The sequence below is a fragment of the Dipodomys merriami genome, unplaced genomic scaffold (assembly GCF_024711535.1).
Source record: "Dipodomys merriami isolate MVZ:Mamm:240054 unplaced genomic scaffold, mDipMer1.0.p SCAF_986, whole genome shotgun sequence".
In the NCBI taxonomy this organism is placed as follows: domain Eukaryota; kingdom Metazoa; phylum Chordata; class Mammalia; order Rodentia; family Heteromyidae; genus Dipodomys; species Dipodomys merriami.
In genome coordinates, this window is record NW_027206608.1 from 163,111 (window position 1) to 235,199 (window position 72,089).

Sequence of the window (72,089 nt, forward strand, 5' to 3'; positions counted from 1 at the left end):
CTCTTCCTGGCTGCTGCGGTACTCCTACCCCTAGGGGGCGCCACCCCCCATATTTGTCTGCCTCATACTCCGCCACAGCCTCTTCTAACTCTTCACTATCAGCTGGATCGAGCTGTTCTCCCTCCTCCTCTAACATTTCTTCCTCTGAGTAACTCACAAGATCACTGCATTCTTGGTCCCGCCCTTCCACATGTAGGGCTGAGAACCGGTTTGCTTTTAAAGAAGGGCATGGGGGTCTCCTTGAGAATCCCTCCTTTTGTGAGGGCTGCAGTCCCTCCTGCTTTAATTCTTTAGGATCCTTTTGTCCTTTTTCCCTTTTTCTTTTAGGCCTATTTTCCTCCCCCTTACTGTATGCTGACTCTGATAGACTATCCTGATGCCGTGTTAGTACTTTGCATCCTTCCTGGATTAAATCAAACCCTCCCTCCTCGAGGCAAGTGCACACCATCAAAAAGACAAGCCACAAGGGAAGAAGCAATGCAAGCAACCAATAAATATCTAAATCTACAGTGAACAGCATACCGGGGGATACTTACCGACGTCCCCTCTCCGCGTGTTGAGTTCTGGCTCCGGTTCGGCCTCTGGTGCGGGTCCCGGGTTTCGGCACCACTTTGCGGCGCGCGCCTTCTCGACCAGCGAGGAAGAACGAACACCACACCAGGAGTCTTCTCAGATCATGCTTTATTGGAGAGCCTTTTAGTTGATGGGAGAGCTTGAGCGCGAGAGAGCGTGCACCCGAAACATGGCCGCTTATATAGGGAATAGGAACACGGGTCTTTCTATCATTGGTCATCTGCCTTTCACCATCACCAGGTGCCACGGGATTGGCTGGGGACTCTACGTGGCTCACGCATGCGCAAAGCCCAGGACCCACCGTCCCGCCAAGCACCACCTGAAAGGGAGTGGTTACCTCAAAGCTGCAAGGGAGTGGGCGCCATCTTGTAATGGCGTTTACCCTGGCTCCCTACACCTGGGCGCTGTCCCTCAGCTCTTCAGCTCAAGGCTAGCACTCTACCACTTGAGCCACAGCACCACTTCCGCCTTTTTTCTTTTTGCTTATGTGGTACTAAGGAATTGAACCCAGGACCTCATGCGTGCAAGGCACGTGCTCTACCACTGAGCCACCTTCCCAGCCCTCTTGTAGTTTATTATTACAATTACTAGCAAATGTGGAATCTATAATATATTAAAAACCATTAACTTTTGGGGTCCATGACTCATCTCTATAATCTTTGTGATTAAGAAGGATGACACTTGGATAATGGTTTTCAGGCTGGTAGGAAAGTTCATGAGGTTCTATCTTCAATTAACTAAAAAAATTTCTGGGCTGGAGTCATGGTTGAAATGGTAGAGTCACTACAGTTAGCAAGCAAATTGAGAGTATAAGTTATGCTCAAGCGTCATATTGGGAGAAAAAAAAGTCCTTAGAAGAATACTATGAAAAACAGGGTTATGAATAGGAAAGCAGAAACAAAGAAATAAACTTATTGATACTGACAAATCTTGCCAATGTGAAATATGACACAAATGGTAATATTTAGTGTTTTCCTTCCTATACAGTAGAAATAAATGGTAGTTAGACTTGATGAAACTAAAATAAATAATCACAATACTTTTATGTTTCCATAACTTAACTTGTTTTCCTTCAAATTTATAGAATAGTTTAACTATGGAAAAATCAATAAATATTGCATTTTCATATAGGCTTATGTATCCCTGCTAGTGTTGCCTAAATTTGATCTACACTAAAATGATTGCCATTTATATCCTTCTCAAGATTCCAAATGTTTACACTTTCAGCTGACCTTCCACAAAACTCAAACTCCAAACATAAATTTTTACATTGTTCATGCAATCATATGAACATAAACATATGACCCAAAATGTTAATCACTTTTATCTGCTATCATTAATGTAGTATACCCAATAGAATTAAGTTTATACACTTAGGGAAATAAGATTCTTCCTTCTAAATACAGACTTGCAGGCACACACATACACACACACACACACACACACACACACACATACACACACACACACACACAGAAATATTTACCATGCTAATTCAGATTACATACCTTTCATTGTGTATCAGACAATGATCTAATAATCAAACTTTCCTGCCCAGACATAAAATACATTCATAATTCCACACATACAACAACACCATATAATTCAAAATAATGAGAATATTTAACAGAACCATCCAGCTCCTGAGCCATCAACTCCCTGACGATGCATTTTTCATATCATACTTAAAAATCTTTTTGTGTCTTTCTGATTAGCAGGCAAAAATATGCCATCATAGAATAGAAAATGTAGGTAAAATTACTTGTCCCTAGGTAATCTTTAATATATCTTATCAAAGGCTTATGTTTCTTTCTTGCACAGTCTGTTTTTGGCATTTTGCCCTAATGTCTAATATTCAATTACAAAGGGCATGCCATATTCCTTAATTCATTTTTAACTAAAGGTTATCCTATGGAGTTGAATATGATTTGTTTGCTTATTCTAAATTAAAATTTCTCAATTTGAATTATTGTTTATTTTACACCTAAGCCTTTTGAAATATCAAAAAGAACTGGAAATGCACCTTGGCAAAGATTTGTGAATGGCAGTAATGGTTGTGGGGAGATGAAGGATCTGAATTATCTACAGTGCACTGTTATTTAAAGGGCTGATCATTTAGTAAGCTTTTAATATGTGGTCTTCTTATTTCATCTTGGAAGGTAGAAGTATGCTTTTCATCACATTCTTGCCTGCAAAGCACTAGATTTACTTACTTTGAACAGTTCATTCCCACCTGCTACTATAGTGAAACCCAAAAACTACTGCACAGCTGCGTTAGCTGCTCTAGTTTTTGAAATTATCTTCCAGTTGCCTAAGTGATTTGAGCCCAGATTCATGGGATAGTCACATAATCCACAATTACAAAGCATCACAATATACAATGACCACATTCAAAATGAGGTTTAATTTGTTTCTTTGTTGTTTCATTTTTTCTTATTGATTGTCTTTTAAGGAGCTAAGGGCTGTTTATTTCTAATTATTGTTAATGTGACTTAAATAAATTTGACAGATTTTTCAAATGAAATAAAGATATAAAACAGACATTTACTCACAAAATATATCTAAACATTTGAGTGATTTTTAAAAAGTCTAGTCCTGTTCTCAGTTATCCTCAAATAATGTTGAGATGAGCCAAGCATATGTGTAAATTGACATGTATCAAGCACACAGAGAACTCTGCTATTTTGGGGCTTTGAATTCTATATCAACTTCACCTATTAAAGAAAATTATCACTTGCTTCACGTCTTAAGTAGTCTACTTAATACAAGGTTTATTAATTTTATCAATAGATCTCTTAACCCATAGAATTGATGCATTGCTTAAATATTTGATTTCTTATTTCCCCTGTATTAATATTATATTTTTTTATTTCTTTGAACATGCTTGTTTTTCATTTTGGTTGCCAAACTGGAAAAATTGGACATTTTGAAAATTTAACTTTAAATTGGAACCTTCCAATTTCACTAGGACTTGAATAGTGTTACTTACAACTTTAATGTTAAAATCAAAAGTATTATTGAATAGTATTATTGAAAAGGATTATTGAAAATTAGTTTATCACACCTTGATCTCTGAATTGGCTTTATGTTAAACACAATTATATTTATATAACATTATTTACGTACTGAAACAAATTATGAGATACGGAAACACAAGAGTCCTTTTTTGTTTTGTGTTTGTTGTTGTTTATAATTTGTGATGATTCTCTCTTCTTTACCTTATGCGTGGGATGTACGTCTTCAGGAAGGTGGAGGCGAGCACAGAGCTTTAGGGAAAAGGGTGAAAAATTGCATCAGCGGAGTTCACTAAATATTGATGAAAGTGATTTATTTAACACATGGGTGAGGACAGGAGGGAGGGACTGGGAACAAGTGAGGGAACTGAAGACATTTCATAAAAAGAAATGCACTCATGTAATTGTTACCCTCTATAAATCACTTTATTAATAACAACAGAGTAAATTTATTTTAAAAAAGCAAACAAAACGTTGCTTCTTAGAATCCTAGAAGTTTGTTTTGTTCACTAGTTTGAGCTGGTTGTCTATCTCTGAAAATAGCTACACTGACATTCATTATGTGAATTCATGAACTACTAGTAGAAAAGTTAATTGTGATTATTTGTATGGTTTTTTGAAACACATGTTCTTTTATTTCTTTAATCTAATTTGTATTATTTCTACCTGCTTTTTCTATTTGGCTTGTTCCTGTTTTTCAAGGACCTAGTGGTTCACCATTAGTGGTGTTTCAAGATTGTTCTAATTTGTTGATGTACATACTCAAAGCTATAAATTTTCTTCTCAGTATTGCTTGTGCTGTTGTATCCCAGAGGAGGTAGTATTTTGTGTGTTCACTTCCACTGAATTTTATAAACGTTGGAACTTCCATCCATATCTCTTCAGTGACTCACTGATGATTTATCAATGTGTTATTCAGTCTCTGTGAGTTTCAGAATTTTCTGTGATGCCTTTTGATGTCGAAAACTAATCTGGTTCCATTGGGGTCTGACAGGATACAAGGAGTAATTTCATTTTTATTTTTGAATTCTCACAGATTTTCCTTGTAATCTAAGATATGATCTATTTTCGAGAAGGTTCCATGGGCTACTGGGAGGAATATATATTGTGACGCTGCCAGGTGAAACATTCTGTACATATCTGTTCGATATAGCTTGTCAATGCAGTTATTTAGCTCTGAAGTTTCTTTGCTAAGTTTTTACCTGAATAGTCTGTCCAGAGGTAAGAATCATGTGTTCAAGCAACCAACAATGTGTTTGGACTTATGTATGATTTTGGATTAAGTAGTATTTGTCTGCTGAATTTGGGACCTCTGATATTGATATTTAGAATTGTTATATTCCCCTGATGGAGAGTTTTTTCATCAATATTTAATGTCCCTTTTTTCTCGTTTTACTTTCATACCACTTTTAATTTAAAGCCTATTTTAAATAATATTAGTATATCTACTCTGGTCTGTTTTGAGGTCCATTTTCAATTTGTAAAGATGATGTTCAGAAGGGTTACACTTGCATAAGTCAGATAATGAGCACATTTCTTCTTGAACAGTGCCACCTCTTCCCTCATGTTCTCCCAGTTTTTCCCTTCTAACCTCCCTCCTCCACAAGTTGTATAGTTCATTTTCAATGTAATGTGTATTGAGTAGCACTGTTGCATTGGTTAACCCTTTGTCCCACCATTTCTGTGTTCCTCCTTTCCCTTTCACACTTACATATAAGACCAAAGATGCAGAAATTAAAAAAAAAAAAAAAACAGCAAAAGAATACAGAAGTAAAAAAGCAAAATAATAATAAAATACTCTCATTATCATTACTTGGAGATCATTTTGATGAATATTAGTTATATGATAATATTCATATACCTATTGAGCCTTTGTGATTGTCTCCAAAGGACATCCTCCTTGTCCATGTGTAAAAATTTCCCTTTTACCATCCAAATGTGTTTACTTGTAGAATTAGAGGCACATTCTAATGCAACAAATGCGGGAAATCATGCAACCTATCTTCTTTGAGTCTCTCTTTCTTCACTTATATAAGTTTGTTCCATTCCCATTTACTTATCAGTCATGTAATTTCTTTCTTTCTTTCTTCCATCATTCCTTCCTTCCTTCCTCCCTCCCTTCCTTCCTTTCCTTCTCTTTCTTTCTTCCTTCCTTCCTTCCTTTCTTTTCCGTCCTTCCTTCCATCCTTCCTTCCTTCCTCTTTCTTTCTTTCTTTCTCTCTCTCTCTCTTTCTTTCTTTCTTTCTTTCTTTCTTTCTTCCATCATTCCTTTCTTTTTCTTTCTCTTTCTTTCTTCCTTTTTCCTTCCTTCCTTTCTCTTTCTTTCTTTCTTTCTTCTTTCCTTCCTTCTCTCTTTCTTTCTTTCTTTCTTTCTTTCTTTCTTTCTTTCTTTCTTTCTTTCTTTCTTTCTTCCTTTCTTTCTTTCTGTCTTTCTTTCTTTCTTTCTTTCTTTCTTTCTTTCTTTTCTTTCTTCCTTCCTTCTTTCCTTTCTTTTCCTTCCTTCTTTTCTTCCTTCCATCATTCCTTCCTTTTTCTTTCTTTCTTCTTTCTTTCCTTCCTTCCTTTCTTTGTCTTTCTTTCTTTCTTCCTTCCTTCCTTCCTTTCTTTCTTCCTTCCTTCCTTCCTTCCTTCCTCCCTCCCTCCTTCCCTTCCTTCCTTCCTTCCTTCCTTCCTTCCTTCCTTCCTTCCTTCCTTCCTTCCTTCCTTTCTCTCTCTGTCTTTCTTTCCTTCTTTCTCCCTTTCTTTCTTTCTTTCTTTCACTCAGAATGCCTCTTAAGGCTATGGATAAAATACCAACTCTTTTACTCCAAGGTGTTATGAGTAATTGTAAATATTAACTTGATTATATTAATCTTAGTAACTATGAGACATCTTAAAACAAATTGGACTAAAGACCACTTCACAAAAGTTGCACGATATGTAACAAGTATTACTTTTCCTGATATTGTTTATTTCTTCAAACTAAAATAAGAATATAGATGTAATACTGTGCATATGTGTGTATGTGTTTGTTGTTCTTGTGATTTGAACTGAAGGCCTATCACTTAGTTTTTTCATTAAAGGATAGTGCCCTAACATTTGATCCACAACACTCTCTCTTTCTCTCTCTCTCTCTGTCTCTCTGTCTCTCTCTCTCTCTGTCTCTGTCTCTGTCTCTCTCTCTCTCTCTCTCTCTCTCTCTCTCTCTCTCTCTCTCTCTCTCTCTCTCTCTCTCTCTCTCTCTCTGTGTGTGTGTGTGTGTGTGTGTGTGTGTGTGTGTGTGTGTGTGTGTGATTAATTGAGATGTGTCTCCCAAACATTCTTTCCCAGGCTGGCTTTGAACCCCAGCTTCCTGAGTAATGAGGATTACAAGCTTGATTCACTCATATTCAGCACAGAAAAAATATCTCTAAGAATAAAATAAATTTCTTATCATCTGAATTCTAGAGGCCAATTTAACAAATTAACATTTAAATATTTATTTAGTTATTTTCAATGAATTGCAATGTGGAAAATACTTTTTATTTTTATGAAAATATATATGTTTGAAGGTTTAAATGACATATTATTTGGACAAGTCAAAATAATTTATTATTCAAAAGCAACAAAGGGATCATTAATCAAATTTTTCATGTAATCTAAAATCAATAGGCTCTGTCAGGCTGAATGAAGCAATTTTAATTTATATATTAAATGATTTTCCATTCTCTTTACACTAAAATTTTTGACATAACATTTTTCTACATAAAAATGTAGATTCATACATTTTTTGACTATACAGAAATCTTAGTTACTGGTCATGTATTTCTGAGGTTTGAGTATCAAGTCATTTCAGAGAAATACTGAATTTCATGTATTTTATGTCAACAGTGATTTTTAGGAATTAAATCAATCTCAGTATGTGATAACTAAAGCAAGATATTCCATCTCTTACAGAATTATATCTATAGACTTAAATATAACTTATTTTTGAATGGTAGGAAATTCATATTATACCTACTCTCTATAGAATAATTAAGAAATAAATGATCATGATAGTATTCACTTTTCTTTCAACTAGAAAGAAAGAAACTCACTATAGATGACAAAAGCTTGAATGGAAATGCCTTAAAATTATGAAAAATTCAAGTCATGATGAGTTAGATGAAATAGTCATTTTTGAAGGTCACTAAATGAAAACTCTTGAAACTTCATGATCTGTTAAATAAAATGTATTTGGATTCTAAATATTTCATTCATCTCTCCAGCAATTGTATAACCAAACCAACTCCATGCCAAATAGATTTTCTGATTATTTCAAGTAAATATTTAGGAACAGAAGTTATCACAATAGTATAGAAATTAAATATGAAATCATAAAGGATTGGGATTAATAATTAGTTTTTAACTATGCTGCCCTAAAGAGGTGGTGAACCTTTCAAGTGGGAACAGTTGAAGAAATCTGTTCACTGAGAACTTGTGATCAAAAAGGACATTAACCCCAAAGTCCTTCCCTCCTCTTACTTCTTTTCCTTCTCTGTCTCCTTCTCCTTCTCCCTACCCCACTCCCCTTCCTCCTCGTTCTCGCTCTCCCACTCCTAGTCCTCCTCTTCTATTCTTCTTGGCTTCCCTGTATGCACATACTCCATTACATGGTCCTGACATGGGGTACTGAGCAATGAGGATAAGAAACATAAACTGAAATGTATAAAATCAGAATCCAAGATTAATCATTCGTCCTTTTAAGTTGATTTTATAAAGTATTTTGTCATATTAATAGTAGACTGACCCAGCATGCTCTCATTTCTTATAAGGGATAGGATTTACTGGATAAAACTCTGACAAACATCAGCCTAATGAAATTATTGATTAAGTTAATATTATAGTAGGACAAATCTACTTTAAAATATCAGATATATTTCAATAACAGACAAAAAATCACTTCTATAGTTTGCTATGCAAAGACAGCAGAATTCAATTTGTTCCTCAAGGAAATTGAGCTATAATGGACAGTATTGTCAATTTCTTTAATGATTTAAGATTAGTGAAGAACAAATTTCAACTCAAACTGCGTGATATAAAATTTACTTTGTCCCTTGTAAAAAACAATTTATTCAATCTTTGTTTGGTCCACAAAAGGCTTGCAATTTATTCTAATCATATTTTTAATTAACTTTAAGTGGTTGTACGGGAGTTGCTGTTTAACCCTGCAGATTATGAATAGTGTTTAGTGAGTTTGTTTTCTCTCTCTTGAGGTTTGAACTCTGGGCCTGGGTTCTGTCCCTGAGCTCCTTTGGATGCTTGAGGCACAAACAGCACTTTCAGATTTTTCTGAGGTTTAACTGAAGATAAGAATCTCACAGGCTTTCCTGCCTGGGCTGGCTTCAAACCTGAATCCTCAGTCTTCTGAGTACATAGGATTGCAGGTATGAGCCGCTAGTATCTGGCTTAATACAATGGATCGTTTTTTTTTTTTTTTTTTTTTTTTTTTGACCAGTCCTAGGGCTTGAACTCAAGACCTTGGCAATGCCCTTGAGCTTCTTTTCTTCACGCTACCACTCTACAACTTGTGTTACAGTGCCAATTTCGGCTCTTTTTGTTTATGTAGTAATGAGGAATCAAATCCAGGGCTTCACACTACCACTAAGTCTACCACTAAGCCACATTCCCAGCCCAATACAATGTATCTTGATGATAATTATCCCTCATCCCTCTCAATCCTATCTCATTCCTTAATTTACAAAATTTTGTAGAATATGTGCTTACTCACTATGTCATATATAATCACTCAGAGAATATAACACAGATCATATTTTACTGATAGTCTTATTCATCACCATACTAAAGTTATGCATTAAGGAATTCGGTGATTTTAAATTCTAAATTATCACTCAGATTCACCCACTACTATTCTATAATTTTTCCTAAGATTAATGCAATGAAATCTATAGTTCTTCTATAAAGTACATGAGTCATAGAATGTTAACGAGTTGGACTATGAACATCACCTTCAGTTCTAGAACATATTATCATCACTACCCTCTCAAAATACTCCAATATTTATTAATTCATTTCATGTCATCATTTCAACCTACAATCCACTTGACCAACCATTATTTCATAGTCTACCTCTATAGATGTGCCAGTTTTAAAAAGCTCATATAATTAGAAAATGTACTCTAATTTATCCATATCTTCCATGTAATATTAGTGTTTCCAAAATAAATGCATGTAAATTTTTCTCATGGATAGAGCATGTTTTTTTTTGTATGCATGTATATAATTGTATAACATCCTCAATTGGCATTTCATTATTTTATTATATGTATTGTAAAATATTTAGCTATGTATATTCTTGTACATGTGTCTCATTGGAAATATGCTTAAATATATTTTCTATAAAAACTTATGGTACAAAATAGGGCAACATAGAGAAAACTATATTACTTTATGTGCCAAGCACCATTGTATAAGGATTCCAGCCAGGCACTGGTGGCTCATGCCTGTAATCCTAGCTAATCAGGAGGCTGAGATCTGAGGATCGAGATTCAAAGCCAACCAGGGCTGGAACGTCCGTGAAACTCTTATCTCCAATAAACACTCAGAAAACTGGAAGTGGCGCAGGAGCTAAAGTGGTAGAGTGTTCACCTTGAGCTGAAGAGCTGAGGGACAGGGCTCAGGCCCAGAGGTAAAGCCCCATGACCGACAAAAAAAAAAAAAAAAAGGATTCCAATTCCTACATAGTGGTTGTGAAGTGCTATCTTATTGTTGTTTGTGATTCCACTAATCTCTATATGTATGCAATGTCTAGGTATCTTATGATCTTTCCATATGTTCCTTGGTTGTTGGTATATTATAATAGAGATAAGTATTTGGACTTTTTCACTTATTCAGGATGGATAAAGTTTTTCATTGACATTAATATGTTCTTAATATAATTCTGAATCAAGTCTCTTTAAATAAATATATATGTATACACACTATTTGTTCTTATGCATATATTCATTATTAATATGTGTATATATACAAATACCTATATGTATATATACATATACATGAATATACAGATGTGTACATACATGTATATAAACTTATATGTACACGATTATTTTCATTTGTCTGTAAGTTATCATTTTACTTTATTTACCAAACACGTCCTTTATTGATTTTACTTTATTTTATGGTTTAGATATTGTACAGGGGTTACAGTTACATGAGTAAGGCAATGAGTACATTACATGTTGTTCATTGTTAACCCTTCCCTTCCTTGTTGTTGTCCCACTATTCATTCCTTCCCTTAGCTCCCACATTCCTATCTCCCCACCCCTTGAGCATGAAGTGGTAAAGTTCGTTTCCAATATACTGTCTTATGGGTATCTTTGTTGCAATTGGTCATCCTGTATCCTTGTTTCGGGGTTTTGTAATTCCCCTTCCCCTCCCCAGTTTAGGCATATATATGCAAGATGCAGGCTATCAAAATCGAGTACAATGACAACAGGGGATATGCCATAAGAGAAAGAACATACAAAGGAAACAACAACGAAAATGAATAAAATGACCTTGTACATTACAGCAGTAACAATAAAGACAGAACGCTCAAACATGTTCTTTAATACCAAGGTAATTATTACAGTTCATGTTCTTATCATTTTTGCAACTTCGTAAAAATGTTTTGTAGCATTCCATGAGACATATATGTTCAATTTTTGCTAAATCTATCTACTCATAAATTACCTGACAGCTCTGTTCTGAAGCCAAAAGGGGAATCTCCTATAGCTTGGTTCTAAACCATTTGTATTTTTAACTTGTACTAAGGATACTGTCTAATGCCTGGTGTCAGTGGCTCACACCTTTAATCCTAGCTATTCAGGAGGCTGAGATCTGAGGATCAGAGTTCAAAGTCAGCCTGGGCAGGAAAAATCATGAGACTCTTACCTCCAATAAACCATCAGAAAACTGGAAGTGGTGTTATGGTTCAAGTGGTAGAGATCTAGCATTGAACTGAATAACTGAGCGACAGTGCCCAGGACCAGAGTTCAAGGCCCCGGACCACCACCACCACCACAACTACCACCACCAACAACAAAAAGAATACTGACTCAAAGAAGCAATAGCATTCAGCAGTCTTAAACATGGGCTCAAGTCTAACATTTTTGTATTATCTTAGATACCAAGAGACTTTTAGTCTGATGAGCCATGAGCCTTCTGAATGTTTACCAAATATCTTAGTTTGTTTACACAATTACTATTAAGTATGTATTTTACACAATTACTATAAGTATGTATTTTATCATCTATCTTTCATTTCACCACAGAATCTGTGCTTATCCTTTATGTCATATTTGAATACCAATACCTTTGGAAGATATTTATTAATTGGTGTATATTAATTGTACAAAAAAACTTATTGAATTATTTTACACACTTACGTATTGATCAAGGGCGTGATTAACCTGTTTCTGTCTTTCTCCATTCTCATTGTCCTTTATTTTTCAACTGTTTATTGTGAATTTCTTTGTGCTATCTCCACACATTTTCAAAATGTATTAAAGTGATATTTAACGATGTCATTGAAAATTATACAATGCTGAGTATAAAAGCAAAAATTTAATACATGGAGACATATCATTTTTTGTGAAGTGGAGGATACAATTTAGCAAAGACATAAATTGCCTCTCTCCTTTTTTTGGTCATTCATGGGCCTGGGTGCTTTCCCTCAGCTCTTCAGCTCAAAGTGAGTGCTCTACCCATTGAGCAACTGTGCCACTTCTGGCTTTCTGTTGGTTAATTAGACATTCAATTCTTATGGATATTCCTGTTCCGCAATCTTCGGAACTCAGCCTCCTAAGCAGCTAGGATACAAGCATGAGCCAACAGAGCCCAACTTCACAGTTTTATTTATAGGTTTATGAGAATTTCTAAAACCACCTGACCAACACTCTTTGACTCATTGACAAAGGAAAATAAAGTGGAATCTATTTCTCTGTCCAACATTAAAGCTGTTACTGTAAAAATGTTATGTTTGTAGAGGAAAGATTACAAAGCTCAATGGGTCTGTAAAGCTCCAGATTAGATCCATATAATTTTAATTATGGAATATTTAATAAGGGATAAAACCAAATATTGTGGAATGACATTCTCTTTAATAAGTGGTAATAGGTTATACAGTATTGGGGAGAATTAAAAAGTGAACATTGACTTAAATATAACAATATATTCAAATATTACCTTCAAGCAGGATTAAAACATGGCATAAAGGGGCTGGGAAGGTGGCTCAGTGGTAGAGCGCTTGCCTTGCCTTCATGAGGCCCTGGGTTCGATTCCTCAGCACCACATAAGCAGAAAAAAAGGAAGTGGTGCTGTGGCTCAATGGTAGAGTGCTATCCGTAAGCTGAAGATTTGAGGGACAACGCCCAGGCCCAGAATTCAGGGCCCATGACCGACCAAAAAAAAAAAAAAAAAAACAAAAAAAAAAACAAAAAAAAACAAAAAAACTAACAAAAAGAGTGCTATAAATGTAAAACAAAGGAAGATGTCTTGGCAATTTTGGAGATAAAGCATTCTTAACTTAGGCATTAAAATTATAGGAAAGGAAAGCTACCAGCACAACTGTGTTTATTGCAGCACTATTTACTATAGCTAAGATATGGAACCAACCCAGATGCCCCTCAGTGGATGAATGGATCCAGAAAATGTGGTATATATACACAATGGAATTCTATGCCTCCATCAGAATTAATGGCATTACCCCATTTGTTAGGAAATGGAAAGGCTTGAAAAAATTATATTAAGTGAAGTAAGCCAGGCCCAAAATACATAGGTCCCATGGTTGCCCTTATTTGCAATATCTAGTATATGTCTGAGTCAAGCAGAAAACGTCAGATAAGGTGACGTTAGGGAAATGAACCCTAAGATATGTACTCAAAAGTATTTGTTTTCTTTCATGTGATTGTTTCTAACACATTTATAAGATTATTTCTTTATTGCTTTGTATGTCCCTCTCCCACAGTATAACCCAAGTTTTAACTGCACTTGATGTTGGTATAATGTGTGGAGGATAAGGGGAAAAACAAATCATTTAAATAGGGATACAGGTGGACCCATTGCAACAATGAGATTTACAAGTCATTATGTCAAAAATGAACCTTACAACTTTGGTGTGGAGGGGGGGAGGGAGCATGGAGGATTGGGTGCAGAGCCAGAGGGAGAATGGAAAGTGATGGGAAGGGGAAACAAAGGAGGAGGCTACAATGCTTGATAAGAAATGTACTCATTATCTTGCCCATGTAATTATAACTCCTTTGTACAGTATTTTCATAATAAAAAATAATATTATAGGAAAGGAAAACTTGATATAGTGGAGCTCAATAAAAGTGTAAAATAATTTGGTCTGTGAAAGCTCATATACAATAGTGAATAGAATTTGGGAGCAGGTTGCTCATATATCTCGTCCTAGCTACTTGGGAGTCTGTGATTTGAATATTGCTGTTTGAATCCAGCCCACAAAATAAAGTCCCTAGGAATCTTATTTCTGATTAGTCAGCAAAAATGCAGAAGTGAGGCATGATTCAAACGGTTAATTGTTAACAAAATGCAACAATCTCAGGGACCCTGAGTTCAAGCCCCAGGACCATACATACATGTACAAAAGTAATAGTAGTAATTCCAATAGTGATGATGATGATGATACTGATATTGATGATGGTGATGATGATGATGATGATGATGATGATGATGATGATAATGAGGTAGAAGGGAATCTATTGTCAAGGATAAAATATTTGCAAATCCTATACCTGAAGAAGGCCTAATCTAGACTCTACATAGAACTCTCAAAAGCTAGTGTTAAAAAGAACATCATTTTGAAACCAGCAAAATACATCTTGTGAAAAATAAGCACAAGAAAATCATCATCAGTCCTCAAATAAATGCACATTAAAATTAAAATGACATGTATGAGAATTACTTCACATAATAATGACCTTAATAACGCTATCAAGAAATGGAGAAACTGAATCCTGGCAGGAATGTCAATTGGGAAAGCCACTTCTGAAAACATTATGACAGCTTCCTAGAATATGAAATATGCAACCACCCACAGCATAGAACAGGAATTGAGTTCTTCAGGTTTTGTCTCATAGAAACAAAATGTAACATTCACCCAAATGCCAAAACACAGAGGATTATAACAGCATTATTTCCTCTAGTCAAAGAAATGAAAATCAGTTCAGGCTTTCTTCAGATGAAGGGGAAACGAATTGTGATATATTCTCTAATAACAGAACCAAAAAGCAATTCGAGTGAATACACTACAATATGAAGGCATACAATAACTGGGAATAATCTACCATAGATTTGAAGGTAATCTTAAAAGCTTATTTATTGCATGCTGTACAAGTCGGTTGCCAGGATGAAACAGGTTTGGGATGGGAAAAAGAGAAGTAGTGGGTTCATTTATTAAAGGGAAGCATGAAATAAACTTATTTTTGGTAAAGAAATGTATCTGTAGATATGGGATATTCATATAATTGATAAAATATATTGGACATAATATGTGCACAAAATAATTAAAACAATTGTAATCTGCATGATGTACTTATGAAATATTAATATCCTACTTGTGATGTCATACTATAAATATTTTTAAAAATTGGAAAAATTATTCAAGGGATTTATCTGTGTTCATATTACATCATAAAGATCCATATTAACCTCAATAGACTTCAATGATATCTAAAAAACAGATTGAATGTTTACATTGAAAAATAGTCTAGATGGGCTGGGAATGTGGCTCAGTGGTAGAGCGCTTGCCTTGCATGCTCGAGGCCTTGGGTTCGATTCCTCAGCACCACATAAGCAAAAAAAGAAAAAAGCTGGAAGTAGCACTCTGGCTCAAGTGGTAGAGCGCTAGCCTTGAACTGAAGAGCTGAGGGACAGAGCCCAGGCCCAGAGTTCAGGCCCCACGATCGGGCCCCCCCAAAAAAAAATAGAAAGAAAAATAATCTTGATCCAAGCTTGAGATGAAACATACCTTGCTAATTAGAAGGCAGTGATTTACAAACTGATATCAGGGCCAGTTTTGACAAAAAAAGTGAGAATTTACAAAAATATAAGCTAGATATAGTGTAATTTCCCTGTTATCTCACATTTGTGGAAGCCATAGGTAACAGATCATAGATCAAGGGAGGTTTGGCCTGAAAAATAATCTGAAGTAGTTAGAGCCAAAGAAACTTCAAGCACCAGTAGTGCCAAAGGAAAAAAGAAATAGAAGAAAACAGAAATGAAAGGAAAGGATAGAAAAGGAAAACTATTTCCTCTTCATTCTTCTAGTTTCATTTCATTGAATCCAAGAATTGAGAGTATTTTGTTTACTGTTTGAAGTTTTAGGCCTCTCATATTATGAAAGCACTTATTTCAAGTAATTATTGTATTACAACTATTTATTAACTTATTATAAGGCCTTTTTGGAGATTGAACCCATGGCTTTGTATATATTAGTCTAGTTCTAAAACTGAGCTGTACTCCAGCTCTCTTATAGTTTTGGAATTGTTTATGAATTCTTTAATAATTAGCTATTCTATTTTCATCTTATCTTTTCCCTTCCACCTTTTCCCCTATGTATTTGAGTTTATTTGTTGAAAAATTTTCTCAATTTTATCTTCTAAACATAAAATTTTGCTGTTGAGTTTACGGAGTAGTCGGTTGTTTTATGACATCTTATAAAACTATATACAGATATATGTATTTCACATGTAGGATTGATTCTTAGCGTTCATTGCAATAAGCAACATTTTATATGGTCATATGCACCTTGATATTGAGCCATGTGATCCTCTCTTAAGAATAGCTTCCCTTGTTTTTGCAATGTGAATGCTTAGAGTTATGTTAGTTAATCATGTCCAAGTGTAATTATTTGTATTTTACTATCCATTGGATTAACTTGCAGATTTATGGACATAGTCCAGTTATTACAAATGAGGAAAAGCATGCAGCATATATTTAATTGGATCTAGCTTATTTCACTTAATATCATTTTTTCCAGTCTTTCCATTTCCTCAGGAATGATGTAATACCATTCTTTCCAACGGAAGCATAGAATTCCATCAATACAACAGATTTGAAGACCCGGAAATGAATCCACTCCTATAGGCACATAATCTTTAATAAGGGAGCCAGAAACACAGGATGGATGAAAAACAGTCTCTTCAAAAAAATTGTGCTGGTAGAATTGGCTGTACTCAGAAACCTGACGTTAGATCCTTATATATCCTCCTGCACCAGAATCGATTACAAATGGATCAAAGCCCTTAATGTAAGTCCAGATACCTTGAGAATGTTACAGGAAGATTTAGGGGAAATAAGAGGGCTCCTTGGCACAGGTCAAAACTTCCAAAGTAAGTATAGATAAATGGGATTACATCAAACCAAATCAATCATTTGACAGACACAAAAGCCTTGAAGAAAAAAGAGATAGTGTAGCACAGATTTATTAGGGAGCAAACCTACAGATGAGAGCCTAAGCCAAAGCTAAACCCTTACCCCCTTTCCTAACTAGGTTATTTATAGTGGGTTTACATGAATACAAATGATTTCTGGTGGAGATTAGTAAGAAAACAACTAATGCTAAACATAGATAGCATGTGAAATGAGTTTTAGCTGGAAAAAGGGTGGGATTAAAGCAGGTGTTCTGGTTCAAAGCCTTGGCTTGGTGCTAGATAAGTAAGGTATAGCTGCATAAAGGAAGAGGGGTAAAACAGGAGTGGTTATAAACAAAAGAACTGGTATATAGCCTCAACTAAGGACCCTAGTTTGTGTGGACCTAACAAGAGGTTCTTTTTAATATAACAAGCACGATATTAGATTTTTGCAGAACGGGATGGTCATAGTCACAGGCAATATCTGCTATTTCAGGTAATCCAATCCACACTTTCACATGTTAAGCAATAGCCAGATTTCATCACAAATGACTACAATGAGATTGTACAAATGAGACTGAGACTTTTCCCTCTAGTGAGTCAAAATTCTCTAAAATGTTTCCTGTCGTCCAGATGTGTACACAACATTTCTTATGATCTTTTCTTCTATTTTGTCTTAATTATTGATGTTCATACTATTTTTTGTTGTTGTCTTGTGTGTATATGCCATTTTTAGGGCTTGAAGTCAATGTGTTAATGGTCTCCCTTGTATTTTTTTGCTCATGGCTGATGACACTCTATTCCTTGAGCCACATCCTCACCTTTTGCTTCTTGGTGGATAATTGGAGATAAGTTTTCACATTTTTGTCTGTTTAGACTGACATTGAACCAAAATCTTCATATCTCATCCTCCTTAGTTTCTTGGCTTCTACACATGAACCGCTATCACAAGCTTTACTTTACTATTACTTTAATTATGTGTTAGGAGAAAGTGGAAGTATATTTTTGTTAAGTGTGCAATTTTCAAATACAAGTTTGAATCAACTTGGTATAATGTAACTGTTAGCAATTTTAACAGTTAAATCAATGAATATTTCACATTCTCAAAGAAATATAATTGAAAAAAGAAATAATTGTCTTCTTAAAACAAATAATGGAACCATAAATTTCTTTCCTTTACAAATCAAGTTTTATATAACCTCAATTAGCAGACTTCTATGGCTAAAAGTAAATCAATTAATTGTATACCATAAGATGCAAAGTGATTATAGTTACAAATAGATATTTCCTCACAGCCAGAAGATGTTTTTGAGCATTCTCACATAAAAGTAATGTTACATGCATAAATTAATGGATATGATGTAGCTTTATCATTACACAACATATAAATGAATGGGATTACAACCCAATACTTCATAAATATGTAAAAACTAATTATGTAGCTACATGCCAGTGGCTCATGCTTGTAACCTTAGCTATTAAGGAGGCTGAGAGCTGAGAATCATGGTTCAAAGCCAGACTAGGCAGGAAAGTCCATGAGACCCTTATCTCCAATGAGCCACCAGAAAACTGGCTGTGGCTCAAGCAGTTGAGCACTAGTCTTGAGCTGAAGAGCTGAGGAACAGTGTCTAGGCTCCAGTTTCAAGCCCCATGACCGACAAAAACTAAAAATAAGCAGTTAAAAATAAACAAATATTTTGATAAAAATATTAAAGTACATTCTAAAAATTTTAAATCCTCACTAGATATAATAGTTTATATAAATGTAGGGAAGTGTTTTCTGGTTTTAGCTGTCATTGAATCAATTGTGTAATTCCAACTTTTTTACTCAATTCATATTTGCATGTTTATATACTTATATGCCATAATATAATTAACTGATATGTGATAGGTAGTGCTGTTTTAGGAATCTCCCTTAGCTTTCTAATATTAACCTTTCTACCCTAAGATTGATATGCCCTCCAACCTTGCTGAAGTTTTCATCTCATTGGAGCAGAAAAGTATAAGCCAAAATCATTGTTTGGAACAACTGTAATATTTTACATGCATTTCACTTAGTTTAAGAACCAAAACACTCAAGTCATCTTAACCATACCAGTAATAGCAAAATATATTCTGAGCTTTTCAATCTCTTAGATGAAAATCTTTAATTATACATCTACTTTTTTTTCTGTCTAACATCTTATATTTAAGGAAGATCTTTTTGTGTAACCCTGTGTTCCTGATTAGAAGACCGGAACAAAAGCAATAATGAAAATCGCCAAGGAAAATACTTGTAAACAATTAAAAAACAATCGCAGGCACTCCTGTTTTCACCGGTTTCAATGAGAATATACGTTAAAGTACCATGTTTTTATTATCATTTAAAGAGCAATAATTAAACTTCAATTAGCAGTAAAGTAGAGAAAATTTTGTTTGAAAACAGCTTGACTGAACAATCGAACATAAGTATAATGGATTTATCTTGTTTTTCTTTGTAGTTGCCAAAATAATAGAGAGCCACACCCAAAGGCAGGAAAACACCTAAGCCAAAGAAATAAAATTTTGTCTATAAAATAATTGTGAGTGTCTGACTCTTTCAAAGTCAGGCTTGCAAAGAGGAAAAGTGTATTTGCTTTAGTGTTAACAATAAAAAATATAAAAATCCTTTATTAATGTTTTATGTATCTTCAGTAGAACTTCTCATGTTGGAGTAAAAGAAAGATATGAAAAAAGATCAAGATTGACTATTCCCCAAGATCATTCTTATTTATCAGCTAGAGCAACACAACTAGCCTTGGTTACTCTTAGAATGATGCTTGTTTACATTTAGAAGCATTATTTGTTGCTGGGTTATAAGCTTCAAACCCTTGCATATTAATAAAGAGTCATTTCCTAAAGAGAGGAAAGTTGCTGTGAAAACAAACATAAAATATCAAGGACTTAGCATAGTGGAAATTTTTTCTATCTATATCACAATCTGTAGGTTTTGTTTTCTATCTATATCACAATCTGTAGATTTTGTTTCCCATTGATCCAGGGTACCCATTTGTTTTCTTTTTTTTTATTGTGAAAATACTATACAAAGGGGTTACAATTACAAGATAATGAGTACATTTCTTATCAAGCATTGTAGACTCTTCCTTTGTTTCCCCTTCCCATCCCTTTTCATCCACTCCCTACCCCCCCCCACAATTCTCCCTCTCCCCACCTCCGCACCAAAGTTGTAAAGTACGTTTTCGACATAACAACTTGTACTTCTCTTTGTTGCAATAACAGGGGACCCATTTTTGTTATCTTCTTTTTCATTATCTAGTGATTCTAGTCGTTTAAGGATACAGGTGGACCTGTTGCAACAATTAGAAGTACAAGTTGTCATGTTGAAAACGAGCTTTACAATGTTGGTGCAGGGGGGGAGGGGGGAGGATTGGGTAGGGGGGTGGGGGGGAGGCTGGGAAGGGATGTGAAGTGTAAACAAAGGAGGAGGCTGCAATGCTTGATAAGAAATGTACGCATTATCCTGCCCATGTAATTGTAACCCCTATGTACAGTATGTTCACAAAAAATAAAATAAAATGAAGGAAAAAAAACATTCTATGCCATCCTGGGAATCTATATCTTCACTCGATTCTCTAATTTCTATTGGAAAGTTAGGAAGAAGAGGAAATTGAGTTTCTGTTTCTGTCTTACCATATTTAGTATTACTTTACAAACTATAACTCAAAATGACATAAACTATCTTTTTGATATTAGGAGACAGATTTCATTTCCATATTCTTACCCTAGCCTTCTGCATAACTTCTGCATAACATAGTAATCCCCAAATGTGAAAATTAAGTTAGAGAGAGCTTCTTATTTAGATATTATTAAAATTACAAGACTTCATTAATGCAAGGCCCTTAGTAGTATGTACATCATACACGTGTACAAAGCTGGTGGCAACTTTTTTTATTCTCAGAGACTAGGACATGTGGTGTCCTTGTAGTTGCATCAGGAAAAGGCTGTAATTTAGTTAGTTTTCAAAACCAAATCTGCTGTGATAATTTTCTAAAAGTTATTTGGCTTGAACAATGCATATTTTTCATTTTACAGTTCTAAAGGACAGAAATCTAAAAGAAGTCTCACTAGATTAAAATCAAGCCACCTAAAAAGTAAAAATATTTTTCAGATGTTTCTAATGGAAAAGGCATTTACTTCCTGTTCCGCTTTCCAGAAACTTCAGAATTTGGGTTGTTGTCTTTTCCTTTATCTTCTAATGTAGCAACTTTACATCTTTCTGTGTTTCTTACCTAATCATGTCCCTTGGAACTACAGCTAGGACTTTTAAGGACCCATTTGAGTATACTTCCCCCATCTGATAATTATTCAAATTTGTGTTCTATGGGTAATGAAAGGTGATTATTTTACAAAATTACATATAAAATGTAAATCTACATTTGATGGATTAGGTATTTGGGGACTATGGATATTTTGGGAAGGTATTTTACTGCCTACCACAATGAGTGTGTAAGCATTCTTTCTTCTATAACCTGTTATCATTTCATTAATTTGGAACAACATATTTCTTCAATGAAATAGAACTAGAAAAAATTTAGTTCCTGAAAGCATTTAATCCTGATTAAAACATTGTCATATACTAGAAATCTTAAATGCTAAAGAGCAGCTACTGAAGCAATTCTGGCACTATCACTTTTTTTCATTTTGCTTAAAATCTTCTCTTTTCAAGAGCATTTGATTGTTATTATTTTGGAATTATGGTTAATATTTATTTGACTGCTATTTTAAAGAATGCACCACCCAATACTAGTTCTCTGTTTCTAACTTTGTTATGTCTAATCTATTGATGAAAGAAACACAGTTATTTGAATTACACGAACTGCTTATTGAAGTTGAATCAGTGTGGAGAGGAAAAGAAGAAAAAAGATGTCCCTGTGTGTATGTAACGTTATTAATGTACCTACAAGCTATTTATCTTAAAATCATCTATTTTTCATTATGTTTACATTTTGATAAAACTTAGCCTCTCAACTCACACAATGTTAATGCAGTCTTATTTCACACCTCCCGAAAGCAAACAAATTACTATTTATTTTAAACATATTTTTTTAATTTTTAAAATTATTATTTATTTAAAAAACTATATTTTTACAAAATTAGCCAAGGCAAGTGGTTTATTAGTTACTTAGAGTAATGTTCAGACTCTATGATGGAAGCCAGAAAGGGGAAATAATCATGTTTTTTATTCTTCCTCTTGCAACTCTGATTTACTTCATCTATTTCTGAAAAAATGAAATTCTGGCGTTGAAGTCTTTTGCTTGATATCCACAATGTGTCATTCTTCATTTATTAATAGGAGAAATTGGAAAAAAGATGAGAATTCACACCAGAAAAAGGAGAAGAAGAAAAGAGTAGGAGAAATCTAGATATTTTGTTCTTCCTCATTTCAATCAAAAGGTCTGGATAATGATTGTGGATATTAGATACAGTGCTCTAGAGTGATTAAAAACTTTTATAAAAAAAGTTAATCCCACAAGTGATCACATAGAGATTGCTTATTTATTTAAAAATATAATAGCATCAAACAGGAAATGTTATCTATTGGTTTAGTACTTGTTTAGTATTTGTTAAATTCTTGTGTGCTGGATTCAACGATCATAAAGGTATACAAGAATGGTAAGAAACTAATATCTTAATATCATATTCCAATATTAGCTTAATTCTTGCTGTGTTTGAGTTTTGCCTTATTTTACATGCTATATTCTCCCAGTATATAAGTTCAAAGAAGAATCCCTCTCTATATATGCTATTTTTATAGCTAAAGGAAAATAAGTTAGCTCTTAGACACATAAAATGGGATAGAAATCTTCCCTAATAAATAGCCTTTGACCACTTCTGGTTAATTTTTGTAAGCTGAAGTAAGTCACATGATCCACCTTGACATTCCAGAGTAGAGGTAAATATCCCCTACAGACATCTGATGCAAGACAGAGTAATAGGCCAAGATATGCAACACTTGAGATAAAGAGGGGAAATGTATCTGCAGGAAGGAAGCTATTATTTACCTTTGTTTCTAAAACTAATGAGATCTTCAAATCATGTCTTTTATGCTTGGATGTTACTGGAATTAGAGAACATTTTGATACTGAGACAGCATAAAATGTCAAAGAAAGCTGGAGTAATCATTTCAATACTACATTTTTGTTTTGCTAAGACCAATACTTTATACTTTCTTAACTAGTCTCTTTTTTTCCAGAACTGGATTTTATTAAAATATGTGACTATCCACCAGAATAACTATCTTCATTTATCTGCATCATGTGCAGATAGCATAGTCAATTAGATGTATGTGCGAATTTAACAGTAGCACTTTTTAAAAATTCAAAAAATGTGGACAGGGAGCCAATATACATATTTTCCCACAATCACCTTCCACTTACTCCTTCTTCCTGCCTTGGAAACACACCCAATCACAAAAAAAGCTTAGATATTTGGCTCTTGACCTTGAAAGTGGAAGCAGAATGTTATGGAGATTGGAGATGACTGTAAATTTTTTTTTCCATAATAACGTCACATGCAACAGCCCTATGTGGCCTGCATGTCTTAACAAAGTACTTCCTTAGTGATGTGATAGGAATGTCAAACTCAATGGACTTAGTATTGGTTTCCACTTCTTTTTCTACCGTCTAGTCTAAATTAAAATTATAGAATGAAAAAGCAATGCCATCTTAAGAAAGTCATTTAGGACTATGAGAATGTGGCTTCATGGCACAGTGATTGCTTAGCATGCATGAAACCTTGGGATCAATTCCTCAGTACCACATAAACAGAAAAAGAAGTGGTGCACTGCCTCAAGTTGTAGGGTGCTAGCCTTGAGCAAAAAAAGAAAAAGCTCTGGAACAGTTCCATGGCACTGAGTTCAAGCCCCAGGATTGGCAAAAAAGTCATTTAGCTAGTAAATGACAAATAAAGAACCTATACTTGGAATATATAATTACTCCTTTCAAATATGATCTAAACATAGTCCTTAATTCATGTACTTTACCTTTATTAAAATACTGCGTTGAAAACAAAACATGGTTTGTTAATAGGTCAAGGCAATTAATGTCAGGAATGTGCTTAGATAGCAGGTGAGGATTAATTCTGGAAATACAAAGATTCCAGGCTTCTGAGTGGTCATTGCTAATCACAATGAGAAAGATAGTCTAAGTGAGATTTGGAAAACATTTTGTTCAGTTATGGCACAAAAAAGGCACAGGCTAATTAATAATTTTGACAAGAGTGAAGGAATAACTCCAGATGGAAGAAATAAATGATAATAATAACAAAATTATACCAGAAACTGTTCTAGGAAACCAGTTTTGGTTATTGAAGAACTAGTTATCAACTACACATTTTCTTCATTGCCTTCAGCATTCTAAATTGCTTAGGCTAATTCTTAATCTCTGTGGGATAAGTTGTATCTATTTCTGTTTTTCTTTCATACCTGATCTTCTTTGCTTTCAAAAAATCTCAGTCTTTCTCTATTTCTCTATGAACAATTATTGATACTGTCCTCATACGCAGACAGCAGAGGATGCTAATGTAAGAGTCCCATAGCTCCTGAGTCATTAATGTAACAACATGGAAAAGGAGGACATAATTATTATTACCTCATTTTTTCTGAAAAGCTGCAATGTCATCATTTGATTCAAATTTCCATTCTTTGTGTACATAGTGTCATTAAGTGCACATAAATGCAAATATGAGCTGGGTGCTGGTGGCTCACACCTCTAATCCTAGCTACTCAGGAGGTTGAGACCAGAGTATTGTAGTTCAAAGCCAGCCTGGTCAGCAAAGTCCATGAGACTCTTATCTTCAATTAACAACCAGAAACTCGGAAGTGGTGCTGTAGATAAAGTGGTAGAGTGCTCAACTTGAGTGGAAGAGCTGAGGGACAGTGAGCAGGATCAGAGTTCAAGCCCCATGACAAACAAAAAAGAGCAAATATGACTTTAAGTTTCTCAAAAAAGAACTACAAAGTCACTAGTAATCTTCCCAAACAGAAAAATTAATTCCAAAATAATTCAGTGCACCTACTTTTGCTGAGTTATTTAAGTTATGGCTTCTTTGTTGGACAGATTCTCTTCTTTTAAAAATTGTCAAATATGGTGGCTGGGAAGGTGGCTCAGTGGTAGAGTGCTTGCTTCGCATGCATGAGGCCCTGGGTTCGATTCCTCAGCACCATATAAGCAGGAAAAAAAGCTGGAAGTAGAGCAGGGGCTCAAGTGGTAGAGCACCATCCTTGAGCTGAAGAGCTGAGGGACAGCGCCCAGGCCCAGAGTTCAGGCCCCACAATCGGGATAAATTAATAAATAAATAAAAAAAGACTGCATGGCACAAAAATTGTCAAATAATAGCTTTATAATAAACTTCATCTACTATTTCTTTGTTCAAATGAGAAGTCCATATAGTTGATGTCACTTGGCTTTCTTACTATCTCAGTTCAAAGCCAACCATGGCAAGAGAAGTCTGTTAAATACTTATCTGTAATTAAACACCAAAAAAATAGAAGTGGAGCTTTTGCTCAAGCAGTAATGTACTAGCTTTGGGGTCTGGTGGTCAGGAAAGACAATTGTTCAGGGATAGGGTCCAGCTTCAGATTTCAAGCCCCAGACCCAGCACAAACTAAACAAACTAGCAAACAAAATTAACCCCACATATTTCTTTGGGACCATCCTTAAAGCACTGGTTTGAGAAGAGGCTTTTTTGTTGATCATACACACTCCTTCCTGCTTTTTGGAATCCTTATTGCTACAGCAAACTCAGGACCCGATTAAAAGAATGGAAAATTGACTTCTGCGACAAAAGAATCATGTCAAGAGTGAAATATCCATGCATAAGACATTTTAAAACCTCCATTTATTTGTTTTTTTGCAGTAGAACACTTTAAAACAAAGTTATTTTTTATGCTGGTATATTGTTTCCTTTTGTAATACTCTCAACTAGAAGTGTACAGAAAAGTTTTATATGAGTTAAGAACACACTCAAAAAAGTCAGGGACAGACTTTCCTTCCAGCCTTGGATTATTTTCTTGTTCAGTAAAAAGAAGAGCACAAATTAACTTGAACTTTGTCATTTCTCTATGTTTAATTCCTGTCTTGGAATCAGTTTCCACTTCCCATAACAGTTCCTTCCACTTACTTCCAGTAACAATCTATCGTACTGCTTCCAGTAAAAATGAATATTTTCTGGCTTCATTGAAATAGCATAAGTACATCTTTGGACAATAGGTAACATGTGTTTTAGTGACAACTTAGAAACGAGAACATATAGAATTTACATGGTGTATAAAACATTTTCCATGTACATATGGCCATATAAGATGATGTTAAGTGAAATAAATCTCAAGATAGGGACACAACTTGATTTTCTTTCTTGCTATTGTTTTTAATGTATCTAACATGTACTATGTGTTTTTTTTTTGTTTGTCTTCTATTTTCTGCCTCCATGGTATAACCCTTTTTTTCACTTTATTTGAGTTTGGTGACCTGCATCTTGCACATACATTTTCTTAATGTGGGGATGGGAAGGGAAATATCAAAATGCTGAGGCAAGATAAAGTATGACCCATTGTAACAACAAGATGAACAAGACGCTATGTAGAGAACAAACTTTACAACTTGGGGAGGGGAGGAGAGAGTTAGGGTCGGGGAGAGAAAAGGGATGGCAGGGGACAAACAAAAGAGGAGCTAAAAATGCTGGTTAGATAATGTACTCATTAAATTTCTTATGTAACTAACCCATCTGTATACTATTTTCACAATAAAAAACATGAAAAAAATATCCTGGACTGCATTAAGTACAAATTTCCGAAGGGCTCTGTAAATTAAGACCAATTTTAATTGGGAAGAAGGTTCTCAGAAACATTTTTTGTGAGTGTGTGTGTGGTTCATTATTTCCCGTGTACATAGGTTAACAGTTGGAGAAACAATAGGAATAATAGGAGAAAGAGAAGTTCTGTATAATGGTTCAAAACACTATAGAAGACTCTGCAAATAAGACAACTTTTAAACAATAAGGCCAAGGCCAGTATGTACATATATTGGAGTGATATAGAGAAAGCATTACTACTAAGTGGAACATGATGAATGAGGCTACTATCTTTCATCATGGTAGCTAATCATGCAAATTAGTGAAAATTAGAGTAGAGGTATAATTTTGGTTCCAAGTAAGTCAGATATAAGAGCATGGACTTTACTGGTAAAAAAAAAAAAAAGGCCATGTTGAGAGAGCAGAAATGCTACTAGCAATGAACTGGTGGCTAAGATCACTTTTCTTTTTTTCTTTCTCTCTTTTTTATGGTAGTGGGGCTTAACATCTGGGCTTGGGTACTGTCCCTCTGCTATTCAGCTCAAGGCTAGTGCTCTACCACTTGAGCCACAGTGCTATTTCATTTTTCTGGTAGTTAATTTGAAAAAATACTCTCTGGGACTTTCCTAGCTGGACTGGCTTCGAACCCCAATACTCTACTCAGATCTCACTGCCACCTGGCTTAAGATCAAATTTCTAATGTGTGCACTCAGAATATATAATGTGTATGTTTATATAACTTTATATGAATTCTTGAGTTAAAAATCTGGGTTACAGCCAAGACTTTATACTCACAAAAATGATTGTAGTTTAAAAGTTGATACTCCTGGAGAAATAAAACCTAAGAATGGAAAGGAGTATGGGAAGTTCAGTTTGCATCCAGCCTGGGAAGAACAGGCTTTGTGACACCAGCCAAAAGCTGAATTGGAAGAAGTGCTCGGGAGATGGAATACCAGTCATGAGCAAGATTGCTGAATAAGAGCTTGTGATTTTTGCATACATACATACAAACATACACATACACTAGGAGGCACTTATATGTGCACACACAAATGCACTAATAAAGGAACTCTCAGAATATGTAGAAAAGTTAGAAAACAATACAAAATATGTCCTGAGTAAGACTAGAATCAAGTGATAATTTTTAATATTATAAAGTATTCAAGTGAACTTTCTTCAATAAAGTTTGAGCCTATTACATAGGTAGGGACTAGAGATAGTAAGAGAGTCAAGTAAACATTATTAATGGGATCAGATCCATGGAGGAATGTATCAGAGTCCCTTGCAGGTGCATCTGAAAATGTTCATATACTGTGTCAAATGTTAGAACGTCTTTTACAACTGTACATAAACAGTCTGAGCAGTCTAGTGGATAATATCATCAGAGAAGTTCAGAATTGCTAGTCTGTATATAGATTAAATAAACCACCAAACTATGGTAGGACAATTGGATACAACACAGGAATTCTAGCACTCAGACTAAGACAGGAAATCAGAGAGCTCTATTACATAGTGATACCTCCCCAGGACCAGGTAGTATAATTTTGTTTCAATAAAACAAACCAAACATCAAGAAAGGAATACACAGTTTGAAGTGTGGGCTAATTTTTGTCACTATGTTTTGAGATGTCAAGTTTCCTATTGAAATGCAACTCATATATAATCCTCATTTGTGTTTTAAATGCTCTCTTCATTACAGAACATTCCTAGATGCAAAATAGCTCATGATTCCCATAGAAAATTTGAAAAAGTAAGCATCATTCTGTTGGATTCCAAAGAAATGATGAAGGATTACAAAAGCTTAAGCCTGGAGAAATATCAAAGTTCATCTAATGTAGGACTTAGTAGACTAGGCTAAATTAGAATTTAGATTTGAAATAAATATTTTTGGTTTGTAATTTCATATTCTATAGGACATTAAAAAATGTTTTTCAAGTAGAAGATTTAATCCAGATCCTGACCACCCAGCTCCTGAAGACTTTTGGGTATGGACCGGAAAGTTCATTTAGATCTGTCCCCAGTGACCTCCTCCCCTTCCAGCATGTAGGGGTTTGCCCCAACCATCACTCTGGGCCCAGAACCAGCTCCAGAGCCAGGCCTACCCATCTCTCCTTCTCGCCCTGGGCCAGGACTCACGCGGGAGGTAGAGTCTGTCTGGCCATCTGTTCCCATATCTGCCATGGGCCTCATGCTCTCCAGCCATTCCCACCCCTTGCCCCATCCCCTGGAGCCCAGATGCTAACCTCTCCCCCCCTCCCTGTTGCTCCAGGCCCTGATTCATGCACATCCAGAAGTCAAGGCTGTACCTGCTCCTGCCCCCTAGGACAACCGGCCCACCAGAGCATTCCAGCAATTCTGTGCCCAGCGCCAGATGGGGCTTTTCACAACTCTGGGTGCCCACAGCAATGTCGATTCCCATCGCTGCCCCACATGGACTCACCATTTTTAGGGCACTCCTCCATATGTCTTTACAACACACCTCCCGACTGGACCTGCACCTTGAACTTTGGTTCTGGGATTCATTTGGTTCCTCGCTCCCTGGAAAGTATGGGGCCAAGGGTAATTCACCCACAATTCTGAGGTCACCTGTGATGCTAGGTCAACTGCAGGCTTGAGCCGCTGGAGAGGGCAGGGCTCCTGTTCACCATGATTCTACCTGCAGATTGATGATGTGGTTTTGATCTGGTTTGGTCCAGAACACATCGTAATGAAATATCTTTTTAATCAAAGGAGTTTCAAAAGCAAACATTGTAAACTTACGTGCAGGTGTTCCACAGATGAAAGGAAGCTCTCAATAAATCTGGGTTCTGCTTAAGACCTCATGTGATCCCTTTTCTTCCCTACATATTATTGTCATTGTGTTATTCACACATGTCATGTGGCTTGTCTCTGGGCTGGGGCACCAGAACCCAGGCCTTAAACTCAAGGTGGCCAGTGCTCTATCTGTTGAGCCACAGTGTCACTTCCCACTTTTTTCTCTTTACGGAGTATCGAGGATTCAAACCTAGGGCTGCCTGCCTGGTAGGTGAGCACTCTATGAGTAGGCCACATAGCACTCTTACCATTTGAGCCACAGCTCCACTTCTCTACCACTGGAGCTGCAGCTTCATGTCAGACATTTGGGTTGTGCATTGGAGGTAAGCCCAGTCTGGCTTGGAACTGAAATCCTCAGGAAGAGATCATGGGCACTATCTCACCCCGACCCCACCACTGTGCCCGTTGAAACATTGGTCTGAGTGGGGATGAAGGGAAATATGGAGCCTCCTTCATGTTTCATTACAAGTATGAACTCACAAGAAAAGAGGGAATGAAAAGGAAGACAAGGAAGGAGAGAGGCAAGGGGAGGGAAAAAGAGAAGGAAAGAACGGAAAGTTGTGAAGAAGGCAAGAAAAAGGAAAAGAGAAAGAAGGAGCCAGGCACAGGTGGCTCATGCCTGTCATCCCAGTTATTCAGGAAGCTGAGCTTTGAGGGTTGATTGAGGTCTGAAGCCAGCCAGGGCAGAAGGATCTAAGTAGACACCCTTCATCTCCAATTAAGTAGTCAAAGACTAGAAGTAGAGGCAACGCTCAAGTGGTAGAGGACGTCTTGTGTGAAGAAGCCCAACCAGAGTGTGAGGTCTTGAGTTTGAGTTCTAGTACCGGCAGAGAACGAAGGAAGGAGAGAGAGAGGAGGGAGGGAGGGAGGGAAGAAAAGGAGGAAAGCAGGGGTTTAAGGCAGAGACACTCCTGCAGTCGAGAGGGTCAGAGAAAGCCTTGAATAGGGTGGAAGTGAACCCAGAGACCCGATTAAAGAGCAGGAGCCTAGATGCCACCGGGGAGGGCTGTCCCAGGAGAAGGGAACCTCATGTGCGGTGGCTGAAAGAGGTGGAGCCAGATGTGGAGTCCAAAATGCATGAGGAGGCCAGAGGGAGGATGGGATTTTACAGAGTGCTCTGGTAGGGTCTTCTGACTTTCCTGGGACCAGCCTCAGATGAGTCTCTTCTGCCACCTCCTCTGGGAAAGCCCCTGCTGGCAGGGGCTGCACGGCCAGCTCGGGCAGTTTTAGGGACCAGGCCCACAGGGGCCACCACCCAATCTGCTCTGCAATCCGGTGGAAGATAAGATCTGGGAGATGGAAGGCAGATGGTGAGCCGATGTTTCATATTCCCTCATTTGCAGAGAAGACCCCCCTTGATTTGGGTCCAGACCCAGGGGGAGGCAGACAGGGGGGTGGTGGGAGGGTTTGCCAGACCCCGGGAACTGAGGTTGAAGCCTAAATGTACAAAGAAATGAGACCTCATCTCTGCGGTGGAGCTCACATTCAGTCCCTTAAAAACAAGAGCCCCTATTGGAAAATAATGACCAAAGTGGGGAGGGGACCTGATTGAGGGGTGAACACCTGGCGGGCATGGCGAGGCTGCACAGTTGTCCCGGGCCCTGTTTCCCAGGCCTGTGCAGCAGGGGTACCCTAGAGATGTCTCTAGAGAAGCACAAGGGGATGGGAGCAGCCGCCACCCGCATGTCGACATTTGCACCCCACTGTGCCCTGGGCTCCACCTGCAGCGACTCCTGGTCCACACAGGGTGAGGCAGCAGTGTGAGGCAGCCAGGCCAAGTTTTACCTTCACTCCTCTCCACCCCCCCCCCGTGTCCCACCCAGCCATCCCGCACATGCACACTGCCTGGCCCCTGGCCCAATCCAGTCCCAGGAACTAGCAGACCTCAGGACTCAGCTCCCCTCCTCCCCTACCCACCTTAGAGCTCCAGTCCATAGACTTGTGGAGACTAACAACCATCCCCATACTCTCCGTCGTCATCATCATCATCATCATCATCATCATCATCATCATCATCATCATCATCATCATCATCATCATCGTCGTCGTCATCATCGTCATTACCGTCATCATCATCACCAAGATTCTCCTAGGCTGGGCATCTATGTGGCTGAAATGTTCATTTCTTATATGTTTATAATCTCTAGTGTATCACCTATTATGTATGAGCTGTGATACAGTATACAGTCCTTTCTAGTCTATGTCATTTTATTATACCACGTCTTGGTAGATCTCATGTTGTACAAATGTAGATATCTATGCTTATCACAGGTAATATATGTTCTATTGTAGAGAATGTGAATTACTATTGTATTATATATTATATTTGAATTTATAGTATACATTATTTTTACTCAATTATGTATTTAGAGATACAAACCTTTGTATTCTATAGCATCCTCTATTTTATTCTCGCATCTATTATTATTGCGTAGTTTATAGTAGGTAGTATATTATATTTGAATTTTGTTACATGTTACGTATGAATTTGTAACTATATATATCCTAGGTAATATTGTATTACTTGGATTCTATCCTATGAATTTTAGTAAAAATTATATGACTATATTTTATTATCATGCTAATAGGTTTTATTTATTATATCACCTTTTTTTGTATATAGTCTATATTTATATTACATTGAACATAACAATTTCGAATACTCTCATGTAGTTCCCTTGTACACACAATAAAATAGCTGGGGACAACCCATTGATGCTGAGATCGTCCCAATGACAGCTGGTCAACCAGGGAATCCTCCTGCCCACCTCCCACACCTTATGTCGGGCCTTAGACCATTGTTAAATGTGGGAGGGTGGAGACAGCCACAGGGCCCCTCCCTCTCTGAGGGCCAGAGCCCTCGCAAGGGAAGGCACCTGAAGCTGCCCCGAAATTGGGTTCCCACCAAAGCTGAGGCCAAACTGGAGGTGAAACAGCCCTGGCCCAGAGAGGCCCTCGACTCCCGTGATGCCCCCCAGGAGCTCTCACCCCAGAGGGCTAGGTTTCTGCCTGCAGGCAGCCGAAGGGGCTGCCCCAGGCCCATGCCCTGGGCATGCCCAACATACACATGGAGAGGGACCCCCAAGTCCACCTTTCCTGGGCTGCTTGCCTTGGTGGGGGTCGGAGAACTCAGAGGACTGACAGGTCAATACCCAGGTCATACCCCCACTTGGAGGGAGAGATCCCAAAGTCTGCCATTCATGGGGGTCCCCTCATGGACACATGGCCAACTTGCCTGCCCACCCGCCACCTCTCTCGCTGGGGAACTCTGGCCTCTGGCCATAGGGACCACTTGGCTAGGCAAGGCCGGCCCTGGTGCCCCTCACCCAGTCCCAGAAGAGGACCCCGAAACCACACTCTCAGAGGGGGATCCTGAAGCCTTTCCTTGATGGGTTCTCTATCGAGCAGGGACCCATCCCGGCCCTGGTCGCCAGCGGCCGCAGAGGGAAGCCAGGTCCTGGCCTGCACCAGGCTGCCCTGCTCTGCCCCACTCTGCCCTGCTCTCCTCCGGTTTCCAAGAAGCCCACCATTGGTCCCTGTGGGGAACTCGGGCTTGGGAACACAGTTAGGCTCAATGAGCAGGGCCAACGCCAGGGGCCCACCATAAGAGGGAACCAGAAACCACCGCTCCCGGAGGGGCCAGGGCCCTTGGCTCACCTGCCACCTCCAAGGCTCAGGTGGCTGAGGTTGTTCCTAGGTCCCCAGCTCCCAGGGCCTCCCCACAGGCTGCTGAGTGTGTCTGTGGGTAGTCCCACATCATGCTGCCCCACTCCAGCATCCATCAGGCACATGCCCCACTAGACAGTCAGGGCTGACACCTGGACTGTGCAGAGTGCGGCTGCCTGCCCAAGGTGAGAAACGGCCCCATAGCAAATCTCAAGGTGGACATCGGACTTTGAGTTTTCTCCCCAGGAGACCAAAGTCAAGGGAGCCAGTACACACCACCACGTGGGTGCAGGCAGCCAGGTGGGGTGGCACCTCGATGGGAGGACTCCCCATTCACGCAGCAGATCCTCCACCCCTGGGGGTGTCAGTGACAAGCTGCCTGCCCCTGCGGTCTCCGGAGGAAGGGGTACCAAGAGACGGTCACCCTAGCCCCCTGAGAGTGGTGGGATCCCTGCCGAACATCTTGGCACACATGCCCACTTGCCCCCAGGCCGGTGAGCTCACTCACTGGCCCTGTCAAGGAGGATATGGTAACCTTGCCTGGGCCCAGCTGAGGCACGCCCATTCTCCCAGCCACTATAGACACTGAGGGTCCTCCCTGGGCTCCTTGGCCCAGGCGGAGTGGCCCAGAAAGGATCACCAGGGTTCATTTGGGGGCTCCCAGCCCCCCACACCTCATGACTGTGGTGTCCCACATGTGCTACCTCCCTGTATCCATATCCACGAGGCCTGTCGGGGCCAGCTGGCTTACCTGGGAGAGGACCAGGAAGTGAGGCCTTGGTCCTCCCAGGTACTCCTGGTGGCTGCTGAGAAGCCTTTACCTGGGGGGGGGAGTCCCAGAGCAGGGTAGGATGAAGCCTGTGCTCCCCAGCAACCAACCACAAGACCCAATGTCGCCCAGGGTAGGCCTCCTTCTGCGGTGGGCCAGTCCCTCTCTCATGTTCCATGTCCACCTCTGATGGGGAGCTGTGGGGGCTGGACATCCCCCCCTGCATTGAGTTCCGGGGTCTCAAGGGCTACGACAAGCTCTCCCCGTGGCCAATGTACCACTATTCCCCACACAACGTGTGCTCATTGGGCCAACAGAAGAGTGTGGTTGGGCCCTGTCTCCATGCCCACCCTCAGGCTCTGGGGGCGGGTCCTCTCGTATGTCATGTGCCAGCACTCGCAGGCCCTACCCCACCTTTTCCTGTCTCCCCACGGTCCCTTAGCCTGCAGCCCATCCTCCCAGTGCCCCTCAGTGGGGTGATTCTCAGGGGAAGGGTGGGTGGATAGGTATCCCGTCTTCACCTTGTAGTGCCCTGGGAGGGTCTGACTCTGAAGCATAGTCCTGCATGGGCTCCCTGCCTTCGGCACCCAAGGAAGGAAGGGGTGCTCTCCTCCCTCTCTGTGGCAGCCCTTGTCTTTCCCTCTCAGCCATCTGGTCCTTCCCTCATTCCCCAGGCAGGGGAGGGCCATGTCAAGATGAGTGTGCTGATGAGAAAGTTGAGGCTCAGTTATGTCCCCAAGGCAGAGCCAAAATTCTGTATGTACTGAACTCTAGTGACTTGTCTCCTGCAGACAATTGTTTTTGTTTAGTTTTCTCCATCATGAACCTTCAACTTAGAGCCTAGGCACTGACTTTCTTCTTGGGCTTGTGGCTAGCACTCTACCACGTGGAGCCAAGGACCCCCTTGCAGCAAAGTGTCTTGGCTTAGGTGTCTTGAGCTTAGATCTGTCATCCTGCCTGCTCAGGAAGCTGAGGATCTGGCTTCCAAACTATTCCAGACACAAAAGTTCCCATGAGACTATTATTTCCTATTCACCCCTTAGAAATTTGAAGTGGAAGCACCGGTGACTCATGCCTGTCATCCTAGCTATTCAGAAGACTGAGAGCTGAGGATCACAGTCCAAAGCCAGCCTGGGCAGGAGATTCCCTGTGATGCTTATCTCCAGTGAACCACCAGAAAGCCTGAAGGGGCACTGTAGCTCCAGTGGTAGAGTGCTATACTTGAGCACCAAGTCCCAGACTTCAACTCCTCCAACTTAAAAGAAGAGAAAGAAAAAAACCTGAAGTAGAGTGCTGGGAATGTCTCTTAGGGGTAGAATACTTTGCATGTATGAAACCCTGGGTTTGAATCCTCAATACCACATCCCTAGAAAAAAAGCCTTAAGTGGCTCTGGGGCTCAAGTGGTAGTACACTATCCTTGTACAAGAGAAACTCAGGTACAGTGTTAGGTACTGAGTTTAAGCTCCAGGACTGGTGTTTGTGCACACACACACACACACACACACACACACACACACACACACACACACACACACACACACAAACACACACACACACACACAACCATACCAGAAGTGAAGCTGTGACACCAAATGGTAAAGCAAAGAGCTTCTGCTCTGAGCTCATGGTCATCAACCAGGCCCTGCGATCAACCCGAAAATATAGCCACCCAGGGCCCAACTAGGAGAGGGCAAATGTTTCAAAATCTGATGAGCTTCACCAGCACTAGATGACAGGAAGCATTGTGATTTTGCACAAGAGCTTAGATTTAGCAAGCTTCCAGAAACCTAAGGAGGCACCTTTGCCAATTAGGAATCTTTCATTAGGTTCATCTCCTTTTTTTCTTCCAGAAGGACCCTTGAACTAATTGCAGCAGTTTGTTTCAACACTGGAACATAGTCTAACAAAGACAGGATGAGTGCAGGGAACTTGTACTGTCCCGAGATGTGGCACAAATGAAGTATTCCTGTCAAAACAGAGCACTGGGGAGAGAGATATCCTGGGGGTACAAAGAGGCCTTTTTCTCCTGGCCTTCAGAGTCTGCCCACACTCATCCTCACTAATTCCCCCAGATGAATTGTTACACAGCTGTACAGGAGTGAGGCCTTTTGTCTGTCTGTTATAACAATGAGGCAGACTTCCTCCAGCAGCCTGGGGTGCGCAGAAACCCTCTGGCTACACTGGGGACAGTGAGGGGAGCCTCAGAACATGCACTGTCTTGAATTCACTCGCTGTGCTATTAAATCATTCTATTTAAACCTTTTTTCATAGCAACTCTGGATGTTCATTGATAGATACATGGAGTTACTGGCTCTTTTTTTTTTTTTTTTTTTTTTTTTTTTTTTTGCGGCAGGTCCTGAGGCTTGAACTTTGAGCCTAGGCACTGTCCCTGAGCTTCTTTTGCTCAAGGAAGCACTGTACTGTGTCTTAACCAATGATTACCCTAGGCTGGTTTGGAGCACTCATACCCACAGATGATCCAGACATCCTAGGACCTGAGTTCAACTCCAGCACTGGCAAAAATACATAAAACCAACAAAAATGGAGGAGGAAAAAACCAGGAACTTTTATACAACCTTTTTACCTTTGTTTCTTTTGCACTGTGACCATCCTGGGTATCAATGACTTGGCTTGAAAATTGTATGTGACCTTGCATAGCCGAAGGCTCACGGTCTGTTGGTGAAGCCTGAGCCGCACCCAGACACCTAGGCCATGAGTTCGATCCTGGTGCTGCCACCTACACACGCCTGAAGTTCCTAGGAATCTCGTTCCTATCTAAAGGAACACTAATAGAATGTTTGACATGTACAAATTGAATTACTAATTAACTAGTCTTTCTAGTATAATAGTATATACAATAAATATAGTTCATTGATTAATTAATACCTTATTAAGTTTTCTACAGTGATTAAATAATGGAGGCATAATTTTAGACCAAATAATTGGTAGTAATAGAACATACAAAAAATAAGATATACATATCACTTTATATAGTTATACACTGGAATCTACATAAATATCTGTCTCTCTCTGTATACATATATTTTTAGATGCATATACATATGTAAACACACACACACTACAATCTACATATCTATCTTTTTATATATTGGTCACTCCTAGGGCTTGATGTCAGGTCCTCAAATTTGCTCGAAAACTTTACTTGCATCTGACTGGTGGGCTAATGTTGACCCATTCAAGCCGTGGGAACAGGCCTGACTTTCTTGTCTTCCAGCATGGTGAGCTTCCCCTTCACCAACAATGCTGCAAATTTACCCAGACCCTGCGTTGAAATTCCAGGCCTGGCAGGAAAAATGGAGTGAATTCCAAGCCAAGGAGCCTCATAATTTTTTAAAATATTTTTAATTAATTAATTTATTAATTTAGTTATTTTTATTTTGTCAAGCAGAGGTCTTGAACGCAGATCGTGACAACTCTGCTTCAGCTTTGATCACTCTAAGCTGGGCCCACTGGACCCACAGCCACTGGACCCACAGCCGAATCTGGGTTCCTGGGACCCAAAGACTGACAGAAAATAAATAAATAAATCGACACAGATAAAAATCCGGCAACTTGAAAAGTGTTTGTAACCTGACATGGCTGAAGGCTGGTGGGCTTCCATGCAAGCCATAGGCAAACACAGCAACATACGCCCTGTGGTCAAGGCTTGGTCCTGACCCCTACCAATGGAGGGAGATCCTAAGAGTCTCATGCCTATTCATAGGAGTACTGATGGAAGGCTGTGAATGTCAAGGTTGAATTAGTTGTTCCTGAATGATACTACTATAAAATTAGACAGAGTGATTTTAGGAGGCAGATGGATTTAAATGAATATTTTTGGACACATTAAAAAATACTATTAATTACATGGATGCAATAGTTTCCAAACAGTGGTTGATTTAATTAATAATTCATTAAGGATGAAAAAAATATTAATTACATGGGGACATAATAAATACCCAAGAGTTGTTTAAAATGTAGTCTATATAACTTAAAATTTTACAGACACCTCTGGCACTCTACAAAGATCTATATTTATTTTGGTACTACTACCTGCATGTCAATCTGTTTTTATTTTGTCAACCCCTGCTGCTGGGAACTGCTTGTCACCTTCATATGCCCTAGGCTGGCCATGCTGACACTCACCCTTTCATGAATTGCGCCTTGTAGGCTTTGAGTTCAGATGCCAGCACTCACAAAAATTGAATTGTGCAGTAAGAATACTTGGTGACACATGATTTCCTTTTCTGTGAGCATCTAGGTGTCAGGTATGAAGTTTCATACATAGGCAAATCTATATCCTATGTAATAAATGTAATAAATATTCCATGTGTAATCACAGTCAATAAAATAAATGGTAAATAAATGAATAAAACAAAAAATAAAATAAATAACTACACTAAGTGCAATATGGGGTCAACATACGGGGCTGAATCTCATGGCCTGGGAACTGCCTGGCAGCTGAATTGGCTAGATGCTTCTGTGCTGGCAATCACCCATTCATGAACTGAGCCTTCTAGGCCCTGAGTTTAGATCCCAGCCCTGCCAAAACTGTAATCTTGCTGTAAGAAGCCGAGTGTGACACATGTTTTACTTTTCTATGAAAGTTCTCGGTGTCAGGTAGGATGTATAATTTGTATGCAAAACTATATGCAATGGAGGATTGGGTGAGTGGCAGGGGGAGGATGGGAAGGGATGGGAAGAGGAAACAAAGGAGGAGGCTACAATGCTTGATAAGAAATGTATTCATTATCTTGCCCATGTAATTGTAACCCCTCTGTACAGTATTTTCACAATAAAATCCTATATGCTATATAATAGGAAGTCATAAAGGTAAAAATGTCATAGGTGGAAGAATTGTCACTACAATAAATGAAAAACAGATTGAATTAGTAGTGAAACATTCTGGGATATTATTAGACACAATAATTATAGGATGTGGATTAAGTTTAATTAATATATTATTAAGCATTAACCAAATGAAAAGTAAATGGAGATATAGTTAAATACCTAATAATTGGTAATAACACATACACAATTTAATTATGAATAGACATCTGTCTCATTCTATCAAATATGCCAGTTCTGTCACGTAGCACTGAGCGGCAGTGAATTTACTGTCTCAGGATGAGAGGACTGAAAGCTGGAGTGATACTCATACTGTCTGTATGTTTCTGTTTTCTCTAGTACCTCCTGAGATTTAGACTAAGGGTTTCTGTGGAGAGGCTCCTTGGCGAATCCCTGAGAAAAGCCACTTGAAGCCTCCCCAGAAGATTGCTGTCCAAAGCCAGCCCGACCAGAAAAGTCTGTAACAGTCTTATCTCCAATAAACCACCAGAAAATCTGAAGTGGAGCAGTGGTCCAGAGGGTAGAGCTCCAGCTTTAAGAGAGGAAGCTGAGCAAGAGATACAGTCCAGACCAGGCAGGAAAGCCTGGGAAGTGCTTATGTCCAATTAACAATGAGATGGCTGGAACAGTGGCGGTGGTAGAGCCTCAGCCTTGAGCAAAACAGCCCAGGAACCTATCGGGCACTGAGTTTAAGCCCTGGGATTGCCGCTGATGTCTTTGTTGCTTCGTATGTCCCTCCCCTACAGTGTAACCCCTGTTTTCACTGTATTTGATGTTGGTGTAATTTGGGGAGGGGAAGTAAAAAAAACAACTTCTTTAAATAGGGATACAGGTGGACCCATTGTAACAATGAGATGTACAAGACATCATGTCAAAAAATGAACTTTACAACTTTGGCAGGGGGTGGGCAGCAAGACCGGGCAGAGATGGGAGGGCAGAAATGGTAAGGGGAAACAAAGGAGGAGGCAACAATGCTTGATAAGAAATGTACTCATTATCTTGCTCATTTAATTGTAACACCTCTGTATGGTATTTTCACAATAAAAAAACTTACTAATAATAAAATAAAATAAAAAAAAATTCAAATAGAGGAGGCCAAGTTTATATATCAGTGCTCTACTTACTTATGTGTGTAAATTACCTCACTGAATGCAAACAGACCACATGTAATGCTTCTGCTTTTTTTACTGATTTATTTTTCAAATATGCTCATTGTGCATATGACATCATTCTCTTCACTTCAGGCTCATCGCTTTTCTCTTCTAGGGTTCCAGGCCTGTAACTTTATATGATGCATACTTAAGCTCTCAGAAGCCTTCATTTACATTTTATTATGAGGCCAATGCAGGAACGGTGACAAATGTGGCAGGGGAAGAGAAGTTCAGGTTTCATAGTACGAACCAGCATTCAGAAAATTAAACGTAAAAATAAACGTAAAATGGAAGCATACTTAAGTAGAAACTACCATTAAGAAAAAGATAAGGGGGCTGGGAATGTGGATTAGTGAGAGAGTGCTTACCTAGCATGCAAGAAGCCCTGGGATCAATTCCTCAATAGCACATACACAGAAAAAGCCAGAATTGATGCTGTGGCTCAAGTAGTAGTGTGCTATAGACAGTACCCAGGTCTTGAGTTCAACCCAACAAGTGGTGAATAGATACCTAGCTCGCTAGGTAGGTAGGTAGGTAGGTGGGTAGGTAGGTAGGTAGTTAGTTAGGTAGATTAATGAGAGAGAGAGAGAAAGAGGGAGACAGAGAGAGGATGAATCTGGTCTTGGTCATTAGAAGGAAAGAGGGGAACAATTCTCAGTCATGAGGCCTTCTGCAGTGTGCCAGGACACCAGCATCGTCTTCACACAATCACAGAGCAAGAACACTGTCTCTGTCCCACTTCTCAGGAAACTGAAGACCCCAGAGCCAAGAGGTGCTTGGAGACACTAGAGAAAGGGCCCTGCCTCTCCTTGGACTGGGGATTTGCATTAATGATGTTGAGAATGAAGGAAGGAGAATGGGTTGACAGAGGTAGAAGAAGGACCTTCAAATCTGACAGCTGGAGACTCAAAAACCCACTCCCTAAGACCAGAGAGCAGGGTTTTTCTACTCTGTTCCTCCCCTGTCCCCCACTAAACTGGCTATTATTAACCTAAAGATAGTCTGAGGTTCCCTTCACCTGAAAGAGGAAGTAATGAGTCATTGTATGAAGAGCTTGAGAAAATCCTGACCCTGGTGTAGCTCTAATAAATGTTTCAGGTTTCTCCTATTGCTGGTTGTGCCTGGAATGAATGAAGTGGTTCTGCAGTTCATTTCTCTGTTGAGTATCTACTGCAGGCCTAGGTCTCTTCACCTCGCCTGGTTATTGAAACTCTTTTCTGTCCTTCAAATACAGTATTTCATTGGAATTCTTCCTTCCAACAGGGCTAAGGCTTGGATCCTGAGAACTTCATTTGAACCCAGGATAGGTCAATAATGTTTCTTTCTTGATTCTATAGCTCGAGATTTCTAAGAATATTTAGATTGCGAGTAACTTCTCATCACCAAGGGAAACACAGGAAGCTCTTGAACATCTGACCTTTCAGAAGTGGAAGTCAGAATGTCATAGACTTTCCTGCCCTGGCTGGTTTCAGCCTGTGATACTGAGACCTCAGCCTCCTGAGGTAGGGTGATAGGCATGAGCTACTAGTGCTCTGCTAGCTTCAGAACTGTAATGAAATTGACAATAGAAGTCAACTGCTTATCACAAAGGGCTTGGGGATCATATCAAGCCCTTCAACATTGGACCTTTCAGAACCCTGTAGGACATAAGTTTATAATGCTAGAGTCAGAGAGGCTGGGCATATGGATGTGCTACACTTGAACCTTGAGCTCTGATTCCAATTCTGGTGTACATCAGTGTACATTTTCAACAGAATGTTCTCATAATTAGCAAATAGGAAAAGTACTTTTATTAATCCTCACTTTTTTCCAGTTGTTTGTCTTTTATCAAGCCTGGGCACTGTCCCTGAGCCCTTCAGTTCAAGGTGAACACTCTACCACTTGAGGCAAAGTGCCACGTGGTGTCTTTTGGTGGTTCATTGTAAGTAAGAGTCTAACAGGCTTGCACTTAGGGCCTGGGTACTGTCTCTGAGCTTCTTTTTCTCAAGCATAGTGTTGTACCACTTGAGCCAATCCACAGTTTGGCTTTTTCTAAGTATGTGGGACTGAAGATTCAAACCCTGGCATTCATGCATGCTGAGTGAGCTATTTACGACTAAGCCACATTTTAACCCCAACCTTGCAATTTGAGTATAAATCATGTAAATAAATCCCTATAGGGAGATGTCCATACATAAATAAGACAAAGCTCATACTTGAGAGAGACTCTAAACATGTCAAGACTGAGACAAATGCTCCATTTAATTATGTATTATGTTTCAACACTTAATATAGTATTAATGAAAAATGAATCAATGTCCTAATTCATTTTGTGTATTTTTATAATATGTGTACAACATGTAAAAAAATATGTGTATAATAACACTAGAAAAGTAAACAGTAAATGAATCAAATAATAAATACCAAATAATTAATAAAATAATAATATGTAATAAATATACATATGTAATTACATATTATATATTACACATGTATGGAAATAGTTTTTCCATTGCAGGGCCTTCATTCAGTCCCTGAGAACTCTACCCTGAATTTCTTTTCCTCAAGGACAGTGAGTTTTGCCTTCACCCTAGGTGCAAAATGTTACCTGAGCAGTGTGATCAAATCCCAGCAATGACAGAAATACTGGACCAGTTTCAAGACAGTGACTTGATTTTTTTTTAATGGAAGCAGTTATGTTTATTCAGTTACATACAGAGCACTAAAAACAAAACAGTGTAGAATTTTGTACAGCTATTTAGACATCCTTTCCTTACCCCCCAAATGCTTCTCTGAGCATTACATTGTTTCTTTTTTTTTGCACGTTTTTTATCGTAAAAATGTTGTACTGAGAGTTACAGTTCCATGAGCAATGTAAGGAGTACATTTCCTATTGAGCATTGTGCCTCCTCCTTTGTTTTTCCCCTACCATCCTTTCCCTCCCATCTCCACAACTTCTCCCCCTGCCAAGGTCAGTGACTTAATTTTTTATTTTTGGCTTGGCATGAGATTTGAATTCAAGTATTGGCAACTCTGCGGCTTCCTTCACATTGCTACAGATATACCAAGACCCTGAATTCAAATCCCAGACTAGGAAATAAAACTAGCAGATATTTCAAACCAGGGAGATTTTTTTTATTTAGTTAAATAATTAATTACTTTTTATTTATTCTTTTTATTTTTGTCAACAATGGGGCTTGAACTCAGGACGTGGAAACTCTGCCTCAGCTTCAATCACCCTAGGCTGGGGTGTAGCCTCCAAACCCATAGCAGATCCTGGGATGCTAGGCACAGAGGGTTTGCAGGAAGAAAAAAAGTGGGACAACACAAAAAGTCACAAGCTGCAGAGCACTGGGGGTTTTACATTATTTTTTTTCTTTGCACGGTGACCATCTTGGGTCTGTATGACTCAGCTGCCAAGTGGACCTGACCTGCCATTGCTGAAGTCTGGGGGACTATCAGGGAAGCTATAGGCCGACCTGTCAACATAGGCCTCGTTTTCAAATCACTGTCCTGACACCTACAAATGGCAGGGGATTACAAGAGACTCAATTGAAAGAGTAGTTTGTGCATCGGTCAAGTCTACAATTAGATGCAATGATCCTAGGATGCTGATTGATCTTTCTTTTTTGGGGGAGGAGGTTGTCCACACATGGGGCCCGAAATCTGGGCCTGGGTGCTATCCCTCAACTCTTCAGCTCAAGGCTAGCCCTCTACCACTTGAGCCACAGTGCCACTTCTGGCTTTTTTCTTTTTGCTTATATGGTGCTGAGGAATCGAATCCAGGGCCTCGTGCATGCAAGGCAAGCGCTCTATCACTGAGTCACTTTCCCAGCTCCTGATTGATCTTAATTAATAGTTTATAAAGCATGGAAAGAATAATATTCCTTCAATGGCAGTATAATAAATACCTAAGAGTTGGTTGGAACGTAGTAGAGGTCATTCAGTCATAGATAGACGGCTCTGGCACTCTTTACCAATATATATTTATTTGTATACCTCCATCTGGCTATCCATGTATTGCTGTTTTAGCCAAATCGGGGACTCGATCTCAGTGTGTGGGAACCACCTGACAGCTTCATTGGCTAGAGGCTGCCATGCTCACACTCACCCATTCATGCATTGGGCCTGCTAGACCCTGACTTCAGGTCCCAGGACTGCCAAATATTTAATCTTGGAGTAAGAAGCCTAGTATGACACATGTTTTCTTTTTCTGGGAGAGTCCTAGGTGTCAGGGATGATGGAAAACACATCTGCAAATCTAGATGCTATGTGATAGGATGTAAACAATATAATAAATGTTATAGGTGTCATCAGACTCAATAAAATAATGGTAAATAAATGAATAAAACAAGAAATAAAATGAATAACCACACCAAACATGATATGGACTGAATATCTGCATGGAAGTACAAATCCTATCTTTAAAATGTATATAAGGAGTATGTTTTCCAGGACTGAGGCTTTAATTCAGGTCTAGGGAACAGCCCTGACTTTCTACCTTCAAGCATGGTGAGATTCCCCTTTCCCCACAGTGCTGCATATTTACCCAGACCTTGAGTTCAAATTCCAGGCCTGGCAGAAAAAAATACAACGAATTGCAAACCAGGGAGTTAAGTAATTTTTTACTATTTTTAGTTGTCTTAATTTTTAAAAAAAATTTCCTTTTCTTTCTTTCCTTTTTCTTTTTATATTTTGGCCATGCATGTGGCTTGAACTCATCGTGGCAGCCCTGCCTAAGTTTCCATCACACTAGGCTGGGTGCAGCCTCCAGAACCAAAGCCGATCCTGGAATCCTAAGACCAGGGGTGTGACAGGAAAACAAAATGAAACGGCACCGAAAAAAGCCGCGAGCTGTACATGGTAGGCGGTTTCTTGGCTTTGGTTTCTTGCAAGGTGACCATCCTAGGTCTGAATGGAATGGCTGCAACACAGAGGTAACCTGTCATTGCTGAACGCTGGCTGGCTGTCAGGAAAGCCATAGACCAATCATGCAACAGAGTGCCTGAGTTCAAATCCCGGTCCTGACACCTACCAATGTCAAAAGATCCCAAGAGACTCCTGTCCATGCATAGAAGTTCCGATGAAATGGTATCAAACGCATGATTGAATGAGTAGTCCAAGCAATGGTCTACTCTTAAATTAGACGCAATAATCCTAGGATGCAGATTAATTTAATTAATAGCTAATTAGGCATGAAAAGAATAATATTACTTCAATGGAGGCATAACAAATACGTAAGACTTGGTAGGAATGTAGTAGATGTCATTGAATACTAGATACACGGCTATGGAACTCTGTACTAATACGCATTTATTGGTATACTACCACCTGCCTATCCATCTATAGATATTTTGGTCACTCCTGGGGCTTGATCTCAGCTCCTGCCAAAAATTTAATCCTGGACTTAGAAACCAAGTGTGACACCTGTTTTCCTTTTCTGTGAGAGTGCTGGGTGTCAGGCATGATGGCGAACAACTCTACAAATCTAGAGACTATGTGATAGGATGTAATACATGGTTAGGTATCATCACAGTCAATAAAATAAGTCGTAAATAAATTAATAAAACAAAAAATACATTGAGTAACCATACCAAACATGATATAGAATGAACATTTGTTTGGAAGTTCAATCCTATCTTTAAAATGTATATAAGTAGTATGTTTTCCATGGCTGGGGCCTGAATTCAAGCCTAGGGAACAGGCCTGACTTTCTGGTCTTCAAGCACAGTGAGCTTCCCCTTCCCGCATAGTGCAACAGAGTTACCCAAACCCCAAGTTCAAATCCCAGGCCTTGCAGACAAAAAATGTCACACATTCCAAGCCAAGGAACTTCGTTAGCATTTTTAATATTCTTTTTAAAATTCACTTGGTCTGTATTTGATACATTTTGATTTTATAACATGAGAGTTTTTTAAAAAGGGGGTTTAAAATTTTACATTTCAGCATAGCACATTGGTGTTTCTATTTTGACCATCTGCCAATAAGAGTAAGAATGAAAATGAGGACATCATTTCTCCCTAGAAGGTTGGAACAGTTGATGTTCGTTCTTTCTTTCTCTTTTGTCTGTCTTGGGGCTTGAACTCTGGGCTTGGGTGCTGTCCCTGTGCTCTTCAGATCAAGGCAAGAACTCTACCTCTTGAGATACAGCACCACTTCCGGTTTTCTAGTGGTTTATTAGACATTAGAGTCTCATGGACTTTCTTGCCTGGGATGGCTTTTAACCATGATCCTCAGATCTTAGCCTCCTGAGTTGCTACGATTAAAGTTGTGAGCCTTCGGCACCTGGCAGTTGATGTTGTTTCTATTTAGAGTTATTTCTGTAATTATAAACTGTCTACAATTGTGTTGTGGGAGTTTTCTTCAGTGCCTACCAGAAAATACACTAGGGGTGTCCTCATACCACAAAAAGTTGAGTTTCTGAATAAAAACTCATTTCTGTGAGGGCAGTAGGTACTTGTAAGCATTTTAAGAATAAACTGTATTGTAAAATTAAAAACAAAAACATTGGGACTGGAATGTAACCCAGAGTGGAGTAGTTGCCTAAAGAGCATAAGACCCCTGAAGTTTCCTAAACTTAGAATGTTAAAATTTTGTATGAACAAATGTCTTTTTTCAGTGGTGGGGCTTGAACTCTGGGCTTAGGCATTATCCCTGTACTCTTCAGATCAAGGGTGCACTCTACCACTTGAGCCACAGCACCACTTCCGGTTTTCTAGCGGTTCATTGGAGATCAGAGTCTCACGAACTTTCCTGTCAGGGCAGGCCTTGAACCGCCATACTCAGATCTCTGGTTCCTGAGTAACTAGGATCATACGCATGAGCCTCCAATGCCTGGCCCATGAACAAATATCTTAAAGATTGATTCTGAAGAAACTTGGAATATACTTTTAATACAAATAATTTATAATGCCATGGTTAGGGCACTAATTCGGAAGTATTTATTCATTGGTTGGTTTCTTAGTTATATATATATATATATATATATATATATATATATATATATATATACATTATTAATATATATATATACATATATATTTTTAAAAACAAAGCTTTGAAGTGTACTTAAGAACATATATGCTCATGTAAAGTTACCCAACTGCACAAGTTTCATTTTTTTTTTCTGTTTGTTTGGTACCGTAAATTAGGTGGTATTTTTGTACTATTGTTTTGTTTTCTGTTTTTGGAGGAGTTCTCTCCCCTCTATGCCTCTACACTGCTCTCCCTGCAATTGTACTTAGCTTGATCTTTCTTGGCTTACTTGTTCATATCTGATTTTGTAGCACTTCAGCCATACCTGTAGCCTGGATTTTTGCCAGTTAATTGGAGATGACATCTCTCAGGCTTTTCTGCTTGGATTGGCTTTGAAACTTGATCTTCCACTTCTCACCTCCTGAGTAGCTGGGATTACAGATGTGAGCCACTGTGGTAACTAGGGATAAATTAGACTTTGGTTGGTGTATTCTTTCTGTTTTTCTAAGCATGGGATGATCGACTATAGAATTTCTGTGAAAGTTCTGGCTCTGAAGTAAGATGTATAATGCAAATACAAGTCTCTATAGTTCTCATAAGATGTAATCACTTTAATACAGGTTGTAAGTATAATAATAGTCAATAAAAATGATGAATGAGTGAATAACACAAAAATAAAATAAATACACTCAAAGCAATATGCAATAAACATAAATATGTAGATATTAATCGTTATTTCAAATGTGGATGAATATTACTTTAACAGGGCTGGGGATTGAATTCAGGCCTAGGGAAGAGGTCTGAATTGCTTGTCTTCAAAGAGGGTGAATTTCCCCACCCCCCCACAGTGCATTAGAGTTACCCAGTCTCTGAGTTCAATTCCTAGGCCTGGCAGAAAAGAAGGGCATGAATTCCAAGCCAAGGAGCTTCATAGGTCGTGGGACTTGAATTCTGGCCTTGGGAACTCTACTTGGGCTCTTAAGTCCAAGGCAAGCACTATACTGCTTGAGCCACAGCACCATTTCCTGGTTTTCTAGTGGTTTATGGGAGATAAGTGTCTCAAGGATTTTCCTGCCCGGGCTGGCTTTGAACCGGAATTTTCAGATCTCAGCCTCTTGAGTATCGAAGATTACAGGCATGAGCAATTGGCGCCTGACTATTTTCAATATTTTTAAATTATCTTATCTTTATTTATTTATTGCCAAGCATGGGGCTTGAACTCAGGTCCTGGCAACTATGACACAGCCAACATCACCCTAGGTTGGGATGGTGCAGCCTCTTGACCCATAACCCATCCTGGGATCCCAGGTCTTGGGGGCTGACAGGAAAACAAAATGAAAACGGCACTGAAAAAAGCCACGAACCATGGATGGATGACAGTTTCTTGGTTTTCCTTCCTTGCATGGTGACCATCCAGGGTCCAAATGGCAAGACTGCAACCTGTAGGTCACCTGGCATTGCTGAAGGCTGGCAGGCTGGCAGGTTGGCAGTGAAGTCATAGGCCAACCTGGACACCTAGGCCCTAAGTTTGAATCCCAGTGGTGCCACTTACAAAAGGCTGGAGAGCCTACGTAACTATTGTCTATCCCTAGGAACGCCAGAGGAATGTGATCAATGTTATGGTTGGAAGAGTAGCTCATCAATCAGTCTAGCATAAAATTAGACCTAATAATCACAGGACACAAATAGATTTTAATTCATAGTTTATTATGCATTAAAAGAATATATTCATTAAATGGAGTCCTCACTAAAGATCTGAGAATCCGTAGGAACACAGTATAGGTCATTTAATACCAGATAGACATAACTGGCTGTATCTAACTACCTAAATATATATTTATCTGTATACCACTGTCTGCATTGTTATTTTGGCCAAACATGTGGCTCCATCCCAGGTCCTGGGATCCATTTGGCAGCTGAATTGGCTAGAGGCTGCTGTGCTGACACTCACCCATTCAGGAATTGGGCCTTCTAGGCCCTCAGTTCAGGTCCCAACATTGCCAAAAATTTCATCTTGCTGTAAGATTACAAGTGTGACACCTGTTTTCTATTTCTGTGCAAATGCTGGGTGTCAGATATGATGTATATAATGTCTGCAAAGCTACGTGCTATGGAATAGTTTGGAATACATGTAATAAATATTATAGGTGTACTTAGGATCAATAAAATAAATGGCAAATACATAAGTAAATACTAAAATATAATGAAATATTCCAGCAAACATGATATGGACTGAACATATGGATGTTAGTATAAATCATATACTAAAAATGTCTATAAAAGTAATATTCTCCAGGGCTGGGGCTAGAATTCATGCCTAGGGAACTGTCCTGAATTTCTTATCTTCCAGGAGGATGAACTTCCCCTTTCCCCACAGTGCACCAGAGTTACTCAGACTCCGAGTTCAAACCCCAGGCCTGGCAGAAAAAAAAGGGCACAAATTCCAAGCCAGGGAGCTTCATTGGTCCTTTTAATATTTTTAGGTTTTTCTTATTTATTTATTTATCTTTTTTTGCCAATCACAGGGCTTGAACTCAGGTAGTGGCAACTCTGCCTCAGCTAACATCACCCTAGGCTGGGATGGTGCAGTCTCTGGACCCACAGCCCATCCTGGGATCCTAGGCCTCAGGGTAGGACAGGAAAACAAAATGAAAATGTCATCAAAATAAATCTGTGAACTGTGGATGGTTAGTGGTTTCTAGGGTTTCCCTTCCTTTCATGGTGACCATCCCAGGTCCAAGGCTGCAACCTGTAGGTCACCTGGCATTGCTGAAGGCTGGAGGGCTGACCATAGGCCAACCTGGACACATAGGCTCTGAATTTGAATCCCGGTCATGACACTTACAAAGGGCTGGAGAGCCTACAAAATTATTGCCTGTCCCTAGGAACACTAGAGGAATGTGATCAATGTCATGGTTGGATGAGTAGTTCATCAATCAGTCTAGCATAAAATTAGACCTAATAATCACAGGACTCATATTGATTTTAATTCACAGTTTATTATGCATTAAAATAACACTATTGATTAATTGGAGTCCTCACTAAAGACCTGAGACTCCGTAAGAATGTAGTATATGTCATTGAATACCAGATAGATATTTCTGACAGTATCTAAATATCTCAATTTACATTTATTTACATACCATCATCTGCATAGAAAGTTCTTGCTATTTTGGCCAAACCTAGGGCTCGATCCCAGGTATTGGGATCCACTTGGGAGTTGAATGGGCTAACGGCTGCTGTGATGACACACACCCATTCATGAATTGGGCCTCCTTGGCCCTTAGTCTAGGTCCCATTATTGCCAAAAGTTTCTTCCTGGTGTAAGATTCCATGTGTGACACCTGTTTTCCTTTTTCTGTGCAAGTACTGGGTGTCAGGTATGATGTACATAATATATCTGCAAAGATACATGCTATGGAATAGATTAGAATAAATGTAATAAATGTTATCGGTGCGCTGATAATCCATAAAATAAATGCTAAATCAAACAATAATAAAATATGATGAATCACTCTAACAAACATGATAGAGACTGAATATATAGATGTAAGTATAAATCATATATTTAAAATGTTTATAAATGTTAAGTTTTTCGGGCTGGTGCTTGAATTCAAGTCTAGGGAAGAGTTGAGAAGTTAATGTATGATTCACATAGGAAATGATAGGCAAGACCTTGGGCACAAGGATTATTTTTAATTAAGACTTCATGAAGTATGACAATAATTCTTACATTCAGGAAATCTAGGCATTGGGAAAGATCCAAGAATCGGTACTCACATGGTAGATAGGATTCTAACACAACTCACCACATCTCCTACTCTATACAAATAGGTATTTATTAGCACACAAGATTCGGCTTATGAATGGATGAATATGTTGCACCAGCCCCACCCCGAGGCTGAATCTCAGGTTATGGGAACGGCCTAGCACCTTAGTAGCTCACAGGCTGGTGTGCTCACCTTGACCCATTCACCAGTTTTGCCTGCTAAGCCCTCATTTCAAATCCCAGTACTGCCAAATGATTCATCCTGATGTGAGAAGCCCATCGATCCACCAGTTTCCCTGTCCTGTGAAAGTCCTAGGCCTCAGCGAAGATGGAAAATGCTATATAAGCAACTCTTTAGCCATGGGAATAGGTTGTTATCCATGGCAGCACAGATATACCTGTCACCATACTCGATAAAATACACAAGGTCGAAGTATTAGCTCCCGAGCCTCTGCTGTGGCCCAGGCTGGTCAGTGTAGGAACCTTCTCAATAAAGCTGCTTCTTTTTTGACAAAAAAAAAATACATCCATGAATAAGACTCAAAATTAAAAAAAAAATAACTACATTGAATGGGAAGTGGATACCACAACTGTATGTAAACAGAGATCTTATGTTTAAAAGAGGTGGGATTGTTATTTTGTTCAGTGCTGGGGCTTCAAATCAGGCCCTAGACCAGGCCAGACATTCTATTCTTCAAGGATGGTGAGCTTCCCCTTCCCCCACAGTGCAGTGGGGTTAACCAGACCTGAGTTCAAATGACAGTCCTGACAAAAGTTTCATCCTGATGTCAGAAGCCAGTTGTTGCACCTGTTTTCCTTTCGTGTGGAAATCCTGGGTCTCAGATAGGATGCAGAATGAAAGCAGACACAACCCTATAACCATGGGAACAGGTCATCATCCATGTCAGCACAGTTACACCTGTCAGTAAAATACACAATACATCCATGAATTAGACACAAAATAAGGAGGAGTGCACTGAATGCAACATGCTGTCCACACGTTAATGTCAACATGGATCCTATGTTTCAAGGATGAATCTATTCCTATCCTGGCCCTCCCTCGGGCTTGATGTCAGGTCCTAGGAAAGGCCTAGCTCCTCAGTGGCTCACAGGCCGGTGTCCTCTCATTGACCCTTTCACAAATTGGCATGCTAGGTTCTGAGTTCAAATCCCAACCCTTCCAAAACATGAATCCTGATGTGAGAAGCCCATCGATCCACCTGCTTTCCTGTCCTGTGAAAGTCCTGGGTCTCAGATAGAATGGAGAAGGCATAGGCAACTCCATGGACATGGGAATCGGTTGCCATCCATGTCAGCAGAGTTATATCTGTCATCATACTCAATAACATACAAAATGCATCCCTGACTAAGACACACACTGAAAGCATGATGCATTCCACACATGTATGTAAATAGAGATCCTATGTGTAAAGTAGGTGGGCATATGATTTTTGCCAGGGTTGGGGCTTCAATTCAGGCCCTGGGACCAGCCTGACCTTGTAGTCTTCAAGGATGGTGAACTGCCCCTTCCCCTACAGTGCAACAGAGTTATCCAGCACTGAGTTCAAATCCCAGATCTGGCAGTAAAATGGCACAAATTCTGAGCTAGGGTGCTACATTCATAATTTTTTAATTTTTTTTCCATACGCAGGGCTTTAACTCAAGTAGTGACAATTCTGTCTCAGCTCCAATCATCCTAGGATGCAGACTCTGGACCCACAGTGCATCCTCGGATCCTAAGACCCCAGGGCTTGCAGGAAAACAACAACAACAAAAAACGGCCATGAGAGGAAAAACGTGACAGGAAGTTGCACCTGATGCTTTTTTCTTTATTTTCCTTTGCATGGTGACCTTGCTGGGTCTGAAACTGGCAGCCTGCAGATTGAAGGTGACTTGGCATGGCTGAAGGCCTGATGGATATCAGAGGAGCCCCAGGCCAACCAGGCATGTGAAGCCCCAATTTCGAATCCCGGTCCACCCCCCTACTTTGAGGAAATGATGGGAGATCCTGAGACACCCGTTTCCAGACTCAGGAAGAGTCATGGAATGCTTTTCATCTCATCCTTGAATGAGTAGTTCTTGTAGGATGCAAGTAGGAAATGATAGGCAAGACTCATGGGGTATTGATTATTTTTCACGAAGAGTTGATGAAGCATGACCATAATCATCACAGTCATGAAATGGAGGCATAGAGGAAGATCCAAGAATCGGTAGTCACAGGTAGATTGGATTTCATCACAGGTCGCCATTTCTCCTACTCTGTAGAAATATGTACTTATTTTCCTAATATCTTGAGCTTATAAATGGATGACTATTGTGCTCTCTGGGAAACCCGCCCTGGGGCTTGATCTCAGGTCCTAGGACCGGCCTAGATCCTTAGTGGCTCACAGGCTGTTGTGCTCACATGGACCCATTCGCCTATTGGGCCTGCTAGGCCCTGAGTTCTGATCCTAGCAGTGCCAAAAGATTCATCCTAATGTCAGAGGCCAGGGGTTACACCTATTTTCCTTTCCTGTGGGAGGCCTTGGTCTCAGCTAGGATGGAGAATGCATGGGCCACCCTATGCTCATGGGAATAGGTTGTAATCCATGTCAGCCTAGTTATACCTGTCATCCTATACTCAAGAAAATACACAATACATCCACGAATAACATACAAAATAGAGAGTATAACTACACTCATTGCACAAGGCAGTCTACATATGGATATGAATGGACATCCCATGTTTCAGTGATGCATTGAGGACTATTGTGGCCTCCCTAGGGCTAGATCTCAGTTCTTGGGAAGGGCCCAGCTCCATAGTGGCTCAAAGGCTAGAGTGCTCACGTGGACCCATTGGCAGTTGGGACTCCTAGGCCTCCAGTTCGAATCCCAGCACTGCCAAAAATTTATCCTGATGTGAGACACCTGTCGTTGCACCTGTTCTTCTGAGCTATGCAAGGTCTGGGTCTCAGCTAGAATGGAGAATGCATAGGCAACTGTATACTCATGGGAATAGGTTGTCATCCAGGTCACCACAGATATATCTGTCATCCTATATTCAGGAAAAGACACAATATATCGTGAATAAGACACCACGTAAAGACAATGACTACTCCGAACCTAAGATGCTGCCCACCCATGTATGGAAATAGAGATCTTCTGTTTTAATTACGAATTTATGACTATAAATGCCCTCACCAAGGCTTGATTTCAAGTCCCGGGAACAAACTAGCTGCTTAGTGGCTAACAGGCTGGTGTGCTCACCATGAACCATCCACTACTTGGGCCTGCTAGGCCTTGAGTTCAAATCCCAGCCCTACCAAAAGATTCATCCTTATGTAAGAAGCCAAACATTGCACCTGTTTTCTTATGCTGTGCAAGTCCTGGGTCTCAGCTAGGATGGAGAATGCGATATAGACAACTCTGTACTCAGGGGAATCGTTTGTCACCCAGGGCATCACAGATATACCTGTTACCATACTCAATAAAATACACAATACATCCATAAATAAGACAAAAAAACTACATTGAATGCAAATGCATACCACACCTGCATGGAAGTAGAGATCCTGTGTTAAATAAGGTGGGCTTATTTTATCCAGTGCTGAGACTTCAAATCAGGTCCTAGACCAGACCAGACATTCTAGTCTTCAAGGATGGTGAGCTTCCCCTCCCCCCACAGTGCAATGGGGTTAACTAGACCTGAGTTCAAATGATAGCCCTGACAAAATTTCATCCTGATGTCAGAAACTAATTGTTGCACATGTTTTCCTCTCATGTGGAATTCCTGGGTCTCAGATAGGATGGAGAATGAATGCATACACAAACCTATAACCATGGGAACAGGTCATCATCCATGTCAGCACAGTTATACCTGTCACCATACTCAGTAAAATACACAATACCTCCATGAATTAGACACAAATTAAGGAGAAGTGCACCGAACACATGATGCTGTCCACACATGTATATCAATGTTTAAATTATGTTTAAATTATGTTTAATTTATGATGTTTAAATTATGAATTTATTCCTATCCTGGCCCTCCCTGGTGCTCGATGTCAGGTCCTGGGAACAGCCTAGCTCGTCAGTTACTCACAGGCCAGTGTCCTCACCTTGACCCTTTCGCCAATTGGGCCTTCTAGGGTCTGAGTTCAAATCCCAACACTGCCAAAACATGAAGCCTGGTGTGAGAAGCCCATCGTTCCACCTGTTTTCCTGTCCTGTGAAAGTCCTGGGTCTCATTTAGGTTGGAGAAGGCATAACCAACTCTATAGACATGGGAATAGGTTGCCATCCATGTCAACACAGTTATATCTGTCATCATACTCAATAAAATACAAAATCCATCTCTGACTAAGACACACAATAAAATGAATAACTACACTGAAAGCAGGATGCATTCGACACATGTATATGAACAGAGATCCTATGTGTAAAGTAGGTAGGCATATGATTTTTGCCAGTGTTGGGGGTTCAATTCAGGCCCTGGGACCAGCCTGACGTTGTATTCTTCAAGGATGGTGAGCTTCCCCTTCCCGCACAGTGCAACAGAGTTACCCAGCACTGACTTCAAATCCCAGCTCTGGCAGTACAATGGCGTGAATTCTGAGCTAGGATGTTTCCTTCGTAATTTTTTTTAAACCAGACTTGGGGCTTGAACTCAAGTCGAGGCAACTCTGCCTCAGTTCCGATCATCCTAGACTGTTTCCTCTGGACCTATAACCCATCCTCGGATCCTAGGACACCAGGACATGCAGGAAAAAAAAAGCAACAAGGGGAAAAGAGGTGGCGGGAAGTTCCACCTAGCGCTTTTATGTCCATTTTCCTTTGCATGGTGACCATGCTGGGTCCGAACTCAGCAGCCTGCAGGGTGAAGGTGACCTGGAGTGGCTGAAGGTTTTCTGGCTCTCAGGGAAGCCCCAGGGAGACTGGGTATCGGAGACCTCAAGGTCGAATCCCGGCCAGCCTCCCTCCATTGAGGGAATGGCAGGAGATCCTGAGATACTCGTTTCTGGCACTTGGAAGGGTCATGGAATTTGATCAATCTCATCTTTGATGAGTACTTTCTGCAGGATGCAAGTAGGAAATGATAGGCAAGACTCATTGGGTATGGATAATTTTTAATGAAGAATTGATGAAGCTTGACCAGAATCATCACAATCATGAAATGGAGGAATTGAGAAAGATCCAAGAATCAGTAGTCATGGGGTAGATTGGATTCCATCACAGGTCGCCATCTCTCTTACTGTACACAAATATGCAGACTACCTACAGCTTATGAATGGATGAATATTGTGCTCTCCCCCTCCCACTCACGGGGCTCGATCTCAGGTCCTGGGTACAGCTTAGTTCTTTATTTGCTCTCAGCATGGTGTCCTCACATTGACCCTTTCTCCTATTGGGTCTGCTAAGTTCTAAGTTCCAACCCCAACACTGCCAAAAGAGGAATGCAGATGTGATAATCTAATCGGTCCACTTGTTTTCCTGCCCTGTGAATGTTCTTGGTCTCAGCTAAGATGGAGAAGGCTTAAGCAATGCTATAGACATGGGAATTAGTTGTAACCCCTGCCAGCACAGTTATATCTGTCATCATAATCAATAAAATACAAAATGCATCCCTGACTAACACACACAATAAAAAGAAAAACTACATTGAAATCATGATGAATTCAACACATGCATGTAAATAGAGATCCTACATTTAAAATAGGTGGGCATATGATTTTTGCCAGACCTAAGAGCAGGCCTGACCTTGTAGTCTTCAAGGATGGTGAGCTTTCCCTTCACCCACAGTGCTAGAGTGTTATCCAGATCTGAGTTGGAATCCCAGCTGTGGCAGAAAAATGGTGCAAATTCTGAGCTAGGGTGGTTTATTATTTATTATTTTTATTTAATTTTATTATTTTTTTGCCAACCAGTGATTCGAATTCAGTTCATGGCAACTCTACCTCAGCTTCAATCACTTTTGGCTGATAGGATGCCATGGGTGAATAGCTGATCCTGTGATCCTAGGCCCTGAAGCCTTGCAGGAGAAAAACAAAAACTCCTCACAGAAAACTAGCCATGGGATGGATTTTTTACATTTTCTTCCTTTTCATGGTGACCAACCTGGGTCTGAATGACACGGCTACAACAGTACTTCACTTTGCATTGGGCAAGAGTAGCAGATTTTGCAGAAGCCACAGGCCCATATGTCATCATAGGCCCTGATTTTGAATCCTGGTCCTGACACATACCAATGGGGGGACTTCCCAAGAGACTAGTTCCTATGCACGGGAATAATGATAGAATGTTTGGAAACTCATGATTGAATAAGTTTCTTCAAGTATCTGTCTAATCTAAAATTGGATGCAATGATCCCAGGCTGCTGATTGATCTTAATGAATGGTTTATTAAGCATGAAAACCATATTATTCCTTCAATGAGGGCATAATAAATACCTAAGAGTTGGTAGGAATGTAGTTGATGTCATTGAATCCTAGGTACATGTCTCTGGAATTCTATACAAATATATATTTATTAGCATACTGCCACCTGCCTGTCCATGTATGGCTACTTTGTCCATCTCTGTGGCTCAATCTCAGGGTCTGGGAACTGCCTGGCAGCTTTCTTGGCTAGAGGTTGCCGTGTTGACACATTCATTCATGAATTGGGTCTGCTAGGCCTTGAGTTCAGATTCCAGCACTGCAAACAATTGGATTGTAGAATAAGAAACCAAGTGCGACACCTGTTTTCCTTTTCTCTGAGAGTCCTGGGTGTCAGACATGATGGGGAACAAGTCTACAAATTTAGATACTATATGATGAGATGTCATCAATATAATAAATGGAATGCATCTTATCACATTCTATAAACGGTAAATAATTGAATAAAACAAAAATACAATCAATAACCACAACAAACAGGATATGGACTGAACATCGATAGGTAAATACAAATCCTATCTTTCAATGTATATAAATAGTATGTTTTCCAGGGCTGGGGCTTGAATTCAGGCCTAGAGACCAGGCCCAACTTTCTTGTCTTCAAATATGGTGAGCTTCCCCGTCGTCCACAGTGCTACAGAGTTACCCAGACCCTGAGTTCAAATCCAAAGACTGGTAGAATAAGCGGCGTGAATTGCAAGCCAGGGAGCTAATTATTATTTTTTTGGTTTTGTTTTTGGGAAGCAGGGTCTTGAACTCAGGTCATGGCAACTCTGCCTCAGCTTCCATCACCCCAGGGTGGGTGCAGCCACTGGAGCCATAGCCGATCCTTGGATTCTAGACCTCCAGGCCTTGCTTGGGGAAAAAATATGCACTGAACTAAAGTGGCAGAGCCAGGCGCCGGTGGCTCACAACTGTAATCCAAGCTACATATGAGACTGAGATCTGAGGATCGCGGTTCAAAGCCAACCCGGGCAGGAAAGTCCGTGAGAATCTTATCTCCACTAAACCACTAGAAACCTGGAAGTAGTGCTGTGACTCAAGCGGTAGAGTGCTCGCATTGAGATGAAGAGCACAGGGACAGTGCCCAGGCCCAGAGTTCAAGCCCTATGACTGACCCCCCAAAAAAGTGGCATGATTACATTTTTACATTTTCTTCCTTTGCACCGTGACCATCTGGGTCTGAGTGACATGGCTCCAAAGGATACTTCATCTTGCACTGCTGAAGTCTGGAGGCATATTGGGGAAGCCATAGTCCCGGAACATAGGTCTAGAATTGGAATCCCATGCCACTTTCAGATGGCGGGAGATCCTAGGAGACTCATTCACATCCATAGGAACAACGATGGAATGTTATCAATGTCACAGTTGAATGAGCTGATCATGAATGCTACTCTTATAAAATTAGATATCTTAATTTCAGTAGACTGATTTTATTTAATATGAAACATTAAATGAATACTATTTCTTACAGAGACACAATAATTTCAGGACCCTGATTTACTTAATAGTTTATTAAGGTTGAAATCAATAACATTAATTACGTGGAGGCAAAAGAAATACCCAAGAATTGGTAGGAATGTTGTCTGAATAATGTGTAGACATCTCTGGAACAATATAAAGATATATATTTATTAGCATACTACCATCTGGATGTCTCTCTGTTCTTATTTTGTCAACCACAGGGGCTCTATCTCAGATCCTGGGAACTGCCTGTCAGCTCAATTTGCCCCATGATGGGGTGTTGACACTCACCCATTCATGAATTGGGCCTTGTAGGCTGTGAGTTCAGATGCCAGCACTCCCAAACAATGAATCGTGGAGTAAGAAGCTGATGGTGACATGTTTTCTTTTTCTGTGAAAGTCCTGGGTGTCAGGTATGAATTGGAATACATATGCAGACCTATGTCCTATGTAATTAATGCAATCAACTTTTTGTGTGCCATAATAGTCAATAAAATAAACAGTCAATACATGAATAAAACTAAAAATAAAATGAATAAATACAATGATTGCAATATGGAATCAACATATGTATGTAAGTATAAATAATATAGGTAAAATGTACACGAATAGGATGCTTTCTATTGCTGGGGATCGATTTCAGGCCTAAGGAACAGACTTGAATTTCTTGACTTCAAGGAAGTGAGCTTCCCTTTCCCACACAGTACAACAGAATTACCTAGACCATGAGTTCCAATCTCAGTCTTGGCTTGAAAAAATGGCACCATTATACTATGTGACACCCAATTCTTAGGTATTTCATTATACCTCCATTTAATGAATGTGATTGTTTAAATGCTTCATAAAGTGATAGTTAAAATCGATCAGTGTCCTAGGATATAATTGTGTATAATTTTATCCTAGAATCATTCAAGAACTGCCCATTCAATCATGACATATATCACATTCCATTGGTATTCATGGGGGTAGGAATGAGATTCTTAGGATCTCTTGCCATTTGGAGGTGACAGGACCAAGATTCAAACTGTGGGCTCCAGTTCCCACCACCTCAACCCGAGTATAGGGAACACTCAGGTCTGTCCAAGAACATCAGCAAGACCAGTGATTAGGGAGGCACCAGTGGCTCTCAGCAGTCCTCCTTAATACTTACAAGGCTGTGATAGGAGGATCATTGTCAAAATCACCCTAGGCAAGAAAGTCCTTCAGACCCCTGTCCAACTTAAGTGCCAACAAAGTCAGAAGTAGAGCCTTTTGGCTCCAGAGGTTGAGGGCTAGCCTTGAGTAAAAGCAGCTCAAGGACTGTGCCAGATCCTGACTTCAAGGTCTGGGACTGGCAACAAACAGACTCACACAACAATTTGTGCAGCCATCCAGCTAAAGCAGGTCACACTCTTGTCCCCAACTGGATTGGACAGTTTCCTCGGAAAGGGTCTACTGTCATCTTGACTCTGCCCATTCTGCCTGCATCACAGTATTCTGGTTACACCCCCATTCTTTCATGGTTCTTTCTGACCAATGGGATACAAGAATGGTGGCCACACCCATATTACATGTTGCCTGATAGCACCTGGATTCCCTCTGTTGGTTGACACTACTACCAACAATTGAGGAAGGTAGAGTAGGAAATTGATGTGCTTGTCAGTGAGTTGGAGAATAGAGGATTTCCCAGAGCCTGGGAAGGTGGCCAGCCCATCTTTCCCACCCAGGGCTCAGATGTCTGAAACAAGACTCCATGAGAGAGCTGTGGGCAAGAACCTGCTGCCAGAACACCGGCAGAAGAATCCTCCTGAAAGACCTGCAACATTCAAGAAAACAAAGAAAATGAAAAAGGTAAGAAACCCCAAGAAAAACGCCACTGGGGAGCGTGATTCAATGGAGGGTCCGGTCAAAGTTGATGCTCACCACGAGCCTCCCCTGCCTTTGTACACGGTCACAGCCACAAGGCCCCAGAATGTCAATGGTCCTGATACTGCCAAGGATCCACAGAGGTGCTACCAACATGTGGTGCCCTCCCTGGACCCCAGCAAAGAAGAAACCAGGCACTCTGTGCCAAGATCCAACCACTGAAGCAGGAAAAGACAGACCTGCAGGATCAATGGGAGAAAGAGAGTGAAAAGATAGCCCATCTGCATGTAGCACCGAAAACGGAGCTAGAGATCCACAAGGCACCCATACAAAGATTGGTTTTGGCAGAAAGCAATTTACAATGTGCACCCACCTGCGTGCCGCAGGTGGCCGATGACAGAGAAAGTGAGCATGAATCTCTCACAGCTGCCTGCAGGATCAAATCAGTGCATGGCAGACTGGAGATGTCAGCTTCTGTGGTCACTGCTCACAGAATGAGACAGAAATGTTCTTCAGACAGCTGAATAATGGGCCATTTCAGCTCGAGGAAAAGACCAGAAGCTTCGATGACCTGGCACAAGTGAACTCAGTTTCAGGAGAAGCTTGAAGTGCTTTGGACACTGTGGGGCAACAGGAAGAACAAAATCTGCAAGTTCCCACAAGCACTGGTTGGGCACGAGGTATTGAGGAGACTACTGGACAAAGTGAGCTGGCTGGTGAGCACAGTGAATCTAAAGAGAGACACCTTCACAGAAGACCTGAGCCTTGAGAGGTCTCCATGGAAGGAAGAGGACCTGGCAGCTGACCCACCGGGTGAACCAACTGACAGAGGAGAAGGAGCGAGGGACGAGGCAGGTGTTCGACATAGACAATGAGCTGGGGGAACTGAGAAGGAAGCTGGCAGAGCCATGGCCCCCTACCCCAGGACCATCTCAGTCCAAGTGGAACTTGCAGGTCCAGACCTACTGCACGCAGATGGAGTTGAAAAACCTGGAGGATTAACTTCACATCAAAGTCCAGGAAAACCAGAGGCTTCATCTCCATAATTCAGAGCAGCAGGAGTAACTGTGGAGACTGGAGGAGAAGGCCAAGGATTGGCAGGGGATCCCCAAGATCCCATTGTGCACATATGTGTGTGACAGACAGCTGGAGGAACAGCTGGCCTTGCTGCAGGGTGAGCAGTGAGGTGGAGCTCACCAGCATCCTGGACACAGAGCAGCAGGTGAAGAAACACCTGCGAGAACAGCTGGACCAAACAGAGGAGAAGATAGAGGAATGGAAAGAAGTGACTGAGAGAGAAAGACAAGTATCTCAGTAGCAGCAGGAGCAGTCCCTGGCCAAGCTGCAGGAGCACAGAGCCAGCTGTGAGTGGCACAGCATATCCAATGAGCAGCTGAGCTCTGAGAAGGAGGCCCTGCAGTAGCACCTAGAGAGGCAGACCCAATTCCTGGAGCAGCTGAAGCAATTGCATGGCCCGACCAAGTGGGGAGACCAAGTGGTGCCCCCCAAAGTGGCAAGACACTCTCAAGTGCTTAAAAGCAACCATACCACAGGAGGAGCGGCTGCAGGCCCAGCTGAGCTTCTTGGCTTTCCCTGGGGAGGGGGAAGTCGAAAACCCTGGAGAAGCAAAAGGTGAGGAGGCGACTCCCCCTGACATGACCATTGCAGAGGATGGAGACATTCCCCAAACCGAGAGGGATGTGGATTTGTGAGCACTCTTGGTGGATGAAATCCTCAGGGGGAAACTCCTGCCACAGGAGTGGCAGGCCCACTGCAGGTGCCTGGTTTACTTGGCAGCTAAATGCCAGAGAAAGCTCGAGCCACCGGCCCTTGATCCCATGAGCTGGCACCACAGCCTGTGTGGGGATGGGAAGCGGGACACCACGTGGACGTCTGAGAAGAAAATCTACTTCGTCCATGACCTGCCTGATGAGATGGACTTCCATAGTCCAGAGGGTGATCTCCAACATAGCTGCAGCCAGCTGTCGGCACACATTGCACTGTCGAGGAGTCCCTCATGGCGTGTAAAGAGTTGCTCCTTCTGGATGGGCTGTGTCAGAAGAAACCTGAGCTTGTGTGCCGGCTGTCCTAGGAGAAGATGGAGGAGAGGAGAGAGTTGCGGGAGCCGTTGTCACTCCTCACAGGGGAAGACACAGACAGTGGGCTCCAGATGCAGCACAGGCTGAGCTTCCAGACACCACCACCGCTTCAGATGCCTCAGGCTCCAGGGTGGGCGAAATGAGGGAGGACCAGATAGGTTTTGAAGAATTGCCACTTCAACTCAGTGTAGAAACTGCCAGAGGAGAGGTCTGGGTTCTCATCCCCATAGAGGACTCCCTCACAGAGCATGTCCTGCCACAGATGCCCCACATCCAGAGCCACCCACAGCTCCCGGGCTCAGGCGAGGAGCCCTTTCTTCTGTAGACTGATGCAGATGATGACTCTCTATGTGACAAACTGACACTTCAAAGTCTCAGCAGCCACCACAATTATGTGGCCAGGTGGCCTTCTCTCAGGCCTCCATCTGCTGGGTGGTGGGAATGGTAAACTGGGTTGAGTAGAGCAAAAGCTGCCAGGAGGTGGCCCAAATTCAAGGGACATCTAATGGCCTATTGTTGGCCAAGGAAGAGGCCCATGTTATGATTATCACAATGAATAAATTGTTTCCAAAGGTATAAATTATTTTCAAGCCTCCAATAAAGATTTGTTCTTCCAGTCCTGGGGCTTGAACTCAGGTCCTGGCTACTGTCCCTGAGCTCTTTTTCTCATGGCTAGCAGTCTACCACTTGAGCCACAGGGCTACTTCTTGCTTTCTGATGGTTCATCGATGATAAGAGTCTCACACACTTTCCTGCCCAGGCTGGCTTTGTACTGTGATTCTCCAGATCTCAGCTTGCAGAGTAGCTAGGATGACAGGCATGAGCCACCAGTGCCCAGCATGTGATACCTTTTGAAGGCATCTTGGTGAGTCTGTAAAAGGAGCCCCAAAGGGACTGGATAGACCTTGACCCAATCAAGGAGCTGGGATGAGGGAAAGATGGCCTTCTAGCCATTCTGTTCCCCAAAATTAAAGATTACAGGTGGTGTTGGATGCATCAAACACCTAGGCCAATAGCCACCAGGCTCAGTGGGGAAAATGTGGAGAATACCCAAAGATTTCAGTGTAGAAATATCTAATTTTGCATGCATGTTGTGTGTGTGTGTGTGTGTGTGTGAGTGTGTGTGTGTGTTTGTGAACTCAGGGCCTAGGCCCTCTCCTTGAGGTTTCTTGCTCAAGTCTAGTGCTCTGCCACTTGAACTATAGCCCCACTTGCTTTTTGATGGTTAATTGTAGGTAAGAGTCTCAAAGACTTTCCTGTCCAGGGTGGCTTTGAAGCATGATGGGGGCCCCAGGGAAACAAGGGTAAACACACTCATAGGTACAATCCCTATGGTGGGCGCCTCCTGCCCCCGGGTGGCTAGATGTGGAACATGCAGCTCTGTGCCATTGTGGGGGACTATCTTCCTCTAGAGTTCAATTTAGGAAAGTGACCGGGCCAAGCTGACTTTTGCTCACCCTGAGTGCTGATTTCAGAGCAGATCTCTTCCACCCTAGGCCAAGAGAACTCCAGGAGGCCCGGCTCCCAGGGGCACAAGGAAGTGAGAAGTCAGCTCCAGGCTGAGCTAAGAGCCTTTGCCCATGGACTCCCCAACTTGTCCTTCCTGATCACCGTAAAGCCTGTCAAAGAACAACCCAGAAACAAACCAAATTGGAGCTGTGCATCACAGTGGTAGATCTCTAGCATTGAACCAAAGAGCTCAGGGACAGGGCCCCCATGCTTTGAGTTCAAGACCCCCAGCTGTCCCTCCCCCATAAAACACACGTTAGCTAAATGAGAACTAGTAGGATTGTTTCTGAAGAATGGTGACCCTGAAGAAAGCATCCTAATTCTAATGACAGTTGAATTGTGACATGGAGCTATGTGCTGAGTCCTTCACAGGGTGCTGTTTTCTGGGTCCTTCCTGTACTGAAGAAAGCACCCTAATTCTAATGACAGTTGAACTTGTGACATAGAGCTATGTGCTGAGTCATTCCAAAGGGTGCTATGTTCTGAGTCCTTGAGAAGAGTGGGCCATGATGGGTTTTTCAAAGGGTTCTGTGTGCTGAGTGCATTACACAATGTACTTTATGCTGAGTTCTTCAAATGGTGCAGTGTGCTAATTCATCCCAAAGGGAGCTATGTGCTGACCCCTTGAGAAGGCAGGGACAGATGAGTTTTTCAATGGGTGCTGTGGGCCAATTCCTTTACACAGGGTACTTTTGCTGAGTTCTTCAAAGGGGTGCTGTGTGTTGAGTCATCCCAATGGGTGCAATGTGCTACATCCTTGAGAAGAGAGGGATGAAGTGAGTGCTGTGTGCTGAATCCTTTACACAGGGTGCTCTGTACTCTCTTTCAAATGGTACTGTGTGCTGAGTCCTTCCACAGGGTGGTATGTTCTGAGTCCTTCAAAACTGCTATTTGCTGAGTTTTTCAAAGGGTGCTGTGCACTGAATGTTTTACAAAGTGTGCTACATACTCAGCCCTTCAAAGGGTGGTATGTATGGAGTCTTAACACAGGGTGCTATGTGCTGAGTCCTGGGAAAGAGTGCTGCGTGCTCAGTTTTTCAAAGCGTGCCTTGCACTGGGTCCTATGCTATGGACTCCCTCCTTCAAAGGGCCCATTGTGCTGAGGGAAGCAGCCTCAGGTAGACCCTAGGGCTCACGGTGGGTCACCAGGTTTCAATGTTCCCTGGCCCTTCTATTTTATTTTCTGGTCATATAAGAACAAAGTGACCAAGAGCTAGGGAAGCATTGGTGTGAGGGAGTGAGGGGGGGAGCAAGGGATAAGCAGAAAGTCGAAGAGGGAGGACGATCCCAGGTCACGTGTGTCAGGACATTGGAACCTTGACCTCACCTAGACCATCACTGATAAAGTCTTCCAACCAGCCACATGGTTATTAAAAGTCCTGGCACCTTGGGTTTACTGTTGACCACCTGGCTGTCATCTGTTGCAGGATGCCTGTGGTACATCCTTGGGGATTGGGACTTTCAATGGCTCAATCTGAAGATGACACCCCTGGTGTTCATTCATTGACCGGCCAGAGACAGAGGTAAGCATGCCACTGGCACAGGACAGCCAGGGAATGAGGAAGGGAGTTGGAACCTGTGTTATCCTTTAGTTCCCATATCCTGTGGCTGGTTAACTAGACTTTATCTCACTGCCCAGTGTTGAAGCAGGATAGTGAGAGATCTTGAGTCCTTAATGAGGTCTTCGGATCCTCAGTAAGAGATTGTCCTTGAATGTCCTGACTTGGTGCATGGTCAGTCCCATCTAAGACTGCTGTGATCTAGAACATAGAATCTAGATAATCAGAGCAGGATGGGGTCCATTCTGTGAGTCTGGAGTATTATGTGTGAGTTTTGAGCTACCGTGTGCTCACCTGCTTCCCTTTCTTGGGTGGATCTATGCTAGAAAAAGCTTAAAATTAGGGCCTGGCTCCCATCAGTTGTTTTATGTTCAAAGCTATCACTCTACTATTTGAACCACAGCTCCACTTGTAACGTTTTTGGATGTTGAATTGGAGATAAGAGTTCTCATGGACTTTGCTGCCAAGGGTGGCATTCAACTGCAGTCCTCAGATCTCAGTCTCCTGAGGGGATAGGATGACAGGCATGGAAAAGCATCTTTGGCCGGGTGCCAGTGGCTCATGGATGTCATCCTAGGTACTCAGGAGCTGTGATCTGAGGATCACAGTTCAAAGCCAGCTTGGACAAGAAAGACCCTCAGAGTCTTCTCTCCAACAAAGCACCAGAAAACTGGAAGTGGCTCAAGTAACAGAGTGCTGGCCTTGAGCTGAAGAGTTCAGGGACAGCACCCAGGCCCAGAGTTCAAGCCCCACAACCAACAAAAAGAAAGAAAGTAAAACATCTTTGCCTGCAAAAGACAGTGGAGGTGTGTGTGGGGGCTGGTTGGGATGGTAGACATTTAGCGCTACACTCAGTCATAGGATTAGATGGATTGTCTCAAACTCTTAGTCCATGGTAGCAGATTCTTGACCACAGGTGAATCTCTGGGTTGGACATTGACCATCGGACCTCAGTCTGCTCACTGGAAAGTTGTGAGGAAACAAGGGACTAATGCAGCGGGATCTCTGGAGCAGGACCAGGCACAGTGGGAGCAGCCATCCGATAAGGTTCTCGGCAATTCTGTGAGCATATGACAAGAAGTTACCCGGAAAGGGCTCAGATGGGTGCAACGAACCGATGGGACAGGAATCTTGGGATAGGTGGGCAAGGAGTAGGCAAAGTGACACACAGACACAGACACAGACACAAAAGGATTGCATCTGAGTGTGTCTTTATTGAGTAGAATTAAAATTTTTATAAAGTGGGTGATTGTGACATAGATTCTTTGTTTATTTAAGCACATAATCAATTTTTAAGAAAAGTAAAGCATTAATGGGTTACATGAAAATTGATGACTATCCCACCAACTGATTAAGCTAAGTGGTGCAAGACAAGTCTAGCATATTGTTTAATACAATGCATCATCTCTTCAGCCTTTTTATGTTTAATAATTAACAAACTTAAGACAAGGCTGTACTTACATTGTACTCTTTCTATTTTTTCCATATATTTTCAAGCCCCTTTGAAACCATCCTAGAAACCACTTCCAGATTGAAACAGGCATTCTCCGTTTCCTATTATTTTAATCCCAATATTTGTTCACCTAAATTTCTAATCATTATTTTAAACCATCTTGTTGTTATTTTGATAATAAACAGAATAATGTTCTAGAGCTGCCCAATCTTTGCATAAAATCTAATGAGTACCAAGACACTCTTTTTCCTTTTACATTTATCCATCTATTTTCATCTTTATAAACTCCTGTATAAGGCAATGGTTCATCCGTCAGCTCAGGAAATCTGATGTCACTAACTGTATATTTTGTGGAAAACCACCATCTATTCCCTATAACGTAAGCTGGACCATACTTAGTCATAACTGTTGGGGGAATCTTCCTTTTCCTTTTATTATCAAGTGTCCTTTTTTCTATAACTCTCCGTGGTTTTGAGATAACTCTTTCTGGTTTAGTTTAATTCATTAATTCTGCCTGTTGTAACATATTTGGAAATTTTAAATTTCTATATTTACTATGAGTGAGTCGCTTATGAACTTGCTGGAGTTTCTGGAGGCAGCGTCACATCAGATGATATACTGATTGGGACCTTGTCCACATCTAATCTTTGCTCCTAGGCTTTATTATTTAGAGAAGCTGTCTCTATTGGACTGGAAAGAAACAACATGTTCTGTTTGTGGATCAATAAAAAAATAGACAAAACGAGAATAAAGGTAACAAATGTACAGCCAAGAAGAATATAGTAAGAAAAAAGGTAGAGGCGATAAAGGTACAGCCTAGTGTATAGGAAGCCTTGAACCAACAACCCCTTCCTGCATGCATGCTTCCATGAAGCTTATGCTTTGCCTACAATGTTCTCTCATGGAGACTCAGCACGACGTGTCGTGGCAGATGGGGTCTGTTATTAATCATGCAACAGGTGTGTGTTTATGAAACAAAACATGCCTGTCTTTCATCATTACCCTATCCTCATGAGGAAGGGAATACTTCACTCTATTCAGTGGGGAAAATGTAGCAGGGAAAAGCAGGGTGACCTATTCGTGACCCCCAGCTCACACATAGCTTGGCCTGACATCTCTCCCATGCTCCCTAGTACAGTGGGTGCTATGCAGTCCACTTCTTATGGTGGGAAGTCCACTGCTTGTCAATCGTGGGGCTTGAACTCTGGGTGCTGTACCCGAGCTCCTCAGATCAAGGCTAGTGCTCTACCACATGAGCCACAGAATCACTTCTTGTTTTCTGGTGGTTCTTTGAGGATAAGAGTCTCACAGACATTCCTGCCCAGGCCAGCTATGAACCATCATCTTCACATGATCTTCAGCTTCCTGTGTAGTTAGGATTATATACCGGCACTGAGCTTAAGTGTAATTTTGGTCTTATTTCTCTCCCTGCCTCTCTCTCTCACACAGGAACATGTTGAATGGGTATTGGAGGAGGTGGCCCAGCATCCCCATCTGGCTGGAACCTAAAGTGTCCCTCTCATTCTTTTTTTTTTGTGGGTCCAGTCGTGGGGCCTGAACTCTGGGCCTGGGCGCTGTCCCTCAGCTATTCAGCACAAGGCTAGCGCTCTACCATTTGAGCCACAGCGCCACTTCCGGCTTTTTTCTTTTTGCTTATGTGGTGCTGAGGAATCGAACCCAGGGTCTCATGCATGTATGGCAAGCACTCTACCACTGAATCACCTTCCCAGCCCCAGCCCTCTCATTCTTGATGTGGGCTGTGGGTCAGGAGCTGTGTCGCTCAGCCTGTTGAACGAGCTTCATGAGGTAAGCCCTTCTGTGCCCCAGCTAGACTGTGATGGTTATTCATTGTACATCCCGTGAGTCCTTCCCCACATCCCTCTCCTAGACCATTGAAGAAAAGTGGTTGAGGAGGCGTTGCATTGTCCCCCTGCCCAGCACAATCTCAGGCCTCTGACCCTTACCCTCACCTATCTGTCCAGACCCTGGGTATAAGACAATGTAAACACTCCATGTCTACTACCCTTTGCTGGGGTGTATCGTTCCTGTTAAGGGGGCACAGTACAGAGAAAACACCCCAGACCTGACACCTTCTGGGGGACAGTTGTTCTTGTGACAGAGCCAAGTCACTTCTGTGGAAAAGGAGGAAGCCACCATCAGATAGACCCGGAACAATGCTCAAAAATAGGTAGGCTGTTGAAGTATCAAATTCACTCATGTCTGCTTCCCACTCCCAACAAGAGGGTGCAGTGCGGATGGCTTGGCCTTGGGCCTAAGGGATTATAAATGGATTGTGGCGGTCAGGAGCTGGTGGCTCCCGCCCATCATCTTGGCTATTTGGGCAGCTGAGGTCTGATGGCCGTGACTCAGAGCCAGCCGGCACAGGAGAGTCCGTGAGATTTTTATCTCCCATAAACCACTTCCCCCCCAAAACTCACACACAGAAAATCCAGATTGGTGCTGTGGCTGAAGTGGTAGACTCTCAGCCTTGAACAAAAGAAGGTCAGGGATAACACCCAGGACCTGAATCCAAGCCCTAGGACTCACACAATAATATTAAAATAAATGAACAGTGTACACCTTTTATCTGACTGCCAAGAAAGATGGATTTAGTGTTCTCACTGGTACTTGTAGCCAAAGGTAAGGGGCTTCCCTTGATGTTCCCCAAAACTTCTCTTTCTCTCCTTTATCTGTCCAGGCTTCGGTTGCAGGACATAATTTGGATCATCCCCCTGGATGTGACCTTAGGTACCCTCCCCTACCCGCCTTCCTTGGGGTAAGTATCCTGGATGCACTCCCTGCTGGGAGGATGAGGCACCAGAGAGATAGGGGTAGGTATCCCCAACACACACCCACACCCACACCCACCCACACCTCCCCACACCATTAGGCCAACTCAGACTAGCCTTTTACAAAGACACTTTATCTCCTTGGATTAACTGACCTAGGAGAGGATCTTAATCCCCTCTAACTGATTATTTGAACTAGGGCTTGCTAGTTGACAGGAGAAAAATGGGAGCAGAAAAAAAGCCTTTGGTGCCCGTCACCCGGGGCTCAGGCTCACACCTGTCATTCTGCCTACTCGGGAGGTTGAGACCTGAAGATCACGGTTTGAAGCAAGCCATGAGCTGGAAATCCTGTGAGACTCTACTCTCAATTGAACCACCAAAAACCCTGAAGTGGAGCTGTGGCTCAAGTGGTAGAGCACCAGCATTTAGCACGAAAACTTAGAGAGACAGCTCCCAGATCCTGAGTTCAAGCCCACACAAAGAAATTGCCCCGTTTTGTTGCTGACAGACTGCCCGGCTCTCGAGCACCCTCTCGCGGAGTGAGATACAACACCTGTCCCTGGATGGTGTATCAGGGCCTTCAGGGTGGAAGCCAGGCCTTCTCCTTCATGCACTCTTAACCCACACTGGATGGAAGGCAGAGCGTGATAAGGCCAGAAGCCTGCAGAGCAGAGAAGCTCCAGATCTGCCAAGGTGATCAGAATGGGCTTTTTAGAGGGAGCACTTGAAAAGGGGGCCTTGCTTAACAAGGAGGATCTGACAGTAAGCACAGAGAGCAAAGGTGCCACAGATTATGGACAACATAACAGAGCGTGTTCATTTCCAGCCAGGGCTGTTGGTGAGAAACTCGGTACAGATGTGCAAGACTGTCTGGAGACAGGTCCAATGGGTCACAAAAGAACAGCTATGCAGGGCTGGGATTGTGTCTTAGGGGTAGAGGGCTTGCCTAGCATGCATTAAACCCTGGGTTCGATTCCTAGGTCCTGCATACACAGAAAATGCCGGAAGTGGCACCATGGCTCAGGTGGTAGAGCACTGCCTTAAGGAAAATTAGAATTCAGGGTCAGTACCCAAGCCCTGAGTTCAAGCCCCTCAACCCAAAAAGAAAGAAGGAAATAGATAAAGAAAGAGAGAAAGAAAGAAAGAAAGAAAGAAAGAAAGAAAGAAAGAAAGAAAGAAAGAAAGAAAGAAAGGAAGAAAGGAAGGAAGGAAGAAAGGAAGGAAGAAAGGAAAGAAGGAAGGAAAAAAGGAAGGAAGGAAGGAAGAGGAAAGAAAGAAGGAAAGACTCCTCTTCCTTGCTTGCAAGAGATGGTGAAGTAGTGGGGGTGCTGTGGGTGGGAGACCAGGTGCTGGCCTCAGTGTACAGACATTTCCAAGAATAACCCAGGTTTTTCCCAGTGTGAAACCATAGCAGGGTGGGTAGTGCCTTACCAAGAACTCCAGAGGTCGTGGCCTTTGGAAAGCAGGGAGTTGGTGAATGGGAGCAGGTGTGGGATGGTAGTGTCAATTATATGCTCTCCATCCGTGGAAGAATGGTTTTGGATGCTGGTGACAAAGTCTGAAGTGAAGGTTTGCATGTGGTTTGTGGCCTGATGAGTTGGGTTTCCCCTGGGTCTAAGACAGTGGCTGAAGCCTGGCACTGCTGGTGGCTCACAATGTGTCGTCCTAGATACTCAGGAGGCTGAGATCTGAGGATCGCGGTTCAAAGCCAGCTTGGGCAGGAAAACCCCATGACCGACAACCAAAAGTAAGATAGCTGAGTTTTCTGCATAACACTGTGTATATTTCAGAAATGCCCAGCAGTGTTCTGATTCATTCCAGACTTGTGAGAGACCCTGAGTTTTGTCTACACTTGGTCTGAGGACAGTAGTCAACATCTTCTTGGGGGTAGGATGTTCAGGGTGCTCAAGGACTGTTGAGGCCTTGGGCTACTTGTTTGTGTGTGTATTTTTCAATCGTCTTTCTCTGTCAACTTCCTGGGCACCTTTTTGACTCTTTCTGCCCTTCCTCCATGCCAACCTTGCCTTTAGCCCCCTGTCAGGGTCTACAATGAGTCCTAAATTGCCAGAGACCTGCATTCCAGCTTTACTTTGGGACCCAAGTCTGGCCTGTCCAAATATTTGGGCACCTCCAGGGGATTCTGGGTCAACAGGGCCGGCTGGCATAGGGTCTCCCCTGCCTTAGGGAGTGGGTGCTTAGTG